This window comes from Lolium rigidum, chromosome 3, assembly GCF_022539505.1.
Source record: "Lolium rigidum isolate FL_2022 chromosome 3, APGP_CSIRO_Lrig_0.1, whole genome shotgun sequence".
Lineage (NCBI taxonomy): Eukaryota > Viridiplantae > Streptophyta > Magnoliopsida > Poales > Poaceae > Lolium > Lolium rigidum.
In genome coordinates, this window is record NC_061510.1 from 286,836,557 (window position 1) to 286,908,645 (window position 72,089).

At 44.6% G+C, this 72,089-nt stretch overlaps 1 protein-coding gene across 1 annotated transcript; it reads left to right on the plus strand.

Moving 5' to 3' along the window:
- Positions 1-19,091: 19,091 nt before the first annotated feature.
- LOC124696626 (TPD1 protein homolog 1B-like) lies at positions 19,092-19,683 on the plus strand. The gene is made up of 2 exons (XM_047229331.1): positions 19,092-19,171; positions 19,263-19,683. The coding sequence occupies exons 1-2, from the start codon at positions 19,092-19,094 to the stop codon at positions 19,681-19,683; spliced, it is 501 nt and encodes a 166-aa protein (XP_047085287.1).
- Positions 19,684-72,089: the final 52,406 nt, after the last annotated feature.

Below are 72,089 nucleotides of genomic sequence, written 5' to 3' on the forward strand. Positions count from 1 at the left end.
AAAGGGAACAATTTTAATTTTATAATGTCACCATCTACATCTTTGTATTTTTGCATTTCACATAGTTCAACAAAATTATTGAGATGGGCAGCAGCATCATCAGAACTAACACTGGAAAATTGCTCTCTCATGACAAGATTAAGTAAAGCAGGTTTAATTTCAAAGAATTCTGCTGTAGTAGCAGGTGGAGCAATAGGTGTGCATAAGAAATCATTATTATTTGTGCTAGTGAAGTCACACAACTTAGTATTTTCAGGGTTGGCCATTTTAGCAATAGTAAATAAAGCAAACTAGATAAAGTAAATGCAAGTAAACTAATTTTTTTGTGTTTTTGATATAGCAAACAAGACAGTAAATAAAGTAAAACTAGCAACTAATTTTTTTGTGTTTTGATATAATGCAGAAAACAAAGTAGTAAATAAAATAAAGCAAGACAAAAACAAAGTAAAGAGATTGAGAAGTGGAGACTCCCCTTGCAGCGTGTCTTGATCTCCCCGGCAACGGCGCCAGAAATTTGCTTGATGCGTGTAGTTGACACGTCCGTTGGGAACCCCAAGAGGAAGGTGTGATGCGCACAGCGGCAAGTTTCCCTCAGTTAGAAACCAAGGTTTAATCGAACCAGAGAGGAGTCAAGAAGCACGTTGAAGGTTGATGGCGGCGGGATGTAGTGCGGCGCAACACCAGAGATTCCGGCGCCAACGTGGAACCTGCACAACACAACCAAAGTACTTTGCCCCAACGAAACAGTGAGGTTGTCAATCTCACCGGCTTGCTGTAACAAAGGATTAACCGTATTGTGTGGAAGATGATTGTTTGCAGAGAAAACAAGTAAAAACAAGTATTGCAGACAGATTTGTATTTCAGTATTAAAGAATGGACCGGGGTCCACAGTTCACTAGAGGTGTCTCTCCCATAAGATAAAAGCATGTTGGGTGAACAAATTACAGTCGGGCAATTGACAAATAGAGAGGGCATAACAATGCACATACATGACATGATAAGTATAGTGAGATTTAATTGGGCATTACGACAAAGTACATAGACCGCCATCCACCTGCATCTATGCCTAAAAAGTCCACCTTCAGGTTATCATCCGAACCCCCTCCAGTATTAAGTTGCAAAGCAACAGACAATTGCATTAAGTATGGTGCGTAATGTAATCAACAACTACATCCTCGGACATAGCGCCAATCTTTTATCCCTAGTGGCAACAGCACAACACAACCTTAGAACTTTCTGTCACTGTCCCAGGTGTCAATGCAGGCATGAACCCACTATCGAGCATAAGTACTCCCTCTTGGAGTTAAGAGTAAAAACTTGGCCAGAGCCTCTACTAGAAATGGAGAGCATGCAAGATCATAAACAACACATGTATAATAACTTGATAATTAACATGACATGGTATTCTCTATCCATCGGATCCCGACAAACACAACATATAGAATTATAGATAGATGATCTTGATCATGTTAGGCAGCTCACAAGATCCAACAATGAAGCACAATGAGGAGAAGACAACCATCTAGCTACCGCTATGGACCCATAGTCCAGGGGTGAACTACTCACTCATCACTCCGGAGGCGACCATGGCGGTGTAGAGTCCTCCGGGAGATGAATCCCTCTCCGGCGAGGGTGCCGGAGGAGATCTCCGGAATCCCCGAGATGGGATCGGCGGCGGCGGCGTCTCCGGAAGGTTTTCCGTATCGTGGTTTTTCTTTCATCGGGGTTTCGCGACGGAGGCTTTAAGTAGGCGGAAGGGCAGAGTCGGGGGCCAGACGAGGGCCCCACACCACAGGCGCGCGCGGGCCCCGCGGGCCGCGCCGCCTTATGGTGTGCGCCACCTCGTGGCCCCACTTCGTATGTTCTTCGGTCTTCTGCGAAGCTCCGTGGAAAAATAGGCCCCTGGGCTTTGATTTCGTCCAATTCCGAGAATATTTCGTTACTAGGATTTCTGAAACCAAAAACAGCAGAAAACGGCAACTGGCACTTCGGCATCTTGTTAATAGGTTAGTTCCAGAAAATGCACGAATATGACATAAAGTGTGCATAAAACATGTAGGTATCATCAATAATATGGCATAGAACATAAGAAATTATCGATACGTCGGAGACGTATCACCTAGCTTAGTATTCTGAAGTTAAAATTGTTTGTGCTTACAAGGAAGATGCATGATTGTTTCTATCACATGTATGTTTGTTTGTTTCCCTCAACTCTTATGCTTGCTAATCAACCTTGCTAGCCAAAGACCTGTACTGAGAGGGAATGCTTCTCGTGCATCCAAACCCTTAAACCAAACCTATGCCATCAGTGTCCACCATAACTACCTACTATGTGGTATTTCCCTGCCATTCCAAGTAAATACTTCACGTGCTACCTTTAAACAATTCAAAAGTTATTACCTCTTATTTGTGTCAATGTTTTATAGCTCATGAGGAAGTATGTGGTGTTTTATCTTTCAATCTTGTTGGGCAGCTTCCACTAATGGACTAGTGGCACATCCGCTAATCCTATAATTTTGAAAAAAGAGCTGGCAACGGGGTTCCCAGCCCCAATTAATAAACTTTCATTAATAACTCTCTTCACATGTTTTGCCCTGATTCATCAGTAAGCAACTTAATTTTGCAATAGACACTCCTCCATGGTATGTGAAATGTTGGAAGGCACCCGAGGATTCGGTTAGCCATGGCTTGAGAAAGCAAAGGTTGGGAGGAGTGTCATCCTTAAATAAACTAAAGTACATGTGTAAACAAAAGAGAAGAGGGATGATCTACCTTGCTGGTGGAGATAACGTCCTTCATGGGAGCCGCTCTTTGGAAGTCTGTTTGGCAAGGGGGTTAGAGTACCCACTACCATTCGTTGACAACAACAAACACTTCTCAAAACTTTACTTTTATGCTCTCTATATGATTTCAAAACTTAAAAAGCTCTAGCACATGATTTAATCCCTGCTTCCCTCTGCGAAGGGCCTATCTTTTACTTTATGTTGAGTCAGTAAACCTATTTCCCTCTATGTTAAGCAAGCAATTGAGTTGTTGTGATCAAACCATTTATACTGTGATCTACTTAATCATGTCTTTTATTCTTCCTTGTTGAGTACAAGTTTTATCCGAATAAATATAACTTTGAAGGTTATCAATGATTATGAGGAAATTATTATGATTGAGTATGCAAGTTTTACTATAAGCTTTAATATAAGAGCGCTGCTCAATAGATAAGTACAATCTGTTAACTGTTCTTTGACCAAGAACGAAGTTTGCCATCACCAATTATGATTTCCTATGCACCTTTATTTGTGATTACCCTCTACTTGTTTCAAGTTGAATTATATGATGAAGTTGTTCACTGGAATGTCTTGTGTGAATTAATATGATGCTTCTTGTCCGTATTTGATTTATCGACTCTTCACTCCATAAACATGTGGTCTTGTTTACCGAGTTCAGTTTCGCTTGGGGACAAGCGAAGTCTAAGCTTGGGGGGAGTTGATGCGTCCATTTTGCATCACTATTTTATATCATAATTTACTATTATTCATTGATATATTTCATATTTAGAGATGATACTTATGTTATTTCATCTATTTTGCATGTTTCATGATTATTGGAGAATCGCGCACCGGAGTCAGGATTCTGCTGGAAAAAGCACCGTCAGAATGCAATATTTCGGAAGATCAACAATTGACGGAAATTACACGGAAAATCTTATTTTTCCAGAAGACGGAGATAGCCAAAAGGAGGAGCCGAGGAGGGCCGCCATGGCCCCCCCATAGGCCGGCGCGGGCCCTGCCCTGGCCGCGCCGCCTGGTGGGGAGGGGTCCCACAGCCCCCTCTGGCCTCCTCTCCTTCGCGTACTTCTTCGTCCCGAAAACCTAAGCTCCAGAGAATAATCGCAAAGAGTCACAGCCGCCTCTGCGGGGCGGAAAACACCAGAGAGAAAAGAGCTCTCCGGCAGGCTGAAATCCGCCGGGGAAATTTCCTCCCGGAGGGGGAAATCGACGCCATCGTCACCGTCATCGAGCTGGACATCATTGGGATCATCATCACCATCATCTCCACCATCATCACCGCCATCTCCACCGCTGCACCTCTTCACCGCTGTAACATCTAGGGTTGAATCTTGATTGTTTGATAGGGGAAACTCTCCCGGTATTGATTACTACTTGTTATTGATGCTATTGAGTGAAACCATTGAACTAAGGTTTATGTTCAGATTGTTATTCATCATCATATCACCTCTGATCATGTTCCATATGATGTCTCGTGAGTAGTTCGTTTAGTTCTTGAGGACATGGGTGAAGTCTAAATGTTAGTAGTGAAGTATGTTGGGTAATATTCAATGTTATGATATTTAAGTTGTGGTGTTATTCTTCTAGTGGTGTCATGTGAACGTCGACTACATGATACTTCACCTTTATGGGCCTAGGGGAATACATCTTGTATTCGTTTGCTAATTGCGGGGTTGCCGGAGTGACAGAAACCTGAACCCCCGTTGGTATATCGATGCAGGAGGGATAGCATGATCTCAGAGTTTAAGGCTGTGGTTAGATTTAACTTAATTACTTTCTTGTATTTGCGGATGCTTGCAAGGGGTATAATCACAAGTATGTATTAGTCCTAGGAAGGGCGGTGCATTAGCATAGGTTCACCCACACAACACTTATCAAAACAATGAAGATTAATCAGCTATATGAAGCGAAAGCACTAGATTAAATTCTCGTGTGTCCTCAAGAACGTTTGGTCATTATAAGTAAACAAACTGGCTTGTCCTTTGTGCTAAAAAGGATTGGGGCACTCGCTGCAATTATTACTCTCGCATTTTACTTACTTGTACTTTATTCATCTGCTATATCAAAACCCCCTGAATACTTGTCTGTGAGCATTTACAGTGAATCCTTCATCGAAACTGCTTGTCAACACCTTCTGCTCCTCGTTGGGTTCGACACTCTTATTTATCGAAAGTACTACGATACACCCCCTATACTTGTGGGTCATCAGTACCACAAAAATGTGTTTTCTTAACAATAGATATATGAGATAAATCAAGAGAAAAATCATAATCCTTATCCTTAATGTTTATAGGAGATGTGGCAAATTTAGGATCAGGAGACAATTTATATCTAACAGCACGTTTTGCAAGAAGCTTTTTAATATTACTTGCATTAGTAGTAGCATTGCATTTATCAATAAAATCATCATCAAGTTCCACATAATCTTCATCAAGATCATCACTAGAGTATTCAACAGACTCAGGTGAATCAACAGGTGTAGCAGCATCTTCATTAGGAATTTCAGTATTTTCAATTTGTCTAGACCTAGCAATTGTAGCATCTAGAAAAGATCCTAATGAACCATCATTATCAAGCACAGCAGAAGCATCATCAAAATTATAAGAGGAATTTTCAGATTCAGCAGAAGTACTAGCATTTAAAGCTTGTGGTGGTGAAACAAGTTTACCTATCACAGATGGTGAATCAAGAGCAGCAGAGGTACTCAGAGTTGTACCTTTTCTTGTAGTGGATGGTAATATGGCGACTTTAGTATCGCGAGGTTTACCCATGATAGAGAATTTGCAGCGAACAATATCAATCCAAGTGAACTTGCAAATAAAGCTATGCTCCCCGGCAACGGCGCCAGAAAATAGTCTTGATGACCCACAAGTATAGGAGATCGCAACAGTCTTCGAGGGAAGTAAAACCCAATTTATTCATTCGACACAAGGGGAGCCAAAGAATATTTGTAAGCCTTAACAGCGGAGTTGTCAATTCAGTCGCACTGGAAACAGACTTGCTCGCAAGAGTTTATCAGTAGCAACCGTTTTATAGCAGTAGCAGTAGTGAAATATAAGCAGCAGTGTAACAAAGACAACAGTAGTGATTATAGTAAACAACAGGATTAAAATACTGTAGGCACAGGGATGGATGAACGGGCGCTGCATGGATGAGAAAACTCATGTAACAATCAAGGTAGGGCATTTGCAGATAATAATAAAACGGTATCCAAGTACTAAACAACCATAGGCATGTGTTCCATATATAGTCGTACATGTTCGCAATGAGAAACTTGCACAACATCTTTTGTCCTACCAGCCGGTGGCAGCCGGGCCTCTAGGGAATCTACTGGTAATTAAGGTACTCCTTTTAATAGAGCACCGGAGCAAAGCATTAACACTCCGTGAACACATGTGATCCTCATATCACAGCCTTCCCCTACGGTTATCCCAATTTCTGTCACTTTGGGGCCTCGGGTTCCGGACAGCAATATGTGTATACAACTTGCAGGTAAGATCATAAAACAATGAATATCATCATGAAACAATAACATGTTCAGATCTGAGATCATGGCACTCGGGCCCTAGTGACAAGCATTAAGCATAACAAGTTGTAACAATATCATAAAAGTACCAATTACGGATACTAGGCACTATGCCCTAACAATCTTATGCTATTACATGACCAATCTCATCCAATCCCTACCATCCCCTTCATCCTACAGCGGGGGAATTACTCACACATGGATGGGGGAAACATGGCTGGTTGATGGAGAGGCGTCGGTGGTGATGATGGCGATGATCTCCTCCAATTCCATGTCCCGGCGGAGTGCCAGAACGGAGTTTCTGGTCCCGAGACGGTGTTTCGCGATGGCGGCGGATTGCTGGATGTCTTCTGGCAATTTCGTCTAACCCCCGTGCGTTTTTAGGTCAAAACCCTTAAGTAGTCCAGAGGGGGGCGTCGGAGGCTGGCCGAGGCAGCCTCACCATAAGGCGGCGTGCCCCCCTCCTAGGCCGCGCCGACCTATGGTGTGGAGGCCGTGGGCCTCCCCCTGGCTTGCCCTTCTGGCTCCGTGTGTCTTCTGGGAAAATAGGCCCCTCGAAATTAATCCCGGGGATTTTCCTGAAAGTTGAGTTTCTGCACAAAAACAAGACACCAGGGCAATTCTGCTGAAAACAGCGTTAGTCCATGTTAGTTGTATCCAAAATACACAAATTAGAGGCAAAACAATAGCAAAAGTGTTCGGGAAAGTAGATACGTTTTGGACGTATCACTTTACTTCATCAATTCATGTATATAGTCTTGTTCACTTTAATATTGGATTATCTCACCACTTCAAGATGAGATAGAGTATACCCTAAGGCTTTAGCTCAAGAATTATCATTGACTCTTATTAGGTATAACTAATGTTGGTATCTATGGTTTCTCTCATTTGTGAAGGACTTTAATAATAACCTAAGGTTAGGCTCCATAAAGAATGATGTGATCATCAATATCTATGTTTAACATAAATGGGTTCCCTCTCCAGGGAATGTCTTGAATAATATCCTAGGTTTCTTCTTAAAGATGATGATTTGAGCATTTGGATGTATATCCAAGGTTTAGCTCAAGGGTTGACATTGCTTCTCTAATAAACATATAACTTTTTGTTCTCTAGTTTTGATGTATAATAATTTGGAATAGAGAAGAATATAACAAATGGAAACTAGGGAACATTTCTAGAGTTGAGCTCCCTGTCATGATTCCAAGATTTAAGTGAAGTGAATTCCATGAGGTTCATGGTAGGAACATGGATTAGTTTAAGACATGGAAAAGATAAGGCAATAATAGCTTTCTCCATTTTATTGTTACTTGATTTCCAATTGAATAGATGTTCATATTTTATGGCAAGGAATACCATGTTATGATGTTTAATAAGATCAAGTAATTGACCCTGGATTCATATGTTATTGTGTTGGTTTTAGTTCCATTTGATTTAAGTTTTAGTTCCATTTGATCTAACCCCTTAGATCAAATCATCTCTACCCAAAACTAGGTTTTAACAAAGGTCACCTTGAGGTTTATAGCACTTGGCTTGATGATCTACTTCAATTCCATCAAGGTCAAGTGAAACTTCAGTTGCTGTGACATGTTTTATTTGAAAGCGCGAAAATTCCCCGGATTTTCTATGCATGAATGCAATGCACACATCTGTTTCCTCTATTTTTGTAACCCCAAATCCTAGGATATTACATATTGTCTTTGGTGGCTCACTTGTTGGCATCGAAATGATACCCTACCGACTCTAGGTCTAGCGGTGAGGCAGAATACCACGTAGCATGGGTGTGCAATTTTCTTCATAGACTCAGTGTCGGAATCAACAAGGCCACAATCGTCAATTGCGACAATGTGTATGGCATCTACTTGTCATAGTGAATGAAGCATGTGGAGTTGGACTTTCACTTCACTTGTGAGAGCGTTGCTCTAGGATAACTTCGTATTTTTCACGGTCCCTCGACTGTTCATCGATATTATGACAAAGGAATGCCCTCCCTCTCTTTGTACTCCCTCCGTCCCAGTTCATAGGGCTTGCACGTATCCCTAGGATATCAATTTAGCCAACATAATATCATTTGTATAATATAAAAAATATATCATTAGAAAGTAGAACATCCCAGCTTTCTAATAATATATATTTTGTAATACATATGTTGCATTATCATCGTCAAATTTACGACTAGAGATACGTGTAAGCCCTGTAAACTGGGACAGAGGGAGTATCTGGAATAGGTCATTAATTTCACTTTGCACTCAATGTGCGGTGATAAATTGTGCTACACATGACTCAGCAAGGTCTCCTTTGTTGGGTTACTCAATGGTTTAGGTGGCCCACACATCTGTTGGGTTGTCGCTTCTAGAAAGTATGCACGGCCTCCAGCACATGTGCCTCATACCCAGTTGCAGCATCGGATTGGGCATTTGAAGCAACACAACGAAGACATAGTTATTTACATGTCGCATGTACCTCGCGTCGTGTCTGTTGTTGATCTTGAGCCCAGTTCCTCACAGGAAGAATTATATGGATCTTGAGTATGCTGCTCTTCTTCACATGAGCGAATTGGGTGTTCGAAGGAACACACCGACAACATAGTAATGTGCATGTTGCATGTGCCTCACGTTGTGCTTGATGTTGATCTTGAGCCATGTTCTCACCGCGATGCCTTCTTATTCCCTACTGGAAGAATTCCATGGATCTTTATTACGCAGATCTTCTTTGCAACAAGACCTGGCACCTCATTCCTCCTCTAGCCAGGGTCAACATTATTGACTCCAATTGGAAGGTTTAACATCAACTGATGGTTCGATTGAGAGGTATAAAGCTTAGATTTTGGCCCAAGGATTCAAGCAATGATATCGATTAAACCCATTACTACTCGTTTGGTACTCTCCATGGCTATCTCATTAGGTTGGCATCTTAAATAGTTGTTCAAAATGATTTTCTATAAGGCTACCTTGAGGAGGAGATTTTTATGCACCAACCCCATGAGTTTGAGGATTTCGACAACCCATCTTATATTTTTCACTCTGACAAGGTACTCTATGGTCTTAAGCAAGTTCCACAGAGTTGGCATGGTCGTCTCAGTATCTGGATTCATGCTCTTGGATTTGTGGCCTCAAAGACTAATATTTTTCTCGGTGTTGATTGCCGAGAGCTGTAGCTCTGACTGTTCTCCTTTTGATCTATGTATATGATATTATTATTATTGTTACTTTTCCTCGTAGTCTTTTAATGATTTTGTTGGGGCCCTTCATGTGTGCTGTTAAGGATTTGGATGTTTTTCACTTTGTCCTTACTATTGAGGTCCGAATGTCTTGTGACCGCGTCACTCTTACTCAGGAGATATATGTTCATGACCACTGGGCTAGTTTCGGCATGACCTCCTACAAAGCGACTAACTCCTATGTATTATACATATTGTCTATTCTCGATGGTGACATACTTCCTCGTATGGTTTCACTTAGTGTAGTATTGGTGGTTTATCAGGAAAAAAATATCATTTCTCGTTAGTTCCATCACACCCCAACTAGTTCTCATTGAGTAGTTGTTGAACTGATTCTTTGTTATGTGTCCTATACTTCTCCCTATGGTCCGTATATTTGTTGTGCATCATCAAGCCTTCTTTCGGCCTTCTCAGATGCTAACTAGGCTGTCCATGTTGACGATGGGTGCCGAATCAGGGGTCCATGACGTCTTCTATGGAGCTAACTTAATTGCCTAGAGCTATCACAGGTGCCTGAAATTAATTTTGACGGCTTTTGAGCAGCTATCGGGATTGAAAATCAATTTCCATAAAAGCGAGGTGTTCTGTTTCGGTGATGCCCAAGATGATACAGCTCTCTATACATAGTTGTTTGGTTGTGGGCAAGGCCAATTTCCTATTCGCTATTTGGGTATTTCGATTCATTATCGGAGACTTACGATTGCTGAATGGAAAATAGTGTAAGAAAAATTACAGAAGCGCCTTAGTAGTTGGAAAGGTAAATTGCTGTCCCTGGGAGGGAGATTGATACTCATTAATTCGGTACTGACAAATATGGTACTATATATGTTATCATTCTTCCTACTGCCAAAAGGAATTCTCCATAAACTCGATTATTATCGATCCAGATTCTTTTGGCAAGGGGACAGCGAGAAAAAGAAGTATCGATTGGTCAAATGGAGTATAGTTTGTAGTCCCAAAGATCAAGGCGGGCTTGGAGTTCATGATCTGGAGGTCAAGAATTCAGCTATGCTGGGTAAATGGCTTTTTAAGCTCCTTAGCAAACTATTCTTCGGAGAAAGTATATAGGCTGAAAGACGTTGTCCCAAGTGGTATGGAAACCCGGGGATTCACACTTCTGGGCTGGTCTAATGGCGATAAAAAATGTATTTCTTCGCTATGGAACTTTCTCAATTAAGAATGGAGCACAAATACGGTTCTGGGAAGATGCTTGGTTAGACAATGCACCCCTAAGTGAACAGTATCCTGCGTTGTATAGTATCGTTCATCGCAAAGGAGTTTTTCTAGGACAAAGGCTATTGGCGTGGAATACCTTAATCCAAAGGTTGGGGGATATCAATCTATCACCTGAACCAGATGAATTTAGGTGGAATTTACACGTAGATGGTTCTTTTTCGGTCAAATCTTTATACAACGCCATACTTCATTCTGATGTACCAGTGGATAATAATAAGAAAATTTGGAAGATGAAGATACCATTAAAAATAAAAATATTCGGATGGTATCTTCGTCGAGGGGTCATCCTCACCAAAGAAAATCTTGTCAAGCGGAATTGGCAAGGAAGTAAGCGATGTGTTTTTTGTCATCATGATGAAACTATTAAACACCTCTTCTTCCAGTGCCAGTTTGCGAGATCTATTTGGTCTGTCATCCAAGTAGCGTCTACCTTGTACCCTCCGACTAGTGTGGCCAATGTCTTTGGCAATTGGCTTCATGGTATAGATTCAAGGTTTAAGTTGCTTCTTAGGGTGGGGGCGCTTGCAGTGATCTGGGCGCTTTGGCTGAATAGAAATGACAAGATTTTTAATGATAAAAATTGCTCTTTGTTGCAGGTCATCTACAGATGTACAGGTATTCTCCGTTTGTGGTTACCTCTTCAGCGCTTGGAGAACCGAGACCTATTTACGGAGTTCTGTACACGGTTGGAGGCTACGGCGAGGGATACTTTTTCCCTACATGGGTGGCAGCATAGTCTACGGATTGAAGCTCCACCCGGATCTTAGACGTCATATGATTCATCGTTTCGATATGTATTTCTCCTATTTTCTCTTTTAGTTTGAATTTTTTGTGATACTAAGACTATTAAAACGGTTGTGTGCACCCTGATTGTGCAGAGGCTGGATGTAATTGCTTATCAAAAGTAATAAAGCATCCTTTATCGAAAAATCACAGGTAGGCCATCGTTTATCGTTCTATCATAGAGTATGAGTACAAATTTGTTGTTCATTCCATAGTTGACATCACAGGTGACAAGGTCATGGGTCCTGGATTGGCCAAGCAAGGAAAATAGAAGCCTTCTCGGAACCCTGGCGGTCTAACACAAAAGTATGAATCCCAGGCGGTGGTCCGGATGCTACTATCCTTGAGTACAAGCTATACTTGCTAGGATCGCCGACCGTTGATTCTATGGGATTCTCGTGTAAACCGACATAGATGAGATATAGATTTGATGTTAGAGTTTTCGCATAAAACTCTAACCTTTGTAAACCCTTCATCATCTTGTAAACCTAATTCCCATCGTGTAAATAAGAGGGAATAGGGGGTGCCGAATGGGTAAGCTCACAAGCGTACACACCATCCACCTACCACCATCTTCCACATCCACCCACCATAAAAGAGATCGAACCACACCTCGAGATCGTTAGAGTATACTAAAGATAATCCACAACACAAGAAACATGAAGTAAGGTTTTTATCGGACATTGTACTTTCAGGGCCAGACTTATATAAATCTATTTTTTCATTCTGCTAGAATCCCAATCTCCAAGCGTGACCCTTCCGAACAAAATATACTATGAGGAGATGACCCTCATAGTTGGCAGCCATGTAGGATTCCCGTCGACGGAGCCTATGAGGAGATGACCCTGAAGCACCAATGCACGTGATCCCTCTAGGCAAGATAGGCCTCGGGGGCAACCATGCTGGTGATCGGATTGGGGAAGTTGAAGGGTCCATCATGAGTGAACTCGGCCAGAAGAGAGAGAAGAGACAAAACAGATGGGGGAGCAAGCTCCATTGATGTGGCGGACAACGAGGTAGCCGAGGTAGTGCTTGGAGCGGTGACGATGGTGGCGGCGACAGCGGAACCAGGTGGGAGAGATCGGTGGCAAGTATAGGATGCATCATATATACATCACAATATACAAAACCGTACACTACAATTATACTATAATCTTATGTTAGTGGATGGAGTAGTACTCCATCCATCGCAAATTAAGATGTACATTTGTTTTAATCGAAGTCAAACTTTGTAAACTCTCGCCAAATATATAAAAAATAATACAAGTATTGAAAACATTAATTTAATGTAAGTAAAACCATCTGGAAATAAATTTGCATATTATATGCATTTTGTATTACTAAAGTTAATGTACTTTTATATATAGTTAGTTACATTTTGTGAAGTTTGACTTTGATCAAAACAAATACTTCATTTCTATTTCAAGTATCACCTTGTTCATTGCTTCTAGCGAGGTCAGGCTTGTTGTCGCCCAATCACCATTGAACGGACCACGTGCCTCTAAGATAAATACAAGCACAGGTCCAGCTTCTTGCCATCTCTCTCCAGACCCCTTCTCCCCCAATCACTGCTTTATCCCCTGCCTTCCGTCCGACGGGGTTCAATTCCCAGAGGAGGCGTCCGAGTTTTTCAATTTCTTCTATAAAAATACTCTGAGGGGTTCCTCCTCCTCTGATCTCATTTTTTTCTTGCCTCTAGCTCATGCACCTCCCTAGCCTCCCCGACGGTCATTGCTGACCCATAATCGCAACTCACCAGAGTAGTGCTCACTGGCCACCCACCCACCCGGTTCCCTCACCAACGCTGCTTCCCCGCTCCATCATCTGAGATCTTTGCAAGCCTTAGAGGCTCACGTACCGGCTCGAAAGTCCACGACGACACGGTTTTGGTCGGCTAGGCCTCGCCGGAAGATGCACATGTTGTATTATATGCTCCTCGTGCATGAAATAAACCGTGTCGACTCGAGGCCGTCCGCGAATAGGTCGCGTATAATCCACAGAGGGCATCACCATCGATGGGGCCAACCCACCTACTTAGCCAGTCCACCCTCCTTCCCCTCCATTCCTGCTATGTTCTGCTCACTCCATTGTGCTTTGATTTTTGGGCAGCGCATCAAGGAAGAAGGGGGAGATGGACAACAGTCTCAACTCAGTTTGGCTCTTGGTCACCGAGCAGGATGGCAGTGGAGAAGACGACCGAGAGTGGACTTTCAGAGCAGGTGTTCAGAGCGCACCCGTATCTGGACCGTCTATACTGCATCATGATCTGCGCTAGCTCTTTTTTCCCCTCTCAAACAAACTTCTTATTTTTTTTTATCTCTAACACCACACAATATTTGAACCTGAAAATTGGCAGATCACTTGAATATAAAAAATAGAATGTGGGAAAAATATTTTGATTTTTTTATGTCATTATATATATAAATTTTTAAGAATTTATTTTAATTTTAAAATAATTTGAAATTTAAAATTGCAAAAAAATCCAAACTTTTTTCCCATTCTATTTGTTATTTTTGAGTGAATTGCAAAAAATTGAAATCAAAATATAGTACAATTTGAGAGACAAAAAAAAAGACAAAAAATGAGAAGGTGAGTAGAGCGCACCTGCTCCATTCATGTTTTCCCGAAGACGACCTGGACACGAGGGACCCCACCCCCGAGGAAGATGAGCTTCCATCTCGACAACCTTCGTCCAACCTGACCGCGTAAGGTCCTCTTTTTCATGTCATGATGTGCTATAGTGCTACTTCCACATGATTGATCCAGCTGAGTTAGCTACTGTATAGAAATGATGTTCCTTGTGTTACTAACACGGAGATATCATTTTTTTTTAGAAGAGATATGGAAATCTTGTGCAGCAACATATGTATGTCCTCACTTGAATGAAGAAACCTTCTGCTGCTTCTTTCGGTGAGGCCAATACGTTTTTTGTCAACTAGATGTGACTTATGGACTTGTTGTGTTTCCATAGACCCCCAAACCTCATATCAGTGTAAATTTTCGAAGCGATATCGTCATACCGTTTAATCTCAGCCACCCTACCCCTAATTCCAAACAAATAACATTTCTCATTTGTGTTTTACTGAGAAAAAACGTATTAGTCTTCGGGGTATATGGAAGCACAAGCCGCGACTTATATGCTATACATGAGGATGAGGACATCACATCTATTGGTACATCCGTTGTACCTACAGCCCCATAAATACAAGGACCAATCACTCGATCTCATGCCAAATAACTTAACTATCATGTACTTTCGTTTCTTGAAATTATTCCTGACATACATGAGAATATGATGCTGCCTAAATCAGATGTGTTTGTTACTCTTGCGAATGACGGCCCTAGCATGGACAAGAGGGAGAAGCATTGGAGCATGATCGTGCATGGAGGTGGCACCAAGCATGTGAGGATTGAACACAAGTGGAGATTTCAGAACTTTGAAGCCATCATAATGAAGATTGAAGACTTGGACAAAATACACAAGATTATACTTCATAATTTCGTTCATAGCATAATATGGTGCTACTTCACCTTTAGTTTTGGGCCATGCCCATGTCATTTTTGCAGGAATTAATTCAGCCACCGTTTAGAGTCCGTATTGAAGGGGGAAAGACCTTCTAGAGTTTGGTTCGGCCACCATACGTATGGCTGGCCGAAACCCCACCATTTCCTCCTTTAAATACCCTCACAGCCGTCACGTTTAGACTCGGATTTTTTTTTAGACTAAAAGTTAGTCATTGCTGCAACTCTCGTGTACTTCTTTTGAGGCTAACGTCCAGAATAAGACCGCCTATTCGGAATCCCACCTTTCTCAATAAATGTTTCATCTATATCCGCAATATTCTGATTGCATTATTAGTTCTTACTTGTTCTTGATTTAAGGTAGGCATTAAGACCTTTTTGGTCAGGCTGATCGTGCATCCGCAAGATCAGTAATTCCCGGAGATTGTCCTAGTGATTGCATTGGCGCACGAGCTTTGCACGTGTAGTCGCGTCAAGCACGAACTCCACCAACAAAATCGAAGTTACCATCCTCTCATCGAAAGATCGGCCAATTTTTCCCTATCACATGACCTATCTTTTTTCCGTAAAATTATATGTATTATACTTGGTGTTTTTTTTGCATTAGATGGAAGTTACTAGTGTCTTCTAGATGGGACTTCATTTACAGCACCTCAGTTGATGCGATGGTTCATGTGCTCTTCGTTCGGACGACATATAATTAACTTCATATCTAATATTAAACAATCAGTATGTTTGTTTTAATCAGAGGACATAACTCCAACCTTGCAGAATATAATTCGATGATAGACAGCAGGATGCATCTAAATTTAGCGCGTCATAATTTACATGGAATGTTGGTAGAATTTTCCCCGCGACATATCTCTGTGAGATATTAGTCTATTTTTTGTCGCAGCTTAACTCAGTAGGATGTTGGTTAAATTACGGCCAGGTATCTCTTCTGGGATGGTAGTTTATTTTTATCATCATTCATCAACGTAATTCATTTGGATGTTAGTTAAATTACTGCGATGTAGCTTGCCCGGAATGGTAGTTTATTTTTATCACTAGCATAACTCACAAGGATGTTAGTGAAATTAACACGATATAACTCATTCAAGATGGTAGTTTATTTTATCATCAACGTGGCTAACCGGGATGTTAGTGAAATTATCACAATGTAACTCACCGAAGATGGTAGTTAGATTTTTATTGTCAACTTAACTCATAGATACTACCTCCGTCCCAAGGAATAAGGCGCATGCGTATTCCAAGGCGAACTTTGACCATAAAAATTGAGCAATAAAATTTTGATTATATTATATGTAATTATTATTGTTGGATTCGTATTGAAAAACATTTTCTAATGATGTTAATTTCATACAAACAATCTTTATATATTTGAAGTAATTCTTAGTCAAACGAAAAGCACGTAAAACGAGGGCGCCTTATTCCTTGAATCGGAGGTAGTATATGATAGTAAAATAACCAAAGTTGGCGGGAAAAGGGGTGGAGTAGTATTTGGATTTTGGAATGGCACCAGATAACAATAGACAACAGAAGAAAGGGTCAGTTTTTTGTTTCCCGTGATTTTGGCTACCGGGATTGGAGGTTGCCACCAAATTGCCTCTTTTCCTAACAGAGGCGGAATTAGATGGTGCTTTCCTTCAATAGAAAGGAAAAGCACTGTCGGGTAACCTCGGTAATCTGAGGTCGACCTGGAACAAGTTTGTCCCAAACTAATATGTCTTCTATATTTTTCGCGAAAACGCAAAGCTTGCGTTTCGATTCATTGATAGAAAAGGAGTTTACATTACAAGCCTAAGAAAAGGCCGAACACCCACAGTACACACCCGACACTCAAACTAGACTACGACAAAAAGGCCGAAAATCCGTCGAGTGCTCCTCCGGAGCTGCTGCAGAGTGAGCTCCTCCGCAAGACAGAACCCTTGCCGATGAAAGTCGCAGTGCTTGTGCATCGTCGAAAATACCAAGAGCCTGCCAGCCGCAGCCAAGACGCGTACCACCTGAATCCCGCGAGCCCACCATGGCTCAGCTGGGAGCATTGCTGCTCCGGCCTCGACCCAGATCCAAGGAACGCCGTCGGCGCAGCGGCTAGCTCCCGGCAACCTCGACAGACGTGCAAGCGTGCAGACTTCAGCAGCCCGCCAACAAACACAGAGGCCAGCCCACCACCGCGCATCCAGAGGCATGCTCGCGCTGTTCGAGAAAGATCCTCGTCGTGCAAGCCACCGCGATAGCACTCGAGAGGCCGTCGCGCTACCTGCATCGCAAGACACCTCCCATGTGGTCAGCGCTGAGATCCACGAGGAAGAACTACGGCCCGGACTCAAGTTCCCAAGATGACGCGTCCAAGGAGGGTACGACGTCCAAGACGCCGTCGTCGCCCGATTTGGCTAGCCAAATCTGAGGTTTTCACCCGGAGCATGAGACCCTAGGCAAGGGAGGTGCCGAAACTCCTCGATGACGCCACAAGAGGAAAACGGCGCCCTCAGGCGTCACCGTCACCGGCCCCGAAAGGCAGGGCTTTCGCCCAGAGCATGGTTCCTCACCACTGCAGGCACTGTCCATCCCTCGCCAAGACCTCCTGCGCTGACCCTTTTCTCTCAAAGCGCTAGCCTCGACAGCGCAACCCGCCGGCAGCACGTCCAGCGCGCCAGGTCGGGGGCAGCCATGCCCCCAAAGGGACATGCCGCCTAAGAGGGGCACTACCGAGCCGCAAGCGGCGCAGGTGCCACCATGGGATGGGCCGCTGCGGGACTGCACACATCCACCTCAGAGAGCATCGCCGGCCACCCAGCACCGTCAACCTTGTCGCCAACGCCGCACGGACGCCACGAGCCGCCACGCCAAGATGGCATAGGGTTCCGCTCAACCCGGCCAGAGCAGCAGCACCATGCACTCGGAGCCGAGGAGGACGGACAAGGAGGAGGTGCCTGGCCGCACCCAGGCGCATGAGGGCAGAACGGCCGGGGCCCACCAAACCCAGATCGGGCCCGAAGGGCCCAGACCCGAGCCAGCAAGCCCGCGCCGCCATGGCGCCATCTCCGGCCGCCCAGCACCACCTGCCGCCGCCAGCGCCGTCGCCGTCGTACCAGCGCCGTCGCCGCCATCCCCAGCGCCATCGCCGTCGCGGGCCACCCGAGGAAACAGCCTGGCCGCGCCGCCCGCCGCCGGACTTGGTGGCTGCCCGAGAGCAGCAGCCGCCTCCAGCGCGGGGTCGCCGCCCCGCCACGAAGCATCCACGCCGCTGCTGAGGCAGCCGCGCCGCCGCGCCCCTCGTCAAGCGTGCCGCCCTCACCGGCCCCGTCGGCCCGCGCCAGGTCTTCCACGTGAGGGGGAGAGGAGTCCTCGCCGCCGCCAGCGCCCGGGCTTTGCCCAGCGACGCCCTCCGGTGGCGGCGAGGGGAGGGAGGAGCCGGGGGGAGAGGTCTGGGTCGGTGGCGGCTAGGGTTCCCACCCGTCGCCCACGGGAGCGACGAGGGGGAACGAGAGGATATGTCTTCTATATTGGGAGGGAGAGTATGTGTTAGGAATAATCCAAAAAAAATTGGTGATTTCCTAATAATGTCTTAGGTAATTTAGGTTAGCTTGTATCTTGGGGAGTACGTACTAGACTTTCCTTGGGGCCTCGTTTATATATAGTAGTACTACTAAAAAATAAGGAAGGGTGGCTTGTTTGTTTATCATCGGACGATGTCCATCCGAGGGGCACTCGCTCGCCACATCTGCGGAAACCGGCGAGCATTTTGGGAAAGCGTAGACCTTCCTCCTCCATAGTCCCTCTTCCTACGTGCTGCAGGTAGTATCGTAGGAGTCTGTCTAGAACTTTTACCTGGACTTGCCTAATTTCAGTTTGCTTGTGTTTGAGTCGGTCCGTGTACTAGGTCTAGGTCCTGTCTTGCTTGGGCGTGTATATATACATGTCCAGGCTGCTGTCTTGTAACACAGATTTCCACCGAGAGATTGAGAAGATCAAATCAGCCTCAGAGCCAGAGGGAAGTGCGAGAGCTCGATCAAACGCCATGGGGTGCTCTCACATGCGTTCTTTGGTTGGGGTCGTCGTCACCATGCTTCTGCTCCTAGCTTGTTGCGAAGGTAATTAACCGATGTACCCACCCACGACGTACGTATATATATCTGCATGCACTTCCCTTCTTCAACCTTTTGCTCACTCATCTGCTTTCGTTTCTGCTTGTATCAGCATCCTCCTCGCAGCAGCTGCAGCAGCGCCAGCACCATCCACGCAAGATGCTCGACGTCGGCGGCGCGCCTTCACCGTCGGACATCGTGATCGTGCACGGGTGCTCGGACCCGGAGGAGCTGATGCATCTGTCCCAGAGCAGAGCGGGGAGCACGGGCGGCGGCATGCCGGAGTACACCGTGGAGATCACCAACACCTGCCTCGACTGCAACGTTTGCAACGTCCACCTCTCCTGCGGCGACTTCGCAAGCACGGAGCTCGTCGACCCGGCCACCTTCCGCCGCCTCGCCGTCAACGACTGCCTCGTCAACAACGGCGGACCCATCGGACCCGGCGAGTTGATCACCTTCCATTACGCCAACTCATTCATCTACGACATGAAAGTCAAATCCGCCTCCTGCAAGTGCGCCTAAGTGTAGCTAGCTAGGCCATCGGTCGATGTTGCATGGAGTAGTACCTACGTAGAGTTTAGCTGGTAGTCTATTATATCAGTGTTTTTCTTTCGAGCTAAGGGCGTCTAATCTTAGGTTTGGAGTACTCCGATGTTACTATGTGTGTATTTAGTTATGGCATAAGAGCAATCTATGGGGTTTTTTTTTGTTGGACACTACGTTTAATCTACATTATCAGAATTTTATTTGGTCGCTAATTTGGAGTATCTCTTTAAAATAATTTTTGAGATCTCTTTAAATTAATGGAGCACCGTTGTTAGATCTATGTACATATAAATACTAGCTGAATGCCCGCGCGTTGCAGCGGACAACAGACTTCTTATTGTTTTCCTCCCTCGCTTCGATAGTTTCATAATATTGTGAATTCATTGAACACCATATGTACTCACTTTTTCTCTTGATTAAATGATAGTAATGGTAAATAAAATAATTTACTTGCTTGATGGCATAAATTATTAATTTTGAACTAAAACCCTATGTATCGGAGGGCACGGTAAAGGTATTCTACTACCCTGTTCCTAAATAAAACAATATTTTATAAACTAAAATAGCCTACCAAAACATTTTATGTATAGCTCTTTACTCCCAAGACAAAATTGAAGCTTTGCGGTTCCCACGATCAATACATGCTGAATTGTATTTCATCTGCAAATACATGAAGCGAAAAAAAAATCGCATGCTAACACAACACACTACACACCTGATGAGAGAATAACGGCACAGACCTGCAGAGAGGCCACGCTTTCTACCCGACTCCGGTTCCCACGATCAACACACTACACACCTGATCAATCGAACCAATTTGGTGTTGCTGCGAAGGAGAGAAAAATGGAGACAGAGCATGCGGTGGTGAGGGATATAACAAGAAGATAAACGCAGACAAATCTCTGTATTATTTTCAGACCGTGTGCTATGTCAATTTACAATTATAACTCATTTGAAAGCATGGTACAAGCATGATATATTTGCTTCATGAAATATTTTTTGTATTTACTATTATGGAGCATCATTCATGTACAACTCATTTTCCCAATAGTTTTAGCATTGAAAATATAAAATCGAGACAATAAAAATAAGAGAGATTTTTTACACGTTGAGGTAAAAATTGAGTTGTTGGTCATATGCTGTATTAGGGCATCTCCAGCACCGGCCCAACGCATTCCGGCCACAAAAACTGACCGCCTGCGTCCATTTGGGTCGAGCCGCGGACATGAAATTAGCTTCCTAGACTGGTCCGTTTGGGTCAGGTAGCCCGGTGTCCCATCATATTTTGTGCCAATTTTCTCATATATAATATAACCATTTAAAGGCTGTAAAAAATAAGCAAAAGGAGCAAGAAAATAGCCCTAGATAACAATGGCGCCCGCCATGGCTGCCTAGTTGTCGTTGTCGTCGTCATCGACAGGGTAGATATAGATCGGGGAACCCCAAGGCCAAGGCCAAGGTAGAGGTTGTTGAGACACCGGAGGTGGTATTCGTGCGGCCGGAGGCGGTGCTGGTGCGGGAGGAGTCACCAGAGGGGTCGGTGGCCTTCCTTGTGCCAGCACGGAGGCCCGCAGTTGGATGGCGAGGCCATCCCATGGAGCGAGCTCATCAAGATCGGTATTGGCGATGGCCATCTCCATGGCATCCTCCTCCGTGAGGTTCGGCGGTTGGAGTTCGCCCTCCTGTTCCGAGGTGCCCGCCTTGTCCTCCATGTCCTCCTCGTCGTCGTCGAAGAGGCCGAGGAGCTCCCGGCTGAAAAAGTCGATGTCGCCTAGGTAACCCGCGTGGTGGCACGGGTCGAACTCCCATGTCCCGAAGGTGGACATGTTGTAGGAGTCGAGGGTGAAGGAAGGATCATCGCGTAGATCCGGCGAGAGGATGAATCGACGGCGGCAGATCTCGTACTGCCGTTGGCATCCCCCGTCCGGCACCGGAGGCACTGGGACATGGCAGTGGTTGAGGTACTAGCCACCATTCGGCAGGACCGCATCCGTCCAAGGGATCGGCCAGTGCACAAATTCCACCGGCGTGTACCGACGGTTCCGCGGGGTGTTCCACTTATTGGACCCAGATGACCCGGTTTATCCATCGTTTTTCTTTTTGCGGAATTGGCAACCCTTTTTCATGGCGGCGTCAGTAATGGTTCGTTGTAGGCGAGTTGTGGCCAATTGGCCCTCTTAAGGCCACGCGTGCTCGTGCCAACACTGGCGCGTGCGGAGGCGAGACAACGCCCTTGACGTGGCTCGAAGAACTAAACCATCGCTGGAGCCATTACTCGCACATGGAAGACGAAACACTCGATCGCTAGAGGCGGGCCCGAAGGGCAATGAGACGGATGTGTGTGCTGACCGCGCAGCGTCCGCACAGACGCATTCACGGCACAAACTTGGGTCTTGTTTGCGACCTCACGGATAGGCCAGTCATTTTACGTCGGCCCACTGAGTGCAGATCCATTTTTCGACCGCTCGTTCATTTGCATCGTGCCGCTGGAAATACCTTTAGCTATGACAATGGACTAAATCTAAAATATTTTTATCGTAAAAGCATAAATATACTTGAGGCCTCCTCCTACTTTGCAAATGTGCTAATATAGTATAAATAGGAAAAATCGTATATGTTAGGATTTAGGAATGATCCAAAAAAAGATGGTTAATTTCTTAATAATATGTTACCTAATTAAGTTAGGTACTAGTACAAATGCCCGTGCGTTGCCACGGGTATTCAAATTTTATTTCTCGATGCATATAATTCACTACTCACTATAAAAATTTAAAACAAACCAGGAATATATCATAAGAAATATATCATAACGTACCACAACATAATAATCAAAACGTAATAGAAGACAATGTTGTTATGCATCTGTCGTGGTTTCAAGTTCTAGGTCTTCTTGTTACTTTTCCACGGTAAGTGTCACACCTGTGTTTTGGGTCAGTCATAACAACCTCTACTTTATAACTGAAGAAATGCTTCTTTTATGATTAGTTCAAAGAAAAATTTGATATTCATAGATATTTGGAGACAACCCTGAATTGTAGCCTTCTGTGTCAAACATACAAATGGGTTTAGCAAATCTTTAATAATGGCTAGGGTAAAAATATCCATCAGCAGGACAGTAGCGTTGTGTCAAACATGAGAGTTGGGGAGGTGGCGTTTTGGCACACGCGGGCATATGCACCCATTATAGAAAATAATAAAAAAATATTTTTAAAAATGTTAAAAAAATGACATAATTTTTTTGGTATACATCGTGACATCCTATGTTCGTTCACAAGTTTTTGTGGAAAAACAACATTTTGTGTTGTGTTTACAAAAAAGACAAAAAAATGGCTTGTACGTAGTCGTGTTACAGCATCAAAATTTGTATTTTTTACATGAGCCATAGAAAAATGTTTTTTCTTTTGAAAACTTGTATACCAACATAAAATGTCTAGATGTACATGTAAAAATTTAGTTTAGAATTTTTTAACACTTTAAAATATGGATTCACATAATGGGAGCATATGCTCCTATGAGCCAAAGTGCATTTCCCTGAGAGTTGGAGAGTATTTATTACCAGTATGAGAGCAAGAATTAAATTTACCTTTCTTGCATGAGTCTGACTGATGTTACACTTTTTTATGGAAACCTTTTGCAGAAAAAGAATGTGAACGATGTAAAGCTCCTCACTCTCGATCTCACCCACTTCATCGAGCTCAACCACTCTCACCAAAAGATCCTAGACTCCATCAAAGGTGCGAGGACCGCCGCACTTCCGCGTTCAGCGGCCTTCGAAGACCACACCTAGTAGGCTCATCATCAGAAATCGGCGCAACACTATCGTCGCCGTGGCCATCCTCCGTCCAAGACCATGGATCTGGTTGTTAGTGGTCAATCCCGCCTCTCTATCCACATGTTGGTGGTGGCCATCGGGGAACTCCGGATTCTGGCCACGCGATTCGGCCTCGACAACCTTACCTTTCTTACCTTCATGATTTCACTTGCATAAAAGTGTGCCTAGAATTAACATTACTTCGTTATATAGGCATAGAAGCAATCTAAACTAATAATGTAACCAAGTCCCTTGATTGGAGGCTCCACAAAAAAATACTGAAATTCTCGGAACATAAATATCCAAATTCTATTTGAAGTGAAGTATATTTAGGAAGTGATTTGTCCAAAATTCAAATAGTTCCCTTGAACATAATTAAATTCATAAAGCAAAAAAAGTTCGAATAACCATAATACACTGCATTTTGATGTCCCCGCAATCCCAACCTCTTTATAAATAACTTTGATGGCTTCTCAATGGAACAAGAATAACGCACATACAGACAGAAGCTCAATGATCTTTAGTGAAACCACCAATCGGCACGCTGAAATTAATGTTGCCAGCCTCTATCAGAGGAAGGATCATCTTCTTCAGCCTGGTTCATCCGTCTTGTCTTTCTATTCTACAGTTGAAAGAAACGAGGATAATCATCATCCAAAGAAGCAACACACAAGAAAGGCATACTTGTCATGCTACAGCCATATGAAGGAACATATATGTTTTGAGCATGGGTTTAATCAGATATGCATTTGGCATGACTACCATCCTGTAACTAAAATAAGATACTCTAGAAAATTATAGTTGTTTCATGAATCCATAATATGCTCAGGAACTTAAAGTGTTACTGCATTGCTTGATATTCTTGGTAACATGACAAACAAAGTTATATCTTATCTATTCGCTTATACAACACCATCTTATCTAGAAACTTGAGATAAACCAGAAACCGGAGTGCCACAATTAGATTCTACATATCTGGGACAAAATCGGGGAATATAAGTAGGATGGCATAATTAACAAACAAATCAAACTGTTCTCGCCATGAAAAAAAACCCTTCTCACTCAAGGAGTTGCAGGGCGTATGATTCAGAAACTATTCTTTGGTAAATACATGTGATATCTCAACGCTAAACTAACCTTCACCAAATAGGAGGTTCAAAACTTCTCCTTCTGTATTATAAGATGGGGTTAGAATGGGTAATTAATATATGCATGGTTCGGGAGGTAAACAAAAAAGAGTGTACTGTACGGAAGCAAATAACTGCATGGACATATAAAATGCAAAAGCACTCCACTTATCTATATGTAAGTCACAGTTTACTTAATGTTGGTACTCTTTATTCCATCAGGTAAACAACAATGCCGTATAATCACCATCAAAACACTCTGCTTGAACCATACTAACGATGTGTGTACATACCTGCTAGCAAATTCCTTGATTCCTTGAGAGACAATTTTCACAGAAGAATATCTTAATACCCTCTACTCATCTTCTATGTGGAGCATTTTGAATACAAAAATATACAAGATACAAAATGGGTAGTCATACAAAATGATAAGCTTCGATAGATATGAGTTGCTACGGTCTTGATCAAATTTAGCATTGCATACCAGGGATCACATAACGATCTAAAATAAGGTATCACCTACTGCTATCCTACAAACCACCAGGTACTGAATTCCACACATAAAAAAAATATACGGTAGCAAATTCTTTAGAGAAGAAATAATCACGTTGATGTCCTTTCCATTTCCTGCAAGGATGCCTCCTCTTCTAAATGCAGCTAGCTAGGAAAGCATGCAGACACACTACACAACTACTGCGGCATTTCCCAAGCAACAATAATGGGGATACTGAAGCTACTAATAGTTCATGTTCAACCTGGCACCTAAAAATTACTCAAAAAATTTAAATGATAATGGCAATCTAATCCGCAAGCTATAGCTTCTACTCGCGTGCTTCTTAGATATCTTTTACTGAAGGGTAAATCCCTTAGGCTTACAAATTTTACAGGTCATATGTTAGCATTGCACATTCAGTAACTAAACTAACTGCACACCAGGTATAATGTTCCAATTGTCAGATTGTACCAAACCATATGTTACAAGCATGGAACAAAAAACCCGAGCACAAAATTTTAAATAGGGACTTCACAAGATTTTATTTTGTCTGCCTAGCTATCAAATCCACCAATCAGTCAATTTCTCGTAGGTGCAGGTCATTCTCGTTCTTAGACATGCAGCTATTCAAGATATCTCCACCACCCTGTGATAGCTTGGCTTTCTTCTGGATGTTGTATTCAATTTTCTTCTGGTTATGTCAATGTTAGTAAGTTCAGTCCCAAAGGCTCTCTTGTTTGGCAGAGTTTTCCTTGCTGGGGAGACAACAACTGTGACACCATTTTTTTGTTTTTGGTTTCTCCCCCATGCCCAACCACCAGAATACAGGCTTCCTCGTGTATACTTGTGTTTGAATGACAAAATTGTGTTTGAATGACAAAATTCAGTAACAGATTCAGAATGATTGCTTATCATTTAAAACTCTTAGTTTGGCAATTTAGGTGAGTGAGTAATACCAACATTGTATATCTCACCTTGAAGTCAATACTACCGTTCCAACATGAAGGACAACATTGTCCACGTAGAAATGCCAGTTGTGAGCAGAATGCACAGAACCAACATCCTCATTTGTAATACTGATGGCAATCATAACACCAGGAACTAACTGTTGGTAGCAAGCAAAGTCTTCCCATGCCATCATCTTATCCCTAGGGTTGACCTTGTCTGGACAAAACAAGCTAATGCCCACGTTCTCTACATGGCTATGCAGTCTCTCAGCATTCACTACTGCAGGGTACATTGAGTGGTCAGGACACCACAATATCTCTGAAAGTACCTCTGATTGAGATGCAGAGGAGCATGGGCAGCACTGCAGTTAGCATATTCAATTTTCATAGGAGGAGCAGGGGATATGCATAGGCCAAATGGGATAGATCCAACCTGCAGTTGCAGGATGTGACTGTTTTGCTGTCACCACAAACAAAGTTTATTAAAAAGAATAGAGCAAATCTTGATTGTCAATAAAATTATCCCTGCCTCGGGTTGATGCATGCATGCCCATTTGGGTTTGAGCCTCTGTGCTCACAATAAGAGGTTGTACACACAATTTCTTCTAGCAAAAACAGTGGCGAGTTTTTTTTTTCCCTTAAGCCATTCCTTTTTTTTATGTAACGGAAGAAATAATAGTAAGTGAGATGTTGTAAATACATAAAAGTAGAAAACACAAGTTTATTTTCAAAAGACATGGTATCTTGAAATAGCTAGCCAGAAGAAAAAGAGATCATATATGATATAACTGACCGCATAATATAAACCTCATGGGAAAATTCTCGCGATGTGTCCACATTTACCCTCTCAGGTTTGAGCACTTTAATAGCCACATCTTGACTACAATATGCACCTGGTAACTGAAAAGAGAAAGTTACATGACTACACGAAAACTAAAAATAGATTTTCATGATAGCCAGGAACAAACACTGATAGATAACCATATGATCCAGATGCTACTTTATTCCCACAATTGAGTAGTTTTATATCAATTTCTCATTCACTGGCCCTCTTCTTTTTGAAACTTATTCACTGGAGTTCTCCACAATCTGCATATTTTCAATTGGAGAAGACCATGAATGAGATGTAGACCACACTTGTGTCTGTCCAATCAAGCCAAAGCAAAACATGAGTATGAAGAAAACAAGCATCTCACAACCATTTCCCGTGTGCGGCGAAAGTTCCTGCGATTCCAAGTTTCCAACTTCTCTCTGTAGCCCCCCTCCATCCAGAACTACTTTAGTAACTTCTAAATCGATTATAATTAATAACAACTTAATAATAGTTCAATCCTAATCACCCGTGAACTTCAATGTCATATATATGAGACTGATGAACTTAATTGATGCATGCCATATGTTCATCAGTTCACCCGTGAACTGCAATGCCATATGCAAGACTGGATCATATTACCAATTGATTTAATCTACTAAGACAAAGTATTCACATATATGAACAAATCCATATAAACATTCTGATCCCTGCACCTAGAAATCAACGACCATATGTTCAAGATTGATCTCTGTATATTGACATAAATGAAGCATGCATATCCAAACCTTCATGTCAGTGGTCATGCATGAACCAACACCAACCACTTTAAAACATGTGTATGTCAAAACCATAAGATAGATAGCACGCAATTTTTTCCCTCCTTTTAATCACCGATCTACTTAATTGAATAAATCTATATTCTTGAGTACATAAATATAAATATATGTGATTCATCATGTGCAAGATGCCATGACGGTCATAAGTCTTAGTTGACGGAGTTCGGGTGACATTCCAGCCGGTCTGAATGGCGTACCTTAGGTGGAGCATGTGTCGAAGGAGTTCTGGTGAAATCGAAGGAACGCCGAAACACCAAAGTGGAGCACAGGTGGAACGGCGAGGTTGTATGTTCCAGGTGCAGCAATGTCAGCAATTTAACTGGGATTTCAGCCGAGCGTCTCAACTCCTTTTTTGGAACGGGCAAAGGAGTCCTCATCGGTTACTCTATGGGAGTGTGCTCGACCAGAGTTCTGGTTGAACTCGGAACAGAGTTCCGATCAGAGAAGAGAATTGAATGGAGCGCCGGAATTGGGACGCCGGAATTTTAGGTGGAGGGCGACGGGCCTTGCCTCGCCGTAGGAAGACCTTGGCAGAGGAGAAGGACATGAGGGTGGGGCGGTTACCGGCGGTGGCGCATCAAGTCTGATCAGGACTTGGTAGGCGTCAGGCTGGGTGTGGTACACCCGACCCGTTGTCGTCACGCCGGCGTCCGCCTCCGCAATGTCGATAGCTGCAGCGTCGAGGACGCACCTGTCCTTGCTGGTCCTCGCCGGCGTCCTCCTCCGCAGTTTCGATGGATGCGGGGACCGGCGGCTGGTACCGGAAGGAATCGGCCGGCCACGGCTGGAGGGATCGGCGGCAGCGTAGTGAAGAAGAGGATCGAGGGGCTGGAGGGATCGGCGGCGGCTGTATATCTCACTTCTTTGTCGAGATTTTGGATCGAGTGGTTGGAGGGATCGCTCGGGAAGAAGAGGAACAAGGCCTATGTTTGCGGGTCTCGCTGCTTGGGTTCCTGGCCGCTTAGGTGGAAACCTGCGCTGGGCTGTTTATGTTGGGCTGAGCCCATTCAGGCGCGTGCGAGACGAACGGGAGGAAGTGGGTTTAGGACGACGAAAATAGAGGGAGAAGGGGGAACACGTTCCTTCTTTTTAAGTAGTAGAGATATGTTCAAGATTGATCTCTGTATATTGACATAAATGAAGCATGCATATCCAAACCTTCATGTCAGTGGTCATGCATGAACCAACACCAACCACTTTAAAACATGTGTATGTCAAAACCATAAGATAGATAGCACGCAATTTTTTCCCTCCTTTTAATCACCGATCTACTTAATTGAATAAATCTATATTCTTGAGTACATAAATATAAATATATGTGATTCATCATGTGCAAGATGCCATGACGGTCATAAGTCTTAGTTGACGGAGTTCAGGTGACATTCCAGCCAGTCTGAATGGCGTACCTTAGGTGGAGCATGTGTCGAAGGAGTTCTGGTGAAATCGAAGGAACGCCGAAACACCAAAGTGGAGCACAGGTGGAACGGCGAGGTTGTATGTTCCAGGTGCAGCAATGTCAGCAATTTAACTGGGATTTCAGCCGAGCGTCTCAACTCCTTTTTTGGAACGGGCAAAGGAGTCCTCATCGGTTACTCTATGGGAGTGTGCTCGACCAGAGTTCTGGTTGAACTCGGAACAGAGTTCCGATCAGAGAAGAGAATTGAATGGAGCGCCGGAATTGGGACGCCGGAATTTTAGGTGGAGGGCGACGGGCCTTGCCTCGCCGTAGGAAGACCTTGGCAGAGGAGAAGGACAGGAGGGTGGGGCGGTTACCGGCGGTGGCGCATCAAGTCTGATCAGGACTTGGTAGGCGTCAGGATGGGTGTGGTACACCCCACCCGTTGTCGTCACGCCGGCGTCCGCCTCCGCAATGTCGATAGTTGCAGCGTCGAGGACGCACCTGTCCTTGCTGGTCCTCGCCGGCGTCCGCCTACGCAGTGTCGATGGATGCGGGGACCGGCGGCTGGTACTGGAGGGAAGCGGCCCGCCACGGCTGGAGGGATCGGCGGCAGCGTAGTGAAGAAGAGGATCGAGGGGCTGGAGGGATCGGCGGCGGCTGTATATCTCACTTCTTTGTCGAGATTTTGGATCGAGTGGTTGGAGGGATCGCTCGGGAAGAAGAGGAACAAGGCCTATGTTTGCGGGTCTCGCTGCTTGGGTTCCTGGCCGCTTAGGTGGAAACCTGCGCTGGGCTGTTTATGTTGGGCTGAGCCCATTCAGGCGCGTGCGAGACGAACGGGAGGAAGTGGGTTTAGGACGACGAAAATAGAGGGAGAAGGGGGAACACGTTCCTTCTTTTTAAGTAGTAGAGATAGGTACGTAGTACTAGTCGAGTTGATGCGCATTCAGCTTAGTATGGCAGGTTTTGAGTCGGTGCGATGCTACGATTTTGTGTTTGAGTCGATCCGCCTGAAAATATTTCTTGTTTCCATTGATTTGCGTCCGTGAGACCATACGATCCGTCAAGCCGAGCGATCTACGGGATACGGGAGCCTCGTAATTTAGGCATCCATCGTTGCGCGCGAGCTCGTTCGTTCGTTCAACTTGGTATAAACCAGCCATTTAGGAAAGGAAAACATGTACTAGGTCTAGGTCATGTCTTGCTTGAGCGTGTATATATATACACGTCAAGGCTGCGCTTTGCAATGCAGATTTCCACCAAGAGATTGAGATTTGAGAAGAGCAGAACAAGACCAGGATTCATATCAGCCTCAGAACTAGCCAGGTAAGTGCGAGAGCTCGAACGCCATGGGGTGCTCCCAGATGCGTTCTTCGGCTGCGCTCGTCGTCACCACGCTCCTCCTCCTCTTAGCTTTTGGTCAAGGTAACCGAGATCGATTTACGCACATACGTATAGATCTGCATGCGCTTTCGTTCTTCAACCTTTTGCTCACTAGGTACTCTGCTTTTGTTTCAGCATCTTCCTCGCCGCAGCTGCAGCATCACCTGCGCAAGATGCTCGACGTCGGCGGAGCGCCTTCACCGTCGGCCATTGTGAGCGCGCACGGGTGCGCGGACCCTGAAGAGCTGATGCGGGTGTCCGAGAGCAGCGCCGGGAGCGAGTACAGCGGCGTGCCGGAGTACACCGTGGAGATCACCAACACCTGCCTCGACTGCACCGTCTGCGCCGTCCACCTCTCCTGCGGCGACTTTGCAAACACCGAGCTCGTCGACCCGGCCACCTTCCGCCGCCTCGCCGTCGACGACTGCCTCGTCAACGACGGCGGACCCATCGGACCCGGCGAGCTGATCACCTTCCAGTACGCCAACTCATTCATCTACGACATGAAAATCAAATCCGCCTCATGCAAGTGTGCCTAGCTGTAGCTCCCTAGGCCACCATATCCGTCGATGTTTCATGGATGCAGCTATCCTTTCTTATTAGCGATAGTAGTACTTACGGTTAATAGAGTTCAGCCCGTACTCTATTATATCAGGGTTTTATTCGAGGGCGACCATCTCTTATTGATGAACCGAATCTATTTTATACAAGGAAAAAAATAGCGCGCTATAACAAAATAGCGTGGGTCTAAAAATACGCTATTAGCATGCTATAGCGTGCTATTAACGCGAATAGCGCGCTATAGCGCCGAAATAGCGTAGCGTCGGCTCTCCAGATATGCTATAGCGTGCTATTAGCGTTAGAATAGCGCGCTATTTTTTTCCATGATTTTATATAAGAGCAATATACGGTGTTTTTTGTGGGACACACCGTTAGTCTTCATTATCAGAATTTTATGTGGTTGTTGATTTGGTTGCTGATCTCTTTGAGTTACGCATGGAACACAGCCTTAGGTCTGTGCAAATGTACGTTAACTTGATCTCCGCAAATGTACCGAAGTAACATGAGTCGTGTAATGACTCAAACATGTACAAGTATGGCAGGTTTTTTCACGCACCTGATCACCTATGGTGATTTCTGGATTCGCACACGTATACAACTTCTAAAATGAAAAAAAAAAAAACGAATACAATTCCCTATACGACGTGAAAGTTGGAAAATTTAGTCGCATCACTCGGATGTTGCCGCTGGATCTGATGAGACCTATGTAGTAATGTAGGTGTCATGTCAATGCTTGCGAACCCCCAATACCGATCGATCTGAGGGAGCGGCGTGGACTCGATAGGAACTCGCCGCCGGCTAGGGCGAACTCTCGACCAATGGGGTACATGGACAGTGCTCAGGCGGCCATCGTCGAGGTGTTCTCCCGCTCAACTGCATGCATCATGTCTGTACATGAGAGGAGCCACAAAACAGCGTGGCGTTGCAGACATGCTTCTTTACATCCATCCATATATAGTTGGAACTTCAAATCAATAATTTCTCTATATACTATTGCCGGATCATATTATATAGCCTTCTCAATTTTGCTATATATATGTGCGATTTAAAATAGATTACACAGTTCAGCTTGAAACTTCAGAATTTCTATACTATATTTTTCATATATAAACACATATTTTGTAGTTTTTTAACCAATTACACAACGCCACATGTTTCTTTCTCTTTTTACCGAATTTATTATGCTAAAAAAAACTCAAAATCATGTACGACACAACTATGTCATCTACCCTCTATAACCTTTACAATGCATTATTTGTTCTCTTACTCAATCGGTCAGCGCCATTAAGAAAGAGTCAAGTGTACTCTCCTTAGCTAGAAGATATCATATGATGTCGTCAAGATCTAAGGAAGACTTATAACAACCAAATAGGATGTTGGATGGCAATGCAAATGTCTTGGTTATTGGTGATGGCAAGATAGATACCCTTGGGTATTACCTCAATAAATAAAAGGACAAAATTACGTTGTAGTCAAGGGTGCTTGTTGTCAACATGACATAGTGTGCGTTAGTGTAGTGGTCCGGAGCAGCATGGCCCGGGCCAACTAAGGGATGGTATATGAGTATATATCACATAAATCATAGATAAAAGATAAAAGAAAAATAGCAAGGAGGGGGTGGAGAATATGAACAAGATGACCATAAAAAGAGAGATAACCGGTCAAAAGTTTGGTATGTGTAGGATTATTAATTTCAATTGATAGATATAGGATGAATTGTTGTTCAATATCAAACATCAACATACGACTCAGAAAAAATCCTATCTATAACCATCAAAATAAAGATGGCTAAGTAATTGTTTCATCCTATTTATGTTTCATACTCCCTCCGTCCCAAAATATAAGGTGCCTAAAATAGTCAAAAGTAAACATCTTCAAACTTTGACCAAGTTTATACAGATAAATATAAACATTTACAATAACAAATCAATATCAATAGATTCACCATAAAGTATATTTTCTCGAAGTATCCATTCAATATTATAGATATGGATTTTTTTTCTAATTTTTTTGGTCAAAATTAGTAAGGTTTGACATTTGACTACTCTTAGACGCCTTATATTTTTGGGATGGAGGGAGTATTTTCTTTGTTCCTTTATGGTTCATAATTACTAATATATGGTGTAATCTAAGTACTCTCGCCAAATGACAAAATATCAAAGCTAATTTGTCGAAGTTTTTGGTTATTGAATCACAACCGTTTGATTGTTATACATGCACTTCATGGAACCACACATTATTAATAGATTCCAAAGTTAGATCTCAATTCGGTTCAAAATTGAAAAAAAAATACACATTTTAATACATGCACCTAAAACACATCATAGCTAGTAGATTATATGTTTGTAACTAAAGCTAGATAAATAACAGTCATAGTCTTGATACAAAGATGGCAGTGCAAGCCTACTTTCTGAACTTCAGCCAGACTATAAACATGTTACTGCATAAAAAATCAATATCATTAGATTTTATGAGAAATATTTTTCTAATTTATTCTTAGCAACATAATTAAATATACACTTGTAGGGAAAACCCTATAGGGGAATGCTTATTGGCAGCGCACCCATCTAAACACGTGTGTCCCGTATTAATAGTCGTGTGCCAAAAACGTGCACGCGACTGGTACGCGTGTAGTGGAGCGTAGCGAGGGTAGCGCACACGACTAATTTTTGTGGGGTCCGACTGTACTCGGGTCCAGAAAGTACTCGCAGCGCACGCGCCTACAGGGGCACGCGACTGCTATCTCCATACCGGTCGTGTGTGCTTTTGCCCGTCCTCTTCCAATATATTAGGGTGATGGGTGCGAATCATAAAAAATACTAGTCGCGTGAGGCACGCTTCTAATATCAACTTAGTAGCAGCGTGCCCTATTTGGCACCCTACTACTAATTTCAGGATTTGCACCCCTCCCCCCTTCATCGATGTCGTCTTTTCAGTTTTGAAAAAAATCATAGAAAATTCAGAAAATAAAATCCTACAATATGGTCATGTGTTATGTCATCTAGTTTTAAGGAAAATTAACAAACATCAATTTTGATATATTATGCAAAATGAGGCCATGTCTCGGTAAAACGGCTTTTCTGGTTGCATACGACCTCCGATGAAAATCTTTTTTATATGAAAATGTATCTACGCAAAATTTTACATCCGATTTCAAGTCTCTCCGGGCATTTAGAGAATTTTTTGATTTCCAAAAATCGAAAAATAGAACAGACTTTTTTCAGGTTTTAGATTTCGGCGCAAAAAATCCAAATTTGAAACATTAAAAAAAATTACTTTCCCACTACTACGCCCTCTTTCCCTCGTCCTCTTCCACTTATCCACCTTCTCCCTTCCTCCACTTCCACTTTCCCATCCTCATTCTCTTCCATTTCTCCACCTTCTCCCATCCTCATCTTCTCCCTCTCCACCTACTTTCTCTCTTCCTCTTTCACTTCTCCACCATCTCACTTCTCCGGCAACAGCCAGCCACCTCCTCACAAGGATGGCGACCACCGGACCTCCTCCGGCGACCACCTCCTCCCGGCAACATCAACTACCTCCTCCACGACGACGGTGACCACCTCCTCTCTGGCAATGGCAACCACCTCATCCCCCTGACGAGGCGACCACGTCCTCCCTAGACGATGGCGACCACCTCCTCCCCGACGATAGCAACCACACCTCCTCCCAGACAACGGCAATCACCTCCTCTTCGATGATGGGCCACTACCGGCAACCTACTCCTCTCCTAGATCTCGTCAATGCCATAGACTCGATTGCTTTATTTTGGGTTTTAGGGTATTTTCTGTGAAAAATCACGTGCACAGTTGGGCATTGGTCCCAGCTTTATTTTAAAATGCAAAAAATTTAATGACTGTTGACCGGATGAGAGCACACGACTAATAACTTATTGGCAGCATGTCGGGTGCGTACGTGACTAGTACCTGACATACTAGCCACGTGCCGGGTGCGCACGCGACTAGTAGTCCATTATACTGGCGAGGTAACACTGGCAGGCCAGGGCACGCGATTGGTAGCCTTTTTCCTACTAGTGATGGATAATGTTAAATTTACCTTATAGGATATTTTTATATCCAGAAAATATACCTTTTTTAATGAAGAGGTCTATTAGGAACACCCTAAAGACGGTGCCCCCTCATTTTGCATTTTCTAGGGCCACTAAGCCCGTTGAATTAATAATGTTATGGAATGTAGAAAGTTGTGATTGAGCATGTTCTTAGTGCACACCCACATTTATTTCTTTATTTATTTTTATTTTTGTATCTCTCAAACCTTATAACATATGGACTTGAAATTTTGTATGCCAATGAAAAATTACCACTACAATGTGACAAAGATAATTGGGATATTTTGGTTAATTTTTAAATACCTAAAATTCAAAAGGAAATATAGGAAACCTCAATAAAATCTTTAAATATATATTTATTTAACATTAGAAAAATCTAGAACTATTTCCCCACCAATTCTATCACAGATGTTTCAGTGAGCTGCAAACTTGTTTCTCAAAAAAAAAGTGAGCTGCAAACTTTGAAATCCATATGTTGTATGGTGAGAGAGATGCGAAAAGGAGAATTTGGTTGAGAGGGCAAAAAGGGCTAGCACAAATTTCGATGACCCTATTAAGAACCCAGATAGGGATGTGCACTGAGCATCTGAAAGTACACTCTCTCTATGAAATGTGCCGGTGATATGCTTAAAATTCTACGTTAGCTGTCATTTTCTAATTTCATCCATTCTAATTTAATCTACATCATGTATCCTTATTTGTTGTGGTTTAATCTACCGATGTAACTAATCGAAAGGCATTAAATCGTATGCCTCCCCACGAGGCCACCTTAGACTAGTCACAATGCATAGTATCATATGGAAGTATCATACGTATGATACTACTACATGTTACTATCTCCACAATGCATGGTATCATATACTAGTATCATAATCTCCATATATTAATTGTTTTGTAGAATCTCAATGCAAATATATGTACAAGATTTACTTGATATTAATTTTTCTAGTAGTATGTGCTATGATACAGTATCTACCTATGATACTAGTACCCTCTCTCTCATCCTTACTTGCACTGCCATATCAGCATTTTGCATGCATGGAATGCATGATACTACCTATGATACTCCCATTGTGGGTAGTCTTATTCCTCCACGGCTTCGATGACTGCCTTAAGATATAATAAAAAATCAGGCTTCTAATTTCTAGAAAAGCCATTATGTAATATCTCTCCTTAATGCTTTCATCTCTCTCTATGTAAATCTCCATAAATGAATTGGAGACTACAAAATCTGCCAAGACCTTTGTTACTTGAGCTATATGCACTATTAGTACCTTAACTTGGCTTTCAGGTGCAATTTAGTACCTTAACTTGTAAAACGTGCATTAGTGGTACCTAATATTGTTTTTCGGGTTCAGTTAGGATCTAACTGTCTGAAATGTGCCACGTGGGATCTTGCAAAATTTTGTTCTGGACCTTCCGCGAAATTGGAGCTTTCTTTTAGAATATGGGGGGATTCTTTCGTAAAAAAGCACCGTTGTATCCTTAATTTCCTTTCGTGGCCGATTCGTTCGAGCGCAAACAGAGGAGCGAACAGAGCAACCACCTCCAGGAGTCCACGGCGACGTCGAGATCGTCGGTGTCGTCGTCTCCGCTAAGGCCCCGCCGGAGATGAGGTTCCGTGAGTTCAAGGAGGACCCGCCGGAGTATGGAATGGAAATTCCCCCTCCCCCAATTTACTTTTTCTGCTGCTTCTCGATTGCTTAACCGTGGGGTTCTTTTAGGCATTGATCGGAAAAGATTGACTATATACGAAAAAAAATCATGGGAAACACTCTCACTAGTAGTTCGTCTAAGACGTACTAAAGTTAGGAAATCTCCGTTTCCATGCGATCTTTAAGTCGAGTTCATGTGTTGTCCGCCGCCATGGTAAAGATGAAGCTTTTCGGGTAAAATTTGGGGCCACAAATTTGTAAAGTAGACAAATTTAGGGTATTTGTTAATTTGTTAGTGATCTACTCTTGATTGCGCTGTATGAATTTGCAATTGGTATGTGTTTTCTGAATATGTGCATACGTATGTTCAATATTATAAGACGCTTTGTTAATTATGGTACTTATTGATTGTTTTCTATGCAGTTATGTATCCATCAGAGAAATAAAATCTATTTACTCTTGAAGTGATGCATAATGGTTTCTTCTGTTGTTTATGGGGCAATCTGGAGTATGTCGTTTTGTTAGTAGATCACTTTAACTAATTGATAGGTGACACTTGGTCTATAGATTGCATGAATTTTTTATCTTGGCAATTCTTGGCCCTTCCACAGATGGGAAACTTCATTTGTACTGGTGTTTACTAGACAAGGACATAAGGGAGGGATTAGTTTCATTAGATTTGATGCAGTGATTAGAATAATGGAAAGAGCAAGTCTAAAAGAGAAAACACTATGTGTGGATCATACAGATTTTCTTAGGAAGCTCAGGAGTGATATGATACTTAGTAAGGCTCCTGAAAGGACATGGAGCCCCTATGTGTGATTTTGGTAATTGATGATAATCTCTTTGGACTAATGGTTCTATTGAGGTTCTCTCTTAGGTTGTGTCCATAAGCAATGCTTGAGACATACGACGGTCTCAAAGTTGCAAGATGAAGAAGATCAAGTGCAATGTAGAAGATGGATGAAGACAGTATAGAAGAGGTATGAAGACGGTGGCGTGTATGTTGAACAAGTTGGATGAATGATAAGGGGTGGCCCGATATTCTCAGTAAGCAACGGTGGTGATGATGATCACGGGGCGAACACAGCGGAGGTAACTTGATGAAGTGGATGATAACTTGTATGACGCAACGACATCTCTCGATTGGTCCCTGTCGCCAATGCAACAGCTCTCAACCCTGCAAGATATTCGCAACTCCACACACTTGCGCACGTAGCCGCCGACCACGAAGCGGTAAGTTGCAACCTTCTAATTCCCAATGGAACAGCGGATCACACAAGACTTTCAGATCTACACCAAATCAAGCAATATGGTGTAGGGGATTCAATAGTTTTGCAGAGCAAACAACTAAGAACTAGGGTTTATCTTAAACGTGGTCTAAAGCAACTTTGGGGGCGTCCTGGGCACTTATATAGGGGTTCAGGACGACCTCAGGTCGAAAAAGTACGAAAATAACCGACCCAGAATAGATCTGGTCGAGACAGACTCGGACACGGCCGGTCTGGGGGCCGGTCGACCGGGCCTGGGACCGGGTGGTGACCGGGGCTGGCAGTGTCGCGCAGCAACGCTTCCAGTTGGCATCAGCGTGACGCCCGGTTGGCGCCGGGTCGGGTCCGGAGGGCCGCCCAGTCGGACCGGGCCAGAGACCGGGCGCGCCGGCGTGGCGGCCGGTCTGGCCGGGTGCTGGACCGGCCTGGACTTTGGCTTCTCCTCTCGCGCATGCCTCCCGCTCCTCCCTCGCGCGTCCATGGGATTTCTTCATGTCCAGTGAAATACGTCTCAAACGTATCTATAATTTCTTATGTTCCATGCTACTTTTATGATGATACTCACAAGTTTTATACACACTTTATGTCATTATTATGCATTTTCCGGCACTAACCTATTGACGAGATGCCGAAGAGCCAGTTGCTATTTTCTGCCGTTTTTGGTTTCAGAAATCCTACAAAGGAAATATTCTCGGAACTGGACGAAATCAACGCCCAGGGTCTTATTTTTCCACGAAGCTTCCAGAAGACCGAAGGGGATACGAAGTGGGGCCACGAGGGCCCGTACCCATAGGGCGGCGCGGCCAGCATGGGGCCCACGCTGGCCTATGGTGTGGGGCCCCCGCGCCGCCTCCAACCCTGCCCTTCCGCCTACTTATAGCCTTCATCGCGAAAACACCTGTACCGAGAGCCACGATACGGGAAAACCTTCCAGAGACGCCGCCGCCGCCAATCCCATCTCGGGGGATTCAGGAGATCGCCTCCGGCACCCTGCCGGAGAGGGGAATCATCTCCCGGAGGACTCTTCATCACCATGATCGCCTCCGGATTGATGTGTGAGTAGTTCATCCCTGGACTATGGGTCCATAGCAGTAGCTAGATGGTTGTCTTCTCCTCATTGTGCTATCATGTTAGATCTTGTGAGCTGCCTATCATGATCAAGATCGTCTATTTGTAATCCTACATGTTGTGTTTGTTGGGATCCGATGAATATGGAATACTATGTCAAGTTGATTATCAATCTATCATATATGTGTTGTTTATGTTCTTGCATGCTCTCCGTTACTAGTAGAGGCTCTGGCCAAGTTGATACTTGTAAATCCAAGAGGGGGTATTTATGCTCAATAGTGGGTTCATGTCTCCATTGAATCTGGGACAGTGACAGAAAGTTCTAAGGTTGTGGATGTGTTGTTGCCACTAGGGATAAAACATCAATGCTTTATCTAAGGATATTTGTGTTGATTACATTACGCACCACACTTAATGCAATTGTCTGTTGTTTGCAACTTAATACTGGAAGGGGTGCGGATGCTAACCTGAAAGTAGACTTTTTAGGCATAGATGCATGCTAGATAGCGGTCTATGTACTTTGTCGTAATGACCTGATTAAATCTCATAGTAGTCATCGTGATATGTATGTGCATTGTTGTGCCCTCTCTATTTGTCAATTGCCAACTGTAATTTGTTCACCCAACATGCTATTTACCTTATTGGAGAGATACCACTAGTGAACTGTGGACCCCGGTCCATTCTTTTACATCTGAAATACAATCTACTGCAAACTCCGTTCTTTATTGTTCTTCGCAAACAAACATCATCTTCCACACTATACATCTAATCCTTTGTTTACAGCAAGCCGGTGAGATTGACAAACTCATTGTTAAGTTGGGGCAAAGTATTGTGATTGTGTTGTGCAGGTTCCACGTTGGCGCCGGAATCCCTGGTGTTGCGCCGCACTACACTCCGTCACCAACGACCTTCACGTGATCCTTGACTCCTACTGGTTCGATAACCTTGGTTTCTTACTGAGGGAAAACTTGCTGCTGTACGCATCACACCTTCCTCTTGGGGTTCCCAACGGACGTGTGCTTCACGCGTATCAAGACAGTTTTCTGGCGCCGTTGCCGGGGAGATCAAGACACGTTGCAAGGGGAGTCTCCCACATCCAATCTCTTTACTTTGTTTTTGTCTTTCTTTACTTTATTTTATTTACTGCTTTGTTTGTTCTCTATATCAAAAATACAAAAAAAAATTAGTTACTTGTTTTACTTTATTTACTATCTTGTTCGCGTTCTTTGTATTAAAAACACACAAAAAATTAGTTACTTGCATTTACTTTATTTAGTTTGCTTTATTTACTACTGCTAAATATGAGTAATCCTGAAGTTGAAGTCCGTTCGTTTAAGCAACAAGGGGGAGAAAGTTTTAAAGATGCTTGGTATAGAATTAGTGATGCTCATCATAGGTGCACTAAGAAACACTCGACTATTATCCTACTTAGGAACTTTTATGTTGGTATCTCTAGCTGGAATAGGTATGTTCTTGATACTCTTGCGGGAGGTTGATGGCGTGTAAGACACACGTCCGTTGGGAACCCCAAGAGGAAGGTGTGATGCGCACAGTAGCAAGTTTTCCCTCAGTAAGAAACCAAGGTTATCGAAGTAGTAGGAGTCAAGGAACACGTGAGTGTAGTGCGGCGCAACACCAGGGATTCCGGCGCCAACGTGGAACCTGCACAACACAATCAAAGTACTTTGCCCCAACGTAACAGTGAGGTTGTCAATCTCACCGGCTTGCTGTAAACAAAGGATTAGATGTATAGTGTGGAAGATGATGTTTGTTTGCGAAGAACAGTAAAGAACATAGTTTGCAGTAGATTGTATTTCAGATGTAAAAGAATGGACCGGGGTCCACAGTTCACTAGTGGTGTCTCTCCAATAAGGTAAATAGCATGTTGGGTGAACAAATTACAGTTGGGCAATTGACAAATAGAGAGGGCAGAACAATGCACATACATATCACGATGACTACGATGAGATTTAATCAGGGCATTACGACAAAGTACATAGACCGCTATCCAGCATGCATCTATGCCTAAAAAGTCCACCTTCAGGTTATCATCCGAACCCCTTCCAGTATTAAGTTGCAAACAACAGACATTTGCATTAAGTATGGTGCGTAATGTAATCAACACAAATATCCTTAGACAAAGCATCGATGTTTTATCCCTAGTTGCAACAACACATCCACAACCTTAGAACTTTCTGTCACCGTCCCGCATTCAATGGAGGCATGAACCCACTATCGAGCATAAATACTCCCTCTTGGAGTCACAAGTATCAACTTGGCCAGAGCCTCTACTAGCAACGGAGAGCATGCAAGAACATAAACAACATATATGATAGATTCATAATCAACTTGACATAGTATTCAGTATTCATCGGATCCCAACAAACACAACATGTAGCATTACAAATAGATGATCTTGATCATCATAGGAAGCTCACAAGATCTAACATGATAGCACAATGAGGAGAAGACAATAATCTAGCTACTGCTATGGACCCATAGTCTAGGGGTGAACTACTCACACATCGATCCAGAGGCAATCATGGCGATGAAGAGCCCTCCGGGAGATGATTCCCCTCTCCGGCAGGGTGCCGGAGGCGATCTCCAGAATCCTCCGACATGGGATTGGCGGCAGCGGCGTCTCTGGAAGGTTTTCCGTATCGTGGCTATCGGTACTGGGGTTTTCGCGACGAAGGCTTTAAGTAGGCGGAAGGGCGGAGTCGGAGGGCTGACAGGGGGGCCACACAATAGGGCGGCACGGCCCCCCCCCTTGTTCGCGCCGCCTTATTGTGTCGGCGCCCCGTGGCCCCACTTCGTTTCTCCCTCGGTCTTCTGGAAGCTTCGTGGAAAAATAAGACCCTGGGCGTTGATTTCATCCAATTCCGAGAATATTTCCTTTGTAGGATTTCTGAAACCAAAAACAGCAGAAAACAGCAGAATCGGCTCTTCGGCATCTCGTCAATAGGTTAGTGCCGGAAAATGCATAATAATGACATATAATGTGTATAAAACATGTGAGTATCATCATAAAAGTAGCATGGAACATAAGAAATTATAGATACGTTTGAGACGTATCAGAGGTAATTGCCTAGGCACTCCTGCTTTAGAAGCCAGTTGCATTATTGAGAGTCTAGTTGGAATACCACCTGTTAATGAAGCTAAAATTGAAATCTCTCTTGAAGATGTCATGAAAAAGTTGGAGGCCATAGAGAAAAAATTTCCAAGTGTTGAGACTAAATTGGGAATATTACTTAATAACACTGATAAATTTGATAAAATTCTAAGTGGAATCAATGAAAGAATTGCCGTTTTAGAAACTTGTGCTACTCATGATAATCGAACCCATAGGATTAGTGAATTTGAAGAAGCTATGGGAACCTTGGGTTCAACTTTTTCTTCTCTTAAGTTTAAGGAGAAAGCTTATGTGGGTAAGGAGCAAAAGTTCATGTATGTCTCTAAAGTGCCTAAGCCAAAAAACTATTATAGGCCTAAAATTGACAAAGCCCTTAGCACCACTATGGATGATGGAGCACCTAAGACACCTATTGTCACAAATTGTGAAAATTATGATGTTGATGCTTCATGTCTTGATAATACTTGATTCACACTTTCTGCGCCTAGCTGAAAGGCGTTAAAGAAAAGCGCTTATGGGAGACAACCCATTATTTTACTTCTGGACTTTTGTTTTATATTTGAGTCTTTATTTTATTGCATTGTTGTGCCAATTAAAGTCTTTGATAGTAAGGTTGATACTAGAATTGGATTACTGCGCAGAAACAGATTTCTTACGGTCACGAAATTTAGCAGCCTCGTCTGTAGGTAACTCAGAAAAATCTGCCAATTTACGTGTGTGGTCCTCAGATATGTACGCAACTTTCATTAAATTTTAGCATTTTCATCTGAGCAAGTTAAGTGCCCCTGAAAAATCCGTCTTTACGGACTGTTCTGTTTTGACAGATTCTGCCTTTTTATTTCGCATTGCCTGTTTTGCTATGTTTGATGGATTTCTTTGTTCCATTAACTTTCAGTAGCTTTGTGCAATGTCCAGAAGTGTTAAGAATGATTATGTCACCTCTGAATATGTGAATTTTTTATTATGCACTAACCCTCTAATGAGTTTGTTTTGAGTTTGGTGTGGAGGATGTTATCAAGGGTCAAGAGAGGAGGTATATACAATATGATCAAGAAGAGTGAAAAGTCTAACCTTGGGGATGCCCCCGTGGTTCATCCCTGCATATTTTAAGAAGACTCAAGCATCTAAGCTTGGGGATGTCCAAGGCATCCCTTCTTCATCGACAACTTATCAGGTCACCTCTAGTGGAACTATATTTTTATTCCGTCACATCTTATGTGCTTTACTAGGAGCGTCTGTATGTTTTTGTTTTTGTTTTTGTTTGAATAAAATCGGATCCTAGCATTATTTGTTTGGGAGAGAGACACGCTCCGCTGTTTCATACGAACACTGGTGTTCTTAGCTATACTTTTAAAGTTCATGGTGATGGTTGAAACTGCTTCGTTCATTGTTATATGGTTGGAAACAGAAAATGCTTCATGTGGTAATTGGTATACTGTCTTGAATAATTTGATACTTGGCAATTGTTGTGCTCAAATAGATCATGTTTAAGCTCTTGCATCATGTACTTTGTACCCATTAATGAAGAACTACCATAGAGCTTGTTGAAATTTGGTTTGCATGATTGGTCTCTCTAAAGTCTAGATATTTGTCTGGTTAAGGTGTTTGAACAACAAGGAGTCAGTGTAGAGTCTTATAATGCTTGCAATATGTTCTTATGTAAGTTTTGTCTGTACCGGTTTATACTTGAGTTTGCTTCAAACAACCTTGCTAGCCAAAGCCTTGTATTGAGAGGGATTTCTTCTCGTGCATCCAAATCCTTGAGCCAAAAACTATGCCATTTGTGTCCACCATACCTACCTACTACATGGTATTTCTCTCGCCATTCCAAAGTAAATTACTTGAGTGCTACCTTTAAAATTTCATTCTTTGTCTTTGCAATATATAGCTCATGGGAAAATAGCCTTAAAAACTATTGTGGTATTGAATATGTCGCTTATGTATCTTATTTCTTATAAGTTGCTTGTTGAGCGATAACCATGTTTCTGGGGACGCCGTCAACTATTACACCTTTGTTTAATATCATGTGAGTTGCTATGCATGTTCGTCTTGTCTGAAGTAAGGGTGATTTATCATGATCAAATGGTTTGAGTATGCATATTGTTAGAGAAGTGTTATCACCAGAATTTGACCGAGTCAGAGGTGGGTCGCGATCAAGATGGGCTTGAAGATTATGTACAGAAGAAATACGTGAATCGGCCTTATATACAAAGTTTGGGCTAGTTCGCCCTTGTATACGTAACATAGTAGGTTACGTGTCGGTTAGTTAGAGTTTGCCTCGTGCACGGTTGGGATTATTCCCACGTTAGAAAGTCTACGGACTATAAATATGTATCTAGGGTTTATGAAATAAACAACAACCAACGTTCAACACAATCAATCTCGGCGCATCGCCAACTCCTTCGTCTCGAGGGTTTCTCCTGGTAAGCATCATGCTGCCTAGATCGCATCTTGCGATCTAGGCAGCATAAGCTTATTACGTTGTTCATGCGTTGCTCGTCGCTGAAGCCTTTTTGATGGCGAGCAACGTAGTTATCTTAGATGTGTTAGGGTTAGCATTGTTCTTCGTATCATATGCTGTCGTAGTGCGACCCTTATACATCTAGCCGCCCTTACACCTATCTTAGGTGTAGGGGCGGCACCCCGCTTGATCATTGTTTAGTAGATCCGATCCGTTACGGTTGCTCCTTGTTCTTCAAGGATTAGTTTAATATCCGCAATAATTAGGCCTTACAAAGGGTTGGAGGATCCAGCGGCGTGTAGGGTGTAGTTTGCTAGCCCTAGACAGGATGTTCCGGGGATCAACCTCGTGTTGGTTTTTAGGCCCTTGTCTAGGATCGGCTTACGATCACCGTACGCGAGCGCGAGGCCCAATCGCGAGTAGGATGATCCGATTATGCGGTGAAAACCCTAAATCGTCGTAGATCGCTTTAGCTTTATCTTGATCAAGTAGGACCACCATATATTCGTACACCTCGTACGAATCATGGGTGGATCGGCTCTTTGAGCCGATTCACAGGACAACCTGAGAGCCGATCGAGGCTCGTATTTAACGTTTACGTGTATGCCATGCAGGAAACTAAGCGAGGCATCATCCAACACCTTCCTGACCAGGTATAGGTCAGGTGGCACGCCCTTGCGATAGCATCGAACGTGCGACCAGAAGGCTTTGCGGGCCGTCGCTCTGAGGGACTGGGGCCAGCCGCAGCCCTAGTTGTTCCCGGCTCTACGGTGTTGCCAGTCGCTGCCCGCCGGTGGGTTTCTGACCGCAACACATTCTGGCACGCCCGGTGGGACAATCTTCGACATCCACCGCATCGCCATCTACATCTGAGATGGCGGATAGCACTCCGATCAAGTACGAGGATCTGACTGACGAGCTCAAGAAGAAGCATGACGAGATCAAAGCAGTCCTCGAAGCCGACCTCATCGGCTCTTTCCACAGAACCCGCTCCCATGGCATCAGGTGGAAGGGGTTCTCACCTGAAGGCGCGCTCGATGGAGTGGACCTGTCCGCCCCGTCAGAAGAACGCACCAGGTCGATGTGTCAGGAGATCAACTTCATGGTGGCTCATTCGCTGCACCGCTACTCTGAGAGCCTGGTGAACACTTTGGAGCGTGTTGCTCTGCGCGTGATCCAGGAAATCATGAGCCATCAGTATTCTCCGTCGGGACCAGCTCTGGGGACTTACAAAGGAGAAATACCATTCCAGTCCCGTCCACCGCTGCCGTTCGCGTTGGCAGCACCAGAGGTGCCGAACTCATCGGCATACGTCGTCTACAAGATTGGTGGTGACCCTAGTGACTACCAATTCCTACCTGAGGCGCCCAAGGAGATCCCGCACGGATACACGTGCGCATACGTGCCAGACTGCAGTAACTGGGCACTCTCGAACCAGGCTGCAACAGCAGGAGGAACGTCGGGAGCAGATCTTGAGAAGCAAACGTGGTTAGCTAAGTACGCCACTCCGACAAACCTCCAGAGCTCAGCTCCCGCAGTTGGCTCAGAACTGGAAAAGCAAGCATGGCTGGCTAAGTATGCCACCCCGGCGAATCTTCAGGGTTCGACACCTTCAGCCATCACCACGGATCAGATTTGTACAATTCTGAAAGATCAGTTCGGCATGATGCCGAAAAGGAAGACGTTTGGCTATACCAAGCCGTACCCCAACGAGTACGAATGGATCCCGCTACCACCCAAATATCGGCTCCCGGACTTCACAAAGTTTAGTGGATCAGATGGTTCCAGCTCCATCGAGCATGTGAGACGATATTTGGCACAGCTGGGCACGATCTCAGCATCAGACGAGCTGCGTGTGAGGTTCTTCGCACAGTCCCTCACAGGATCGGCTTTCGGGTGGTACACCTCGCTGCCACCGAACTCAATCCGGACTTGGAAGCAGTTGGAAGAGCAATTCCACATACAGTATCACTCAGAGGCTTCCGAGGCTGGCATTGCCGATCTAGCACAAGTACGACAGAAGCGCGGGGAAACAGTGTCGGAATACATCCAGCGCTTCAGGACCATTAGGAACCGATGCTATTCGGTTCACGTAAGTGAAAAAGAAGCAGTCGAGTTGGCGGCGGTGGGTCTCTCATCATCGATCAAGGACGTGGCCTCCCAAGCAGACTACCCTTCATTGGCGCACATGGTGCAGAAGCTGTCAACATATGAACAGCGCCACCCAGATGTTTACCAGGACAAATTCAAGCGTGCGGTGGTCCTGGTTGAGGCAGACGAGGATGAAGGTGCTGCGGGAGATCGAGAGGTAGCAGTGGCTGAATGGACTCGGGCGGCAGGCCCCGTGTCCTGCAAGTGGGTTAAGCCACAAGGCCCTCCAAAAGGGTTCGACTTCGACGTGACCAAAACTGAGCAGATTTTCGATCTCTTACTCACGGAGAAGCATATAAAGGTACCCGAAGGCCACAAGATCCCTACGGTGCAGGAGCTGAACGGAAAGCCATACTGCAAGTGGCATAACACGTTCACCCACACCACTAACGACTGCAGGGTGTGGCGTCAGCAGACCCAAATGGCGATAGAAAAAGGGCGGTTAATTTTCAACCAGTATGCCATGAAGGTCGACACACACCCCTTCCCCGCCGTTAACATGGTGGAGTATACTTACCATGGAGGGTGCCAGCCAGATTTCTCGTGCAATATCAACATGGTTGGACCTGGGCACCACTCTGGTAAGGACGGAGATGAGGGCAGCTGCTCTCATAGCAAAGACACAGAGGAAGCCGCTCCACGCGATCGGCTCCGCCACAACGGCAAGCGCTACGTCACAGAGGGAGAAGTGAAGAACATAAGATATCAGCGACCTCTCTCTGATCACCTCCTCAACAAGTATGTGAGTCAGTATGACCAACGCCGACGATACAACGACGATGATGAAAAGGATCGTCTGGCTAGGGACGACAGGAGACGTCGTCGGCATGATCACGATGAGGAGCGACATGAGCGCCACACCAAGGAAAAGTTAAGGGAGCAAGACGACGAGGATAGGCACTGGGACTGCCCCTTCTTCAGACACTGCTGGGATTCAGGAATGAGCCGATTGCCTACAATCGGCAATTGCCCAGAATGCAAACAAAAGAAGAAGGACGCAGCTAACGTGTCCGTGTTCAAGCGTTTAGGGCCTCTCCCGCCTCGAAGCAAACGCGCTGAGTCCCCTCGGATGGAAGATCTTGAGGATTTGGAAAACGAGGGAGAAGAAGAAGAAGATAGGTACCACCGGCCAAGGTGGTGCACTGATGGGCTCAGCCGTTCCCAGAAGCGAAGGGTTCAGCGTCTGCGTGGGTTGGAGGAAGCTGAAAGGTTATACCTACACACGTTGAGGAAGGCACGGCCTGATCTGGCCGCCAAAATCCAGCGAACCCTGTACGAAGAAGGTCGGCCACAATGAAAAGAGTGGCGCCACAGACAAAGGAAAGCCGATGATGAGACATCGGCTGGCACAAGCATGGTCTCCATCCTTCCAACGGAGTTTAGTGCTCCAGGATTGGACGATTGCGAGCGCATCGACGTGACAAAGGATGGGGTTAGGTTGGTTTCATCCACCGGCCTGACCGTGTAACAAAGCAGCGTCTATGGACAAACGTGGCGATGCCGATCCAGGAGATCGGCCCCAAGGATTTATGGAGGAACATTACAAAACCTTCATTGAGCAATTCAACGTGGAGGCCGATTCCAGCAATCGGCCAAAATTATCCTCACCACCCATTCGATCTAACAGGGAGTACCCGAAGAGCCGATACCATCAAATCCCTTGAAAGAATCGGCTCGGGGGGCACCCAGGTGGATAAAACACGAGGATATGCAGTAGAATCGTCTTACAAATGCCCAGCATCCCAAGATATCCTTTGATGATGGGTATTGAAGTATAGGGGCCGATACACAAATCGGCCGTAAAAAATTCAAAAAAATTTTAAGCACAGCCGATGCATGACCATCGACTCCAGAGGTATAACTGCTATAAGCAGAGGGTCAATGGAGCAGGAAGTGGGCCACGAAGGGAGACTCTAATGGAAGAACTCCTCAATGGAGTGGTTTGGTGGCTCAGATCCTCTCTTCAAGAACCTCCGGATTCTTCGAGTCCGCAGTATCAGCTGGGGCAAGTTTGAGGGATTATGACCCTGACCAATGCCAAGAGCAGCATGGACATGCAGATCAGGTTAAGGATGGGTTGCATCAAATCCGCCAAAGGAAAGGAGCCGATCTGACCAGCAAGGCGCAAGAAGTGGACTGAAGAAACTCGGGGGGCAGCTCACCCTGAAGGTTCTCTGCTCTGGGGAGCCGATTTTGTTGAAATCGGCTGGCTCTGCGTTATGAATTGAGGCCAATGGCGGCACATGTGGCTGACTCACTACCTTTCTCGCCTTGATTGAGGCTCGGGGGGCAGCTTGTCTTGAAGGACCCTTTGCTATAAGGAGCCGATTTTGTTGGAATCGGCTGGCTCTACATCTCAGCTTTTGAGGAATAGTTGCTGCGGGAAAAATGGAGCAGGAGCCTGTCCTGCAGAAGTATCATCTCCAGCCTCTGGGTTGAGTTAGCAATGGTCTCAGAGAGCCCCTGAAAGCAAAGGGGATCTGAATTTGAGCAAGGTTCGCAGATTACCGATGCGTTGCCATCGGCTTATTGAGCGGTGATCAAATTAACAATCGGCAGAATCAGCACGAAGGGAAATCGGCAAAATCAAGTTAAGGAAAAGTCTTCTTCATTAATAAGAGAGGATTTTTACAATGAAGAGCCGATTGCTCAAAGCAAGGGAGAGCAAAAGAAAGAGTCGATTGCTCCGGGACTACTAATCCTACATAACTAATCCTCGCTAGCATCGTCGTCGGCGTCGCCGTCGGCGCTACTGCCGGAGAATTCCTCGCCGCTGCTGCCCCAGCCGTCGGCCGGAGCTTCCTCCTCCTCGTCATCATCATCATCCTCGCTGTCCGCCCAAGTGCGGAAGCGCTTCGTCGGCGGGTACCCAGCGGAAGAGGAGGAATCATCCTCCTCCTCCTCCTCTTCTCCTTCCTCGTCATCATCCTCGTCCTCGCTGTCCGCCCACATGCGGGAGCGCTTCTTCGGCGGGAGCTTGGCGGAGGGGGAGGCCCCTGTCTTCTCTACTTCTCCTTCTTTGTCCTCCTTGTCGGGGGAGATGGGGTTCGCCCCGGAGTAGAGGTCGTCTTCATTCTTGCTCTTCGGCGAGGATTGGAGGGGCAAGCCTGAGGGAGAAGAGGAAGAGGAAGACATTGCTACAGGGGAAGAGGGTTTTTTGGCGCTGGTGGACAGAACAGAGCAAGGGGATGGATTGGCGAACCGTTCGGCACAGATAAATAAAGGGGGAGTATTGGAGGTTTAATGCCATGACGGTTCTCGAGGACGTTATGCCGAAATTATCAATTCGTGCAGAGAAGCCCAGGAGGCGAGGCGAAATGATGGAAGATTCTGTGGCAGTCCTGCTCTGCCACGACATGACCCGACGAAAGAAAAGCGTAATGATTTTGGAAATGTCATTTCCAAAACCAGGGGGGCATGTGTTATCACCAGAATTTGACCGAGTCAGAGGTGGGCCGCGATCAAGATGGGCTTGAAGATTATGTACAGAAGAAATACGTGAATCGGCCTTATATACAAAGTTTGGGCTAGTTCGCCCTTGTATCTGTAACATAGTAGGTTACGTGTCGGTTAGTTAGAGTTTGCCTCGTGCACGGTTGGGATTATTCCCACGTTAGAAAGTCTACGGACTATAAATATGTATCTAGGGTTTATGAAATAAACAACAACCAACGTTCAACACAATCAATCTCGGCGCATCGCCAACTCCTTCGTCTCGAGGTTTTTCCTGGTAAGCACCATGCTGCCTAGATCGCATCTTGCGATCTAGGCAGCATAAGCTTATTACGTTGTTCATGCGTTGCTCGTGCTGAAGCCTTTTTGATGGCGAGCAACGTAGTTATCTTAGATGTGTTAGGATTAGCATTGTTCTTCGTATCATATGCTGTCGTAGTGCGACCCTTATACATCTAGCCGCCCTTACACCTATCTTAGGTGTAGGGGCGGCACCCGCTTGATCATTGTTTAGTAGATCCGATCCGTTACGGTTGCTCCTTGTTCTTCAAGGATTAGTTTAATATCCGCAATAGTTAGGCCTTACAAAGGGTTGGAGGATCCAGCGGCGTGTAGGGTGTAGTTTGCTAGCCCTAGATAGGATGTTCCGAGGATCAACCTCGTGTTGGTTTTTAGGCCCTGTCTAGGATCGGCTTACGATCACCGTACGCGAGCGCGAGGCCCAATCGCGAGTAGGATGATCCGATTATGCGGTGAAAACCCTAAATCGTCGTAGATCGCTTTAGCTTTATCTTGATCAAGCAGGACCACCATATATTCGTACACCTCGTACGAATCATGGGTGGATCGGCTCTTTGAGCCGATTCACAGGACAACCTGAGAGCCGATCGAGGCTTGTATTTAACGTTTACGTGTTTGCCATGCAGGAAACTAAGCGAGGCATCATCCAACACCTTCCTGACCAGGTATAGGTCAGGTGGCACGCCCTTGCGACAGCATCAGACGTGTGACCAGAAGGCTTTGCGGGCCGTCGCTCACGAGGGCCAGGGCCAGCCGCAGCCCTAGTTGTTCCCGGCTCTACGGTGTTGCCAGTCGCTGCCCGCCGGTGGGTTTCTGACCGCAACAAGAAGAACATTGGGCCGCTAACTAAAGCCATGAATCATGGTGGAAGTTTCAGTTTGGACATTAATCCTCAATCTCTTATGAGAATTTTATCTGTTGTTGAATGCTTATGCATTAAAGAGGAGTCCATTATCACGTTGTCTATGTTGTCCCGGTATGGATGTCCTAAGTTGAGATCTATCAAAAACGAGAAATCAAATGCGATCTATCTCCTTGGACCTTTGTACGAGCGACATATAGGTACCCCTTTGTGACACTTGGTTGAAACATATGTTATGCAATGATAATCCATGTAAATCCAAGCTAATTAGGACAAGGTGCGGGCACTATTGGTAATCTATGCATGAGGCTTGCAACTTATAAGATATCTTATGCATAACACATATGAATTATTACTACCGTTGACAAAATTGTTTCTATGTTTTCAAAATGAAAATCTCTAGCACAAAAATAGTAATCCATGCTTCCCTCTGCGAAGGGCCCAATTTTTTTACTTTATGTTGAGTCAGTTTACCTACTTCTTTCTATCTTAGAAGCAAACACTTGTATCAACTGTGTGCATTGATTCCTACATACTTGATTATTTGCATTCATCATATTACTTTGTGTTGACAAATATCCATGAGATATACATGTTGAAGTTGAAAGCAACTGCTGAAACTTATATCTTCCTTTGTGTTGCTTCAAAGCTTTCTACTAAGAATTTATTGCTTTATGAGTTGACTCTTATGTAAGTCTTATTGATGCTTGTCTTGAAAGTACTATTCATGAAAAGTCTTTGCTATATGATTCAGTTGTTTAATTATTGTCTTTACCATTGCTTCGAATCACTGCATTCATCTCATATGCTTTACAGTAGTATTGATCAAGATTATGATAGCATGTCACTTCAGAAATTATCCTTGTTATCGTTTACCTACTCGAGGGCGAGTAGGAACAAAGCTTGGGGTTGCTTGATACGTCTCAAACGTATCTATAATTTCTTATGTTCCATGCTATTTTTATGATGATACTCACATGTTTTATACACACTTTATGTCATTATTATGCATTTTCCGGCACTAACCTATTGACGAGATGTCGAAAAGCCAGTTGTTGTTTTCTGCTGTTTTTGGTTTCAGAAATCCTACTGTTGACTGCCAAAACCCACCGGCGGGCAGCGGCCTTGTCAACACCGTAGAGCCGGGAAGAGCCTAGAGCTGCGGCTGGCTGAGACCCCTCCGAGCGACGGCCCGCAATGCTCTTCTGGTCACACGCGGCGATGCGAAGTGCAAGGGCGTGCCACCCGACCTATACCTGGTCGGGAAGGTGATGGGGATGCCTCGCTTAGTTTCCTGCAGGGCATACATGTAAACATTAAATACGAGCCTCGATCGGCTCTCGGGTTATCCTCGTGAATCGGCTCAAAGAGCCGATCCACCCATGATTCGTACGGGGTGCACGAATACTTGGTGGTCCTGCTTGATCAAGATAAAGCTAATGAGATCTACGACGATTTAGGGTTTTCACCGCATAATCGGATCATCCTACTCCAGGTTGGGCCTCGCGGCCACGCACGGTGCTCGTAAGCCGATCCTAAACAAGGCCTAAAAACCAACATGAAGTTGATCCTCGGAACATCTTGTTTAGGACTTGCGAACGCCACCCTACGTGCCACTGGATCCTCCCCCCCTTTGTAAGGCCTAACTATTGCAGATATTAAACTAATCCTTGTAGAACAAGGAGCAATCGTAACGGATCAGATCTACTAAATAATGATCAAGCGGGTGCCGCCCCCACACCTGAGATAGGTGTGAGGGCGGCTAGATATGCAAGGGTTGCACTACGTAAGCATGCTTAAACGAAGAACAATGCTAACCCTAACACATCTATGATAACTACGTTGCTCGCCATCAAAAGCGCTTCGATACGAGCAACGCATGAACAACGTGGGGCTTGTGCTGCCTAGATCGCAAGATGCGATCTAGGCAGCATGTCGCTTACCTGATAGAAACCCTCAAGATGAAGGAGTTGGCGATGCGCCGAGATTGGTTTGTTTGGGGTTGAACGTGAGTTGTTGTTTATTCCATAAACCCTAGGTACATATTTATAGTCCAGCGGACTTTCTAATGTGGGCGTGCACCAAACCGTGCACGAGTAAGATTCTATCTCTAAACTAAGATGCGATCTAATATGTTACAGATACATGGGCAATTAAGCCCAACTTGGTATAAAAGGCCGATCCACGTACTTCTTCTATATATACTTCTTCACGTCCACCTCGATCGCGGCCCACCTCTGACTCGGTCAAATTCTGGTGATAACACATGCCCCCCTGGTTTTGGAAATGACATTTCCAAAATCATTACGCTTTCTTTCGTCGGGTCATGTCGTGGCAGAGCAGAGCTGCCGCAGAATCCCCATCACGATGCCTTGCCCCTTCCACTTCTCCACGTGGCCGTAAAATTTTCCTGCTGGGCAACACCTCCTCGGAAACTGCTGTGGCATTGAATCTCTCCCATATCCCCTTTATTTAACCGTTCTAAACAACTTGCGTCTCCTTCGTCCTCCTCGCATTAGCACCAAAAACCCTCTGGTGCCGCCATGTCTTCTTCCTCTTCCTCCGAGTTTTCCTACGGGTCCGACTCCTCCCGCGAGACGCCTCCAGAAATTCGTGCCCCGGAAGACTGGGACGAGGAGAGCCATGCCTCCTCCATTTGGTCTGAGGACGACAAGTCCTTGACCAGCGGGGATGAAGATCTCCAGCTCCTCGCCGATGGGGAATTGGAGCCCAAAAGTGAGGACGACCAGTTCTCCTGGGACGGCTGCCCCACTTCTGAAGAAGAAGGAGAAGAAGACGACGACGACGACGACTCCCTCGAGGGCTACCCGCCAGCGAAGCGCCTCCGCATGTGGTGGGACGACGACAGCAGCGACGACGAAGACGGGGATGAAGCCCCCGTGGAGGGCTACGGGAGTAGCGACGAGGAGCCCATCGGCAGCAGTGCCGATGAGAGTTCTGAGGATGACGATGAGGGCAGTGACGGCCCGTAGATTAGGATCTAATAGTGTAGGCCTAGCAGTAGTAGATTGGTCAATAGACCCTTCTTTTGTTCTTCCCTCTTTGATCAATCGGCTCCCCATTGTAAGAAATCCGCATATTAATGAAGAATTCCTTTAGCTTGATTTCGCCGATTTCTTTCATGCTGAGTTTGTCGACTGTTGGCCTAACCCATGCTTAGTGACTGATGGTACCGCATCAGTTTCATGATAATCTGCGAGACGGGCCAATTCAGACATCCCTTCTGCCGATGACGATGACACAGCCGATCCTGGTAAGCTGGCGACTTGATCTTTGAGCAAGCGACTTTAGAAGAGCCCTGGAACCGTCTTGGATGCTCAAACTGATGACTCTGTAACAAAACACCGCTCTCTAAACCAGTTGTGTCGCAGGGCTAGCCGATTCCACCTAAATCGGCTTCCTAGAGCAATGACCTTTAGGGCAAGCTGCCCCCCGAGCCTTAGTGAAGGCGAACCAGACACATGTGCCGACATTAGCCTTAACTCATGACGTGGTCCCACGCAGAGAACCTTCAAAGTGAGCTGTCCCTCGAGTTTCTTCAGTTCTTGCCGGCCAGATCGGCTCCTTTCCTCTGGTGGATCTGATGCGATCCATCCTTGACCTGATCCGCACGTCCAGGCTGCTCCTGTCATTGTCCTTGAAGAGAGGATCTGAACTTCCAAACTACTCCATTGAGGAGTTCCTTCATAAAAAATCTCCCTTTGTGCTCCATTGACCCTCTGATCGTAACAGTTATTCCTCTTGAGTCGATGGCCACACATCGGCTTCCATATCCTTAAGTCATATCCTTAAGTCGATGCCTGCTGCATCGGCTGTGCTCGAAAATTTTCGAATTTTCATATTTTTTTTTTACGGCCGACCTGTGCATCGGCCCCCATATTCCAATACCCATCACCAGAAGATGAGATGCTTCCTTTGCATATCCTCGTATTTTATCTACCTGGGTGCGCCCCCGAGCCGATTCTGTCAAGAGAATTGATGGTATCGGCTCTGTTGGATAACATGTTGAAACCAGTGCAGTAATGGTGGGTGAGGATAATTTTGGCCGATTGCTGGAATCGGCCTCCACGTTGCTTGCTCGGTGAAGGTTTTGTAAGTTCCCTTCATAAATTTTTGGGGCCGATCACAAGGATCAGCCTTGCCCGATTTACTCATTGGTTTGATCTTGCTACTTGGTCAGGCTGGATAAAACCAACCCAACCTCTGACTTGATGCGCTTGCCGTCGTCCACCTTGAGTGCACCGTAGAGTCGTGGAGCACTAAGCTCTGTCGGCAAGACGAGTACCATGTTTGTGCCAGCCGATGTCTCATCATCGGCTTTCCTCCGTTTGGGGCGCCACTCCATTTTCCGTGGACGACCCTCTTCATCCAGGGTTCGCTGAACCTTGCAGCCGGATCAGGTCGTGCCTTCCTTAGCGTATGCGGGTATAACCTTTCGGCTTCCTCCGGGCCGCGCAATCGCTGAACCCTGCGCTTTTGGGAACGGCTGAGTCCGTCGGGGCACCACCTTGGCCGGTGGTACCTGTCCTCTTCTACTTCTCCCTCGTCTCTCCGAATCCTCAAGATCTGCCCAACGAGGTGACTCAGCGCGTTTGCTTTGTGGCGGGAGAGGCCCTAGGCGCTCGAACACAGACACGTTGGCTGCCTCCTTCTTCTTCTTGTTGCATTCTGGGCAATTGCCGATTGTGGGCAATCGGCTCATTCCTGAATCCCAGCAGTGTCTGAAGAAGGGACAGTCCCAGTGCCTGGCGTTGTCGTCTTGCTCCCTTGATTCTTCTTTGGCACAGCGCTCGTGCTCCTCCTCATCGCGATCCTGCCGACGATGTCTTCTGGCTTCTCTAGCCAGACGATCTCCTCTATCATCATAATTGGACCGTCGGCGTTGGTCATACTGACTCACATATTTGTTGAGGAGGTGATCGAGAGAGAGGCCGTTGATATCTTATGTTCTTCACCTCTCCCTCTCGTGACGTAGCGCTTGCCATCATGACGGAGCCGATCACGTGGAGCGGCCTCCTCTCGTATCCTTGCTATGAGAGCAGCTGCCCTCATCTCCATCTTTGCCGGAGTGGTTCCCGAGGTCCTACCATGTTGATGCCGAACGAGGGACCTGGCCGGCAACCCTCGAGGTAGGTGACTTCCACCATGTTAACGGCGGGGAAGGGTTGGGTGTCGACCTTCATGGCGTACTGGTTGAAAATTAGACGCCCTTCTCTATCGCCGCTTGGATGTGCCGACGCCACACCCTGCAGTCGTTGGTGGTATGGGAGAGCGAGTTGTGGAATTTGCAGTACGGCTTTCCGTTTAGCTCTTTCGCCGTGGGGAACTTGAGACCTTCAGAATCGTCAACCTGTTTCTCCTTGAGCAGGAGGTCGAAGATTTGTTCAGCTCTTGGTCACATCAAAATCAAATCCCCCGGGCGGCCCCGGTGGCTTTACCCATTTGCAGGCCACGGGGGTTCCTCCCCGAGTCCACTCAGCCACCGCTATTTCTTGGTCTCCCGTGAGCACTTCATCTTCCTCTCGTATCGACCATGACTACTCGCACGCTTGAACTTGTCTTGGTACAGGTCCGGGTGGCGCTGTTCATATGCCGATAGTTTCCGAACCATGTGCGCTGGCGAGGGATAATCTGCTTGGGAGGCCATGTCCTTGAGCTATGTTGCAAGGCCTGCTACCGCCAACTCGATCGCTTCCTTTTCAGTTATACGAACCGAATAACATCGGTTCCTAAGATTCCTGAAGCGCCGGATGTACTCTGTCACCGTTTCCCCGCGCTTCTGACGTAGTTGTGCTAGATCGGCAATGCCAGACTCGGAAGCTTCGAATGGTATTGCATATGGAACCTGTTCTTCCAATTGCTTCCAAGACTGGATGGAGTTTGCCGGCAAAGAGGTATACCATCCAAAAGCCGATCCCGTGAGGGACCGTGAAAAGAGCCTCACGCGTAGCTGATCCGACACCGAAGCCGGTCCTAGTTGAGCCAAATATCGGCCGACGTGCTCGATGGAGCCGGAGCCATCTGATCCACCGAATTTGGAGAAGTCGTGGAGCCGATATTTAGGTGGCAGCGGGATCATCTCGTAATCGTCGGGGTACGGCTTGGAATAGCCGATCGCCCTTCTTTTCGGCACCATGCCGAACCGGTCTCTCGGCATGGTACCGATCCGATCCGCCGTGCTGGCTGTAGGAGTTGCACTTTGAAGATTCGCCGGGGTGGCGTACTTAGCCAGCCATGTTTGCTTTTCCAGCTCCGAGCCAACCGGCAGGAGCCGGGCTCGGGAGTTTCGTCGGTGTGGCGTACTTAGTTAGCCACGTCTCGCTCTCAAGCTCCGTTGCCGACGTTCCTCCTCGTCTTCGCCGGAGTCCCCGATGTTGTGGCCTGGTTTGTGAGTGCCCGAGCACCACAATCCGGCACATACGTGCACGCGTATCCTTGAGGGATCTCCTTAGGCGCCTCAGCTCAAGAACCGGTAGTCACTAGGGTCACCACCGATCTTGTAGACGAGGAATGCCGGTGTAGTCGGCACTTCGCAGAGTGCTGCCAACGCATATGGCAGCGGTGGACGGGACTCGGAATGGCAACTCTCCTTGATGAGTCCCGAGAGCTGGTCCCGACGGCGAGTACCGGTGGCTCATGATCTCTCGGATTACGCGCGAGCGACACGCTCCAACACGTTGACCAAGTTTTCGCAGTGGCGATGTAGCGAGTGAGCCACCAAGTAGTTGGATCTCCCGCCGCAGTCCCCGGTGCGTTCCTCCGACGGGGCGGAGAGGTCTATCCCATCGAGTGCACCTTGCGGTGAGAATCCCTTCCATCCGATGCCATGGGAACGGGTTCTCCGAAAAGAGCCGATGAGGTCGGCTTCGAGGGTGGCCTTGATCTCATTGTATTGCTTCTTGAGCTCGTCGTGCAGCTCCTCGTAGGTGACCGGCGTGCCGTCCGCCATCTCGGATGTAGATGGCGATGTGGTTGATGCGGACGATTGTCCCACCGGCGTGCCGGAATGTGTTGACCGCCAAAACCCACCGGCGGGCAGCGGCCTTGTCAACACCGTAGAGCCGGGAAGAGCCTAGAGCTGCGGCTGGCCGAGACCCTCCGAGCGACGGCCCGCAATGCTCTTCCGGTCACACGCGGCGATGCGAAGTGCAAGGGCGTGCCACCCGACCTATACCCGGTCGTGAAGGTGATGGGGATGCCTCGCTTAGTTTCCTGCAGGGCATACATGTAAACATTAAATACGAGCCTCGATCGGCTCTCGAGGTTATCCCGTGAATCGGCTCAAAGAGCCGATCCACCCATGATTCGTACGGGGTGCACGAATACTTGGTGGTCCTGCTTGATCAAGATAAAGCTAATGAGATCTACGACGATTTAGGGTTTTCACCGCATAATCGGATCATCCTACTCCAGGTTGGGCCTCGCGGCCACGCACGGTGCTCGTAAGCCGATCCTAAACAAGGCCTAAAAACCAACATGAAGTTGATCCTCGGAACATCCTGTTTAGGACTTGCGAACGCCACCCTACGTGCCACCGGATCCTCCCCCTTTGTAAGGCCTAACTATTGCAGTATATTAAACTAATCCTTGTAGAACAAGGAGCAATCGTAACGGATCAGATCTACTAAATAATGATCAAGCGGGTGCCGCCCCCACACCCGAGATAGGTGTGAGGGCGGCTAGATATGCAAGGGTTGCACTACGTAAGCATGCTTAAACGAAGAACAATGCTAACCCTAACACATCTATGATAACTACGTTGCTCGCCATCAAAAGCGCTTCAGTACGAGCAACGCATGAACAACGTGTTTGTGCTGCCTAGATCGCAAGATGCGATCTAGGCAGCATGTCGCTTACCTGATAGAAACCCTCAAGATGAAGGAGTTGGCGATGCGCCGAGATTGGTTTGTTTGGGGTTGAACGTGAGTTGTTGTTTATTCCATAAACCCTAGGTACATATTTATAGTCCAGCGGACTTTCTAATGTGGGCGTGCACCAAACCGTGCACGAGTAAGATTCTATCTCTAAACTAAGATGCGATCTAATATGTTACAGATACATGGGCAATTAAGCCCAACTTGGTATAAAAGGCCGATCCACGTACTTCTTCTATATATACTTCTTTACGTCCACCTCGATCGCGGCCCACCTCTGACTCGGTCAAATTCTGGTGATAACACGTACAAAGGAAATATTCTCGGAATTGGACGAAATCAACGCCCAGGGTCTTATTTTTCCACGAAGCTTCCAGAAGACCGAAGGGGATACGAAGTGGGGCCACGAGGGCCCGTACCCATAGGGCGGCACGGCCAGCATGGGGCTCACGCCGGCCTATGGTGTGGGGCCCCCACGCCGCCTCCAACCCTGCCCTTCCGCCTACTTATAGCCTTCGTCGCGAAAACCCCTGTACCGAGAGCCACGATACGGGAAAACCTTCCAGAGACGCCGCCACCGCCAATCCCATCTCGGGGGATTCAGGAGATCGCCTCCGGCACCCTACCGGAGAGGGGAATCATCTCCCGGAGGACTCTTCATCACCATGATCGCCTCCGGATTGATGTGTGAGTAGTTCATCCCTGGACTATGGGTCCATAGCAGTAGCTAGATGGTTGTCTTCTCCTCATTATGCTATCATGTTAGATCTTGTGAGCTGCCTATCATGATCAAGATCGTCTATTTGTAATGCTACATGTTGTGTTTGTTGGGATCCGATGAATATGGAATACTATGTCAAGTTGATTATGAATCTATCATATATGTGTTGTTTATGTTCTTGCATGCTCTCCGTTGCTAGTAGAGGCTCTAGCCAAGTTGATACTTGTAACTCCAAGAGGGGGTATTTATGCTCGATAGTGGGTTCATGTCTCCATTGAATCTCGGGACAGTGACGAAAAGTTCTAAGGTTGTGGATGTGTTGTTGCCACTAGGGATAAAACATCAATGCTTTGTCTAAGGATATTTGTGTTGATTACATTACGCACCATACTTAATGCAATTGTCTATTGTTTGCAACTTAATACCGGAAGGGGTGCGGATGCTAACCCGAAAGTGGACTTTTTAGGCATAGATGCATGCCGGATAGCGGTCTATGTACTTTGTCGTAATGCCCCGATTAAATCTCATCGTAGTCATCGTGATATGTATGTGCATTGTTCTGCCTCTCTATTTGTCAATTGCCCAACCGTAATTTGTTCACCCAACATGCTATTTACCTTATTGGAGAGACACCACTAGTGAACTGTGGACCCCGGTCCATTCTTTTACATCCGAAATACAATCTACTGCAAACTATGTTCTTTACTCGTTCTTCGCAAACAAACATCATCTTCCACACTATACATCTAATCCTTTGTTTACAAGCAAGCCGGTGAGATTGAGAACCTCACCTGTTAAGTTGGGGCAAAGTATTGTGATTGTGTTGTGCAGGTTCCACGTTGGCGCCGGAATCCCCGGTGTTGCGCCGCACTACACTCCGTCACCAACGACCTTCACGTGATCCTTGACTCCTACTGGTTCGATAACCTTGGTTTCTTACTGAGGGAAAACTTGCTGTTGTACGCATCACACCTTCCTCTTGGGGTTCCCAACGGACGTGTGCTTCACGCGTATCATCCAGCTCCATGTCCAGCTTCACGTCCATCTTCACGTCCAGCTGCCCCTCTCCTCCTCGTGTGATGCTTTTCTCCTCTTCATACCTGACTATACATAAGTAACAGGACTTAGGAAGTATAAAGTTCTCATCAATCACAGTATCGTTTAGGAACAAGTTCACCTGTTGTTCAAGTAGCTTCGCACGAGCCCTTGTAATAGGTCCAATCCTAACTTCATTGGACTTGAGCTTCACAACAGCTTCATCTTTATCTTGCAATGACGGAGGTAGTAGTGTGGTAGGGATGTCCTCATCATCTCCCCCCCCCCCTTCAAAAGTCGTCGACCTCGACGCTCCAAGGTCTTCTCCGTCATATGGTGTCAAATCAGCAACATTGAAAGAATTACTGACACCAAACTCATCAAGTGGAAGATCTATCGAGTATGCATTATCATTGATCTTGGCAAGCACTTTGCAAGGACCAGCACCACGAGGAAGCAACTTGGACTTCCACAGCTTCGGGAACCTATCCTTGCGAAAATGTACCCAGACCATATCACCAGGCTTGAACAACATCTCCTTGCGCTTCTTGTTCATCCTTGCAGCATTGCTCTTGCCTTTCTTTTCTATCAACTCTTTAGTCTTCACATGTATCTTCCGTACAAAATCTGCCCTCTTTGATGCCTCCATATTGACTCTCTCATGGATAGGCAAAGGAAACAAATCAAGTGGAGTAATGGGTTTGAAACCATACACCACCTCAAAGGGACACAGCTCCGTGGTAGAATGTACCGCCCTGTTGTAAGCAAACTCCACATGCGGAAAACACTCTTCCCACTCCTTCAGGTTCGTCTTGATCATGGATCTCAATAGTTGTGACAAGGTTCTATTCACCACCTCAGTTTGACCATCAGTTTGGGGATGACAAGTAGTACTGAAAAGTAGCTTTGTCCCCAGCTTTCCCCAAAGTGTCTTCCAGAAGTAGCTCATGAACTTCACATCACGATCAGAAACAATAGTCTTCGGGACTCCATGTAGTCGTACAATCTCCCTAAAAACAGGTTAGCAATATGCGACGCATCGTCGCTCTTGTGGCAGGCAATAAAGTGTGACATCTTAGAAAATCTGTCCACTACCACAAATATAGAATCATGGTCTCTCTTAGTACGCGGCAAACCCAACACAAAATCCATACTTATATCCTCCCATGGTGTAGTAGGTGCCGGTAACGGAGTATACAAACCGTGAGGCTTCAGCTTGGACTTGAACTTGTTGCAAGTAATGCACCTCTTTACATACATGTCCACATCCCGCCTCATCTTTGGCCAATAAAAGTGGTTAGCTAGCATGAGTAGCGTCTTCTCACGCCCAAAGTGACCCATCAAACCTCTAGCATGAGATTCCTGCAATAAGAGCAAACGCACAGACGATTCTGGAACACATAGTTTGTTAGCTCGAAACAAGAACCCATCATGTATGTGATATTTCTCGCATGCTTTACCAATAGCACACAAGCGATATGGTTCAGCAAAATCATGATCAGTGGCATACAAATCACATAGTACTTCTAATCCAGGAATTTTAACATCAAGTTGAGTTAATAGCATATTCTTCCTAGATAGAGCATCAGCAACAATATTATCTTCTCCCTTCTTATGCTTAATAATGTATGGAAAAGATTTAATGAACTCAACCCACTTAGCAAGACGCTTATGCAAAGTAGACTGAGCTTTCGGGTATTTTAAAGCTTCATGATCAGAATGTATGATAAATTCTTTTGGCCACAAGTAATGTTGCCAAACCTCAAGAACTCTAATTAAAGCATACAATTCTTAATCATATATAGGATAGTTCAACTAAGCACCAGACAATTTCTCAGAAAAATATGCAATTGGGCGACCCTCTTGCATCAACACACCACCAATTCCAATACCATTAGCATCACATTCAATCTCAAATTGTTTATTGAAATCAGGAAGTGCAAGCAACGGTGCAGAAGTTAACAATCTCTTCGGTTCATCAAAAGCATGATCTTGGGCTGCGCCCCACTCAAATATTACACCCTTTTTAGTTAAGTCATTCAAAGGTGCATCAATAGTACTAAAGTTGGGCATAAATCTTCTATAAAACCCAGCTAGACCATGAAAACTCCTTACTTGACTCACATTCATGGGAGTAGGCCAATTTTCAATTGCTTTAATTTTAGACACATCTACTTCTACTCCATGCTTAGAGATAACATAACCCAGAAATATGACCTTATCTTTGCAAAATGTGCACTTCTCAAGATTACCATAGAGTTTATTATCACGCAACACTTGCAAAACATGTCGAATATGTATAGTATGATCAGATTCATTGCGGTTGTAGATTAATATGTCATCAAAGTACATGATGACCCACAAGTATAGGGGGTGTATCGTAGTATCTTTGATAAGTAAGAATGTCGATCCCAACGAGGAGCAGAAGGTGTTGACAAGCAGTTTCGATGAAGGATTCACTATAAATGCTCACAGACAAGTATTCAGGGGGTTTTGATGTAATAGATGAATAAAGTACGAGTAAGTAAAGTGCGAGAATAATAATTGCAGCGAGTGGCCCAATCCTTTTTAGCACAAAGGACAAGCTGGTTTGTTTACTTATAATGACCAAACGTTCTCGAAGACACACGGGATTTTAGTCTAGTGCTTTCGCTACATACGGCTAATTAATCTTCATTGTTTTGATAAGTGTTGTGTGGGTGAACCTATGCTAATGTACCGCCCTTCCTAGGACTAATATATACTTGTGATTATACCCCTTGCAAGCATCCGCAACTACAAGAAAGTAGTTAAGATAAATCTAACCACAGCCTTAAACTCTGAGATCCTGCTATCCCTCCCGCATCGATATACCAACGGGGGCTCAGGTTTCTGTCACTCCGGCAACCCCGCAATTGGCAAACGAGTACAAGATGCATTCCCCCTAGGCCCATAAAGGTGAAGTGTCGTGTAGTCGACGTTCACACGACACCACTAGAAGAATAACACCACAACTTAAATATCATAACATTGAATATTACTCAACCATACATCACTACTAACATTTAGACTTCACCCATGTCCTCAAGAACTAAACGAACTACTCACGAGACATCATATGGAACATGATCAGAGGTGATATGATGATGAATAACAATCTGAACATAAACCTTGGTTCAACGGTTTCAATCAATAGCATCAATAACAAGTAGAAATCAACACCGGGAGAGTTTCCCTATCAAACAATCAAGATCAAACCCAAATTGTTACAGCGGTGACGAGGTGCAGCGGTGGAGACGGCGGTGATGATGATGAAGATGATGATGATGGTGATGGAGATGATGTCCAGCTCGATGACGGTGACGATGGCGTCGATTTCCCTCCGGGAGGGAATTTCCCCAGCAGATCTCAGCCTCGCCGGAGAGCTCTTTCTCTCTCGGTGTTCTCCGCCCCGCGAGGCGGATGTGGCTCTTCGCGACGTACCCTCGGAGCTTAGGTTTTCGGGACGAAGGCGTACGCGAAGAAAAGGAGGCGAGAGGGGGCTGTGGGCCCCCTCCTCACAGGGCGGCGCGGCCAGGCCTTGGGCCGCGCCGGCCTATGGGGTGGGCCCACCTCGGGTCCCCTCTTCTCCCCCTTCTGGCTCCCTTCGTCATCTGGAAAATAGGATTTTTCATATAATTTCCGTCAACTATTGATCTTCCGAAATATTGCATTCTGACGGTGCTTTTTCCAGCAGAATCCTGGCTCCGGTGCGCGATCCTCCAATAATCATGAAACATGCAAAATAGATGAAATAACATAAGTATCATCTCCAAATATGAAATATATCAATGAATAACAGCAAATTATGATATAAAATAGTGATGCAAATTGGACGTATCAACTCCCCCATGCTTAGACCTCGCTTGTCCCCAAGCGAAACCGAACTCGGTAAACAGGACCACATGTTTATGGAGTGAAGAGTCGATAAATCAAATACGGACAAGAAGCATCATATTCATTCACACAAGACATTCTAGTAAACAACTTCCTCATATAACTCAACTTGAAACAAGTATAAGGTAATCTCAAATAAAGGTGCATAAGAAATCATAGTTGGTGATGGCAAACTTCGTTCTTGGTCAGAGAACAATTAACAGATTATACTTATCTATTGAGCAGCGCTCTCATATTAAAGCTTATGTGGCTCATCTTGCATTGTAATGACCTCACCCGGTAGGGTGCCGATCCCTGTGCTTTATTGTGCTAGTCCCTGGATCAATAGCTAGCACACACAGTTTCAGATGTAATACCAAGAAACAAAGGTCTTTATTACATCGCATGATCCATATATACATAATGACTTACAAATTGCATAGCACAAGGCTAGCATTACATCAGAGTTTTACAACGAACAAACATATAGCATGGAGTCCTTCATCTTCATGTGCCACAGGCGAGCATGTTGAGGATAGACCCGTAACCCTATTCGAACCTTACTCGTCGAAAATCTGCAACAGGTAAAGTTACAGCCAAAAACATTTGGTCAATACTTTGAATGTATTGGCAAGATGTCACTATTTAGTGGACACAAATGGCGCCTAATACCTACATGTATATTTGGCTGGTGGAGTTTAGGCTCTTTGCAGAAAAGCGGGCATTTTTCCTATCTTTTGTAAACATCATTTTCTTTGAAAATATAAATGTCTAAGAGCATGAACCCACGTTCTCATCACACTGGCTCACCAGGGAAGGATACGGCCGATCCAGCTTCAAACATTTCAAAATGTATAAGAGCATGAACCCAAGTTCTCATCACACTGGCTCACCAGGGATAGACACCAGACGATCCAGCTTCATACATTACTACCCAAGTTTACCCATCAAGTTTTATTTTGAAATTGGGATGAGAGAGATCTTCCAGCAGCTCCAGGTCCAGTTGCTCAAAGTTGTCCGTAACCGGGGACACGGCTAAGTACTTAGTTTTTACACTCTGCAGAGGTTTGTACACTTTACCCGCACGACTTAGTCAGCCCCTTTTCCACCATGATGCTCATTTTGCTCAAATGGTTGGGAGAAGACTAAGACGAGACTATTTTCGGAAGTAAGACCCTGAGCTCTCAGGACGGACCCGTACCAACCTACACATCTACATCTGCTGGTCACGTCGGGACAGGTTCCTACAACCTACTTAGTCAAGACAGAGCCCATATGACATGCGGCTGTACAAGAAGCTACTAAACATGAAACCTGTCCAATCTCTTTTGTTCCTGGGCGGCGGACCCCACCAATATTCACTGTGCAGACGCTCCACTCGTACCAATCCGCCCAGGTGTTTCATTTATTAAGTTGTTTTTATTTATAAAATACATATTTTCTTCATCTCATCTCATCATGATATCCCAACCACGTATCTAGTAGCATGGCTAAGCAAAACTACTTACGATGGCAACTAAAGGGGAAAGTAGAGGAATCCTAAGACTAATAATAGGATTAGCATAGCATATATAATATATTTTGAAAACTTCCTACACATGCAATTTTAATTAAAAACACTACATGCATAGAAAAACACTAGGACAATGAAAGTGACACTTGCCTTTTTGGTAAATCGTAGAGTGTTCTCTTTGTCTCAGAAAAATGCGTAACTCTCCGTACTATCTATAAAATAAAATAACACAACATAAACACATATTCCAATAGCAACAAAATCAAGCATAGCAAACAAACTATTTGGAAAGATTTGTTATACATTTGGTTTTATCCTTTATATCTTTTATGGCTCAATGTACGTAAAATGAATATTATAAAACACTTCGGATGGTTAGGCAGGAAATGGATCAAGATGAAGTATAAAAATATTTTTGGTGGATATGTATGATTTATAAGTATCACTTCGGCAATAGGAAATTGTGCCCAAAAGAATTTCTCAAATTTAAGTATGACAAAAATACTCTATATCCCTCATTTGAGATTTGAATATTTGACATTTGTCAAAACTGAAAACTAATGATTCCATTAAATTCTATATTTTCAAGGGATTCCAGGGATATCAAATTTACTGAATTTTGGCTAAGCAAAAGTCGATATATGATTTTCAGAAGTTCGCGGCATTTTCTGTCCAAAATGACAATAAGGCGGAAACTAGATAGGCGAAACTGACGATAGCACAGAAAGAAATAGGCTACCATATGTGCATACAGATTTTCATAACTGCTGTAGCAAATCAATTAGGATATTTATCTTAGGAGAGTAAGGGTTGTATCCGGCTAAGAACTTCTGTACACGTACGAACCTAGGCCTGGTAGAGATATGATGGGTTTCTTTAGAAGTGTAGGAATCCAACTTGATGGCGGAATATATTCTTGCATACTGAATGTATTGCATAGATCGATCATATATAATACATGGAAAATCAGTCGTTTCAGCTAACGCTAGTACATCGATTGGTTCAGCTAACACAACTGAATGGGATACATCGGATGAAGACACATGTACAGGTTCTTGATATAAACATGAGCTTTGAAACGGGAAGGGGATTGCTGGATGAGAATGACTATACCAGCGATTTGTGCACGTGGTCGACGGTGTCGGAGGCATCGGGTGCTTCGTCATGAGTGATCTCCGTTCGATGGGAATGCAAGACGGGTACTGGACGTTGAGATAGTACTCCTGAACGTGAGGGCGTACTTGTTCGTATCCTCCGGCTTTGTTGACCCTTGGCTTGAGCCTTGAGTGATGTACGACGGCGTAAGCAAGCCAGAGACTCGTGGACAACACAATTGAACGAAGAAAGGGATCAGGGATGTACACGACCAAGGTAAGATGAAAGAAACATAATTTGGGGCCTGGTTCTCCGTGTGCACCTTGTTAGATTCATCGGAAAAGGAAGCGGCCGACGATCTTCGGTGACGATCTGCGTCTACCTGACGAGCAGCGCTGGGGCGTGGTGAGGTGGAGTGGTGGAGAGCCGGGAAGGAAAGGTGGGGCTCTTTTATAGAAGGGAGAACCGGTGTTGTAGCTAATTGATAAGATTTAGTGAATGTAATGGCAGCAGTTTCACGTCTTCATGGCATGCGTTTCTATTAACATATTGGCTGGCTTTAGTGCTTGGAGCAACTGCAGCGATGGTGCATTGGTGCTAGGAAAAATAAATGGCAAGATAACAGAGATTAGCATCGAAGCGTGCAGCTAGGAAAAGAGGAGATTTGGAGAGAGTACTATCACGTGTATGGGTAGGACATGTGAAGAAGAGTGAAACGGTCTTATTGCAGCCTAGTAGGCGTGCATGCACTTGCATGTGCTTGATCCAATAGATTTTTTTGTTTGAGAGAAATTAAATAAGAAGCAATTTAGAAAATTAAAATAGATCCATATAAAAATACAAAGCGAGATTTATTTTATCTTATCTCATATTAAATTATTTTTTTGAAAACTAATTCAAAAATTCTAAATATAGTTTATTTTATTACAGTGCAACATCATTCGTAAAAAAAACATTCAACCCCATTAATAATATTTTTCTAAAGAAAAATTCAAACTAAGTTTTTAGGACATTAATGAATATTTTCTTGTCCAAAATACAAAGAAAATAGTTTTCATGCACCTTGGCCTACATGACTATGTGGGCATTGTTTATGACAAGGTAATGTTTAGCGCTTTTATTTTAACAAAGAGACTCCTATAATAAGTTCAAAACCTTGAAAGAAAAATAGATATTTTTTTTTGAATACTTTTGGGTGCCCAAAAGTTTATGAAATATTTGTTTTAGAAAATGCTTTTATCTACTACACAAAGATTTAAATTCCCTGTGGGATTTCAATCAAGACAAACAATTCATTCAATCAACTTAGTTTAATTTTTTAATTGAACATTACAAAATTAGGTGAATTTTGGGATGTGACAGACTACCACCCTTAAAAGGAATCTCGTCCCCGAGATTCGGAGAAAGGCTAGAAAGAAATATAGGTTAGGCATATGTCTTGGTGGCTACCACCATTAAAAGAAACTTTTGTGGGTAGTCTTAGGTCTCGCGTTCAAACTAGGCTCATCTTGGGTATGACTTGGCACTAGGTCATTTGTTACCTTTTGACTTTCGTCTCCAATATGTGTATTTCTGTTCACTTTTTTTTTTGACCTTCTATACCCTCTTGATGGATTGAGTAGATGTTTCTCTTTTCTCCACGGTAGAGCTTCTGGTCTAGACAAAATGGTTATTGAACTATTTTTGGCACTGAAAGATCATTCTTTAGGTCGACCACAAGACTAAGTTTAGTAGATTTCACGACATCGTTCATCATACTTGTTGTTGGCGTCTTTGAGAGTCTTCCACTTCACTTCAGAACGTGGTTGGTATTTGACCTCAACGAAATCCTACGTTTGGCAGCACTTGCCGAATACTATGGAGGATACAAAACTATCGCCCTAAGGTTTAATCTTATCAACGTCGTCTCTCTTATAGGCATGTCTCTCTAGATTCGCAAAGCCAGCAATACAAAAGCGAATAATAAGAGTAGTAGGAATGGTGATCAATCCATCCTGCACCCAGATCATTACTCTGTACATGGTTTTGAATCTCGCATTCTAACACTTGGTCAACCTCACTATTTAAAAAAAATAACTATTGTTCATTTTTTTTAAAGAAAACTTCTATCGATCCCTACCTATTGGTTTGCGTCTCTCACATTCTATGTTTCTTCATCTTGATTGGGAACACCATGGTTGGAGTTGTTAGCATTGTTGTCTTCATGGCGACTCGTCGAGAAAAGACTTGCTTGGTTTGGGGTGTAGATGAGAATAGATGGAAAGATTCTAAAGAAGGTTCCTACCCGAACACAAGAGATCAAGGCAATTCATATAACAAACAACATCTAACAAGCATCAAGCAACATGGTTCAAACACAAACAAACTATTTAGTATGGTCATACCACAATTTGGTATGATCAATACGTTACTACGACATCGTTGGTCAATAAAAGAAAACTAATGGTGGTCTAATCTATTTATGTCTTGAGTGTTTCAAGTTTCCACTTCATCTTTCTCGATGTATCTTTGGGAGTTGTGTAGTTTGCATCAGAGTATTTCTTCAAGTTCTTTGTTGGCCTTCAATGTAGCGAATCATGATGAATTGAGGAATAACATATGAAGCATCGGTCTTCAAGCTACTAGTGTCTTGGTCATCAGTAGTCCTTTCTTGATGGTTTTCACGGGGTAGATCATCTAAGGCAAGATGAAAACACTTTTGAAGATGGAGTAGGTAAGAATACTAGAAGTTCACAAAGCAACCAATTTTTTTTTATAAAAGTAGGATTAGATAGATTTTGATCCTAGGGTATTCCTATTTTCTAATCCAATCCTAGGGTCACGAACCTACGGTCAACACAATGCTCTGATACTATCTGTAATGACCTCACCCGGTAGGGTGCCGATCCCTGTGCTTTATTGTGCTAGTCCCTGGATCAATAGCTAGCACACACAGTTTAAGATGTAATACCAAGAAACAAAGGTCTTTATTACATCGCATGATCCATATATACATAATGACTTACAAATTGCATAGCACAAGGCTAGCATTACATCAGAGTTTTACAACGAACATACATATAGCATGGAGTCCTTCATCTTCATGTGCCACAGGCGAGCATGTTGAGGATAGACCCGTAACCCTATTCGAATCTTACTCGTCGAAAATCTGCAACAGGTAAAGTTACAGCCAAAAACATTTGGTCAATACTTTGAATGTATTGGCAAGATGTCACTATTTAGTGGACACAAATGGCGCCTAATACCTACATGTATATTTGGCTGGTGGAGTTTAGGCTCTTTGCAGAAAAGCGGGCATTTTCCCTATCTTTTGTAAACATCATTTTCTTTGAAAATATAAATGTCTAAGAGCATGAACCCACGTTCTCATCACACTGGCTCACCAGGGAAGGATACGGCCGATCCAGCTTCAAACATTTCAAAATGTATAAGAGCATGAATCCAAGTTCTCATCACACTGGCTCACCAGGGATAGACACCAGACGATCCAGCTTCATACATTACTACCCAAGTTTACCCATCAAGTTTTATTTTGAAATTGGGATGAGAGAGATCTTCCAGCAGCTCCAGGTCCAGTTGCTCAAAGTTGTCCGTAACCGGGGACACGGCTAAGTACTTAGTTTTTACACTCGCAGAGGTTTGTACACTTTACCCGCACGACTTAGTCAACCCCTTTTCCACCATGATGCTCATTTTGCTCAAATGGTTGGGAGAAGACTAAGACGAGACTATTTTCGGAAGTAAGACCCCGAGCCCTCAGGACGGACCCGTACCAACCTACACATCTACATCTGCTGGTCACGTCGGGACAGGTTCCTACAACCTACTTAGTCAAGACAGAGCCCATATGACATGCGGCTGTACAAGAAGCTACTAAACATGAAACCTGTCCAATCTCTTTTGTTCCTGGGCGGCGGACCCCACCAATATTCACCGTGCAGACGCTCCACTCGTACCAATCCGCCCAGGTGTTTCATTTATTAAGTTGTTTTTATTTATAAAAAACATATTTTCTTCATCTCATCTCATCATGATATCCCAACCACGTATCTAGTAGCATGGCTAAGCAAAACTACTTACGATGGCAACTAAAGGGGAAAGTAGAGGAATCCTAAGACTAATAATAGGATTAGCATAGCATATATAATATATTTTGAAAACTTCCTACACGTGCAATTTTAATTAAAAACACTACATGCATAGAAAAACACTAGGACAATGAAAGTGACACTTGCCTTTTTGGTAAATCATAGAGTGTTCTCTTTGTCTTAGAAAAATGCGTAACTCTCCGTACTATCTATAAAATAAAATAACACAACATAAACACATATTCCAATAGCAACAAAATCAAGCATAGCAAACAAACTATTTGGAAAGATTTGTTATACATTTGGTTTTATCCTTTATATCTTTTATGGCTCAATGTACGTAAAAT

What these genes read in the sequence shown, in the direction of transcription:
- LOC124696626 (XM_047229331.1), top strand. Translation starts at nt 19,092, where the DNA reads ATGGGGTGCTCTCACATGCGTTCTTTGGTTGGGGTCGTCGTCACCATG. An exon ending in GCTTGTTGCGAAGGTAATTA is followed by an intron (nt 19,172 to 19,262) that starts ACCGATGTACCC and finishes TTCGTTTCTGCT; the next exon opens with TGTATCAGCATCCTCCTCGC.